This window comes from Cherax quadricarinatus, unplaced genomic scaffold (assembly GCF_038502225.1).
Source record: "Cherax quadricarinatus isolate ZL_2023a unplaced genomic scaffold, ASM3850222v1 Contig994, whole genome shotgun sequence".
In the NCBI taxonomy this organism is placed as follows: Eukaryota; Metazoa; Arthropoda; class Malacostraca; order Decapoda; family Parastacidae; genus Cherax; species Cherax quadricarinatus.
This window is the reverse complement of record NW_027196020.1, coordinates 32,143-104,231: the sequence shown is the minus strand read 5'-3', so window position 1 is coordinate 104,231 and position 72,089 is coordinate 32,143. Positions and strand designations below refer to the sequence as shown.

Genomic DNA, 72,089 nt, shown 5'->3' with positions numbered 1-72,089 from the left:
CACACACACACACACACACACACACACACACACACACACACACATACACACACACACACACACACACACACACACACACACACACACACACACACATCATCTCAATGGTGGGACTCGCAGGAATCAGGGATCAGATGAGAATGGTTCTGGTAGGGAGGAGTGGATGGAGGAGCAGTGGAAAAGGATGGAACAAGAGTGTGAGAGAAAATTAGGAGAGCTTTCTGAAAAAATGGAAAAAGAGCTCTCTGTGAAATTGTAAAAGAGGTTGGAGAAGGAGACGAAGAATTGGGAGGCACAAGTCGGAACTGCAGTAGCAAGGATAAAGATCCTAGAAGTTGAGGTAAACAGGCTGAAGCAAGTCACAGGGGCAGTGACCAGAGAATACACAGGATATGAAACTGAGAGGCCGAACAGGAAGGAAGGAGATATGAATTATGCTAAGGTCATATCAACCTGCCAAGAAGGGCCAATGAGTGAAAGGGAAGAGCAGCTGAGTCCAGATGGAGAGGGTGATAGGTCGAATGCTGAGGCACAACCATGCTACCAAGAGCCACTGGAAAAATCAAGGGAGAAAATGACCACATACAGACAGGAACCAGAGTCACAGAGGGAGAGGCAATGGGAGGAGGAAAGGGCAAAATCAGTGTTTATCCATGGGCTTCAGGAGAGAGAGGAAAGGACACACACTGAAAGACGGCAGGAAGAAAGAAAGGAGATTGAGAAAATCATCACGGAAATAGGTGAAGAAGACATGGATGAGATTGTAAATTTTCAGAGAATAGGGGGGTACTTGAAGGGGAGAAACCGACTTTCAAGCTGATTCTCAGGACAGAAACAGTGCGGAACAGGATCCTCCAACAGAAACCACGGTTGAAATACTCGGAAGAGTACAAGAGGGTGTTCCTAGACAGAGACAGAACACAAACAGAACGACAGCAGCTGAGGGAGAGGACAAAAAAGCGAAAGGAGCTAGGAAAGGAGACAAGGATGGAACCAGCAGAGGTCAGTCAGAGCAGAACAGAGCAGCAAGGGCAAGCACACACACAACTATCCTCAGAACCCCACAACCTACCACACCATCCCAACACACAATACAATCCATACCCACAGCTTCCACCCAACACCCAGCTATAGAATCCCACAGTATGCTACCAGGTCTCCCACCCTCACAGGCCCCCCAAACCACAGTGTTGGAAAGGAAACTGAAGGTATGGTACACAAACGCTGATGGAATAACAAATAAGTGGGAGGAGTGGCACGAAAGAGTCAAAGAGGCATCACCGGACATCATAGCTCTCACAGAAACCAAGCTTACAGGTATGATAACAGATGCCATCTTTCCAACGGGATACCAGATCCTGAGGAAAGACAGAGGGAACAGGGGGGGTGGAGGAGTGGCACTGCTGATCAAAAACCGATGGAATTTTGATGAGCTGGAGAGAGGAGACAGCGGATAAGAAAGTGATTACATAGCGGGAACGCTTCACTCTGGAGTTCCCAAGGTGGTAATTGCAGTGATGTATAACACACCACAGAACAGCAGGAGGCCAAGGCAAGAGTATGACGAGAGCAATAGAGCGATGGTTGACACACTGGCTGCAGTGGCCAGAAGAGCTCATGCATGCAGGGCAAAGCTCCTGATCATGGGTGACTTTAACCACAAGGAGATCGATTGGGAGAACTTGGAGCCACATGGGGGCCAAGATACATGGAGGGCTAAGATGATGGAGGTGGTACTGGAAAACTTCATGTACCAACACGTAAGGGACACTACAAGAGAGAGAGGAGAGGATGAACCAGCAAGACTGGACTTAGTATTCACCTTGAGTAGTGCAGATATTGAGGACATCACATATGAAAGACCCCTTGGGGCCAGCGATCATGTGGTTTTAAGCTTCGAATACACAGTAGAGCTACAAGTGGAGGGGGAAGCAGGAAGGCCAGGACGAATGAAGCCAAACTACAAGAAAGGGGACTACACGGGAATGAGGAACTTCCTGAACGGGGTTCAGTGGGACAGAGAACTGGCAGGGAAGCCAGTTAATGAGATGATGGAATATGTAGCAACAATGTGCAAGGAGGCTGAGGAGAGGTTTGTACCCAAGGGTAACAGGAATAATGAAAAAGCCAGGATGAGCCCATGGTTCACCCAAAGGTGCAGGGAGGCAAAAACCAAGTGTGCTAGGGAATGGAAGAAATATAGAAGGCAAAGGACCCAGGAGAATAAGGAGAGCAGTCGTAGAGCCAGAAATGAATATGCACAGATAAGAAGGGAGGCCCAACGACAATATGAAAACGACATAGCAGCGAAAGCCAAATCTGACCCGAAGCTGTTATACAGCCACATCAGGAGGAAAACAACAGTCAAGGACCAGGTAATCAGGCTAAGGAAGGAAGGAGGAGAGACAACAAGAAATGACCGTGAAGTATGTGAGGAACTCAACAAGAGATTCAAAGAAGTGTTCACAGAGGAGACAGAAGGGGCTCCAGAAAGACGGAGAGGTGGGGCACACCACCAAGTGCTGGACACAGTACACACAACCGAGGAAGAAGTGAAGAGGCTTCTGAGTGAGCTAGATACCTCAAAGGCAATGGGGCCAGATAACATCTCTCCATGGGTCCTGAGAGAGGGAGCAGAGGCGCTATGTGTACCCCTAACAACAATATTCAATACATCTATCGAAACAGGGAGATTGCCTGAGGCATGGAAGACAGCAAATGTAGTCCCAATCTTTAAAAAAGGAGACAGACATGAAGCACTAAACTACAGACCAGTGTCACTGACATGTATAGTATGCAAAGTCATGGAGAAGATTATCAGGAGAAGAGTGGTGGAACACCTAGAAAGGAATGATCTCATCAACAGCAGCCAACATGGTTTCAGGGACGGGAAATCCTGTGTCACAAACCTACTGGAGTTCTATGACATGGTGACAGCAGTAAGACAAGAGAGAGAGGGGTGGGTGGATTGCATTTTCTTGGACTGCAAGAAGGCGTTTGACACAGTTCCACACAAGAGATTAGTGCAAAAACTGGAGGACCAAGCAGGGATAACAGGGAAGGCACTACAATGGATCAGGGAATACTTGTCAGGAAGACAGCAGCGAGTCATGGTACGTGGCGAGGTGTCAGAGTGGGCACCTGTGACCAGCGGGGTCCCACAGGGGTCAGTCCTAGGACCAGTGCTGTTTCTGGTATTTGTGAACGACATGACGGAAGGAATAGACTCCGAGGTGTCCCTGTTTGCAGATGACGTGAAGTTGATGAGAAGAATTCATTCGATCGAAGACCAGGCAGAACTACAAAGGGATCTGGACAGGCTGCAGACCTGGTCCAGCAATTGGCTCCTGGAGTTCAATCCCACCAAGTGCAAAGTCATGAAGATTGGGGAAGGGCAAAGAAGACCGCAGACGGAGTACAGTCTAGGGGGCCAGAGACTACAAACCTCACTCAAGGAAAAAGATCTTGGGGTGAGTATAACACCAGGCACATCTCCTGAAGCGCACATCAACCAAATAACTGCTGCAGCATATGGGCGCCTAGCAAACCTCAGAACAGCATTCCGACATCTTAATAAGGAATCGTTCAGGACCCTGTACACCGTGTACGTTAGGCCCATATTGGAGTATGCGGCACCAGTTTGGAACCCACACCTAGCCAAGCACGTAAAGAAACTAGAGAAAGTGCAAAGGTTTGCAACAAGACTAGTCCCAGAGCTAAGAGGTATGTCCTACGAGGAGAGGTTAAGGGAAATCAACCTGACGACACTGGAGGACAGGAGAGATAGGGGGGACATGATAACGACATACAAAATACTGAGAGGAATTGACAAGGTGGACAAAGACAGGATGTTCCAGAGATTGGACACAGTAACAAGGGGACACAGTTGGAAGTTGAAGACACAGATGAATCACAGGGATGTTAGGAAGTATTTCTTCAGCCACAGAGTAGTCAGGAAGTGGAATAGTTTGGGAAGCGATGTAGTGGAGGCAGGATCCATACATAGCTTTAAGCAGAGGTATGATAAAGCTCACGGTTCAGGGAGAGTGACCTAGTAGCGACCAGTGAAGAGGCGTGGCCGGGAGCTTAGACTCGACCCCTGCAACCTCAACTAGGTGAGAACAACTAGGTAGTATATATACACACATATATATATATATATATATATATATATATATATATATATATATATATATATATATATATATATATATATATATATATATATATATATATATATATATATATATATATATATATATATATATATATATATATATATATATATATATATATATATATATATATATATATATATATATATATATATATATATATATATATATATATATATATATATATATATATATATATATATATATATATATATATATATATATATATATATATATATATATATATATATATATATATATATATATATATATATATATATATATATATATATATATATATATATATATATATATATATATATATATATATATATATATATATATATATATATATATATATATATATATATATATATATATATATATATATATATATATATATATATATATATATATATATATATATATATATATATATATATATATATATATATATATATATATATATATATATATATATATATATATATATATATATATATATATACATATATATATACATATATATATATATATATATATATATATATATATATATATATATATATAAATATATATATATATATATATATATATATATATATATTTTTTTTTTTTTTTTTTTTTTTATCACACCGGCCGAGTCCCACCAAGGCAGGGTGGCCCGAAAAAGAAAAACTTTCACCATCATTCACTCCATCACTGTCTTGCCAGAAGGGTGCTTTACACTACAGTTTTTAAACTGCAACATTAACACCCCTCCTTCAGAGTGCAGGCACTGTACTTCCCATCTCCAGGACTCAAGTCCGGCCTGCCGGTTTCCCTGAATCCCTTCATAAATGTTACTTTGCTCACACTCCAACAGCACGTCAAGTATTAAAAACCATTTGTCTCCATTCACTCCTATCAAACACGCTCACGCATGCCTGCTGGAAGTCCAAGCCCCTCGCACACAAAACCTCCTTTACCCCCTCCCTCCAACCCTTCCTAGGCCGACCCCTACCCCGCCTTCCTTCCACTACAGACTGATACACTCTTGAAGTCATTCTGTTTCGCTCCATTCTCTCTACATGTCCGAACCACCTCAACAACCCTTCCTCAGCCCTCTGGACAACAGTTTTGGTAATCCCGCACCTCCTCCTAACTTCCAAACTACGAATTCTCTGCATTATATTCACACCACACATTGCCCTCAGACATGACATCTCCACTGCCTCCAGCCTTCTCCTCGCTGCAACATTCATCACCCACGCTTCACACCCATATAAGAGCGTTGGTAAAACTATACTCTCATACATTCCCCTCTTTGCCTCCAAGGACAAAGTTCTTTGTCTCCACAGACTCCTAAGTGCACCACTCACTCTTTTTCCCTCATCAATTCTATGATTCACCTCATCTTTCATAGACCCATCCGCTGACACGTCCACTCCCAAATATCTGAATACGTTCACCTCCTCCATACTCTCTCCCTCCAATCTGATATTCAATCTTTCATCACCTAATCTTTTTGTTATCCTCATAACCTTACTCTTTCCTGTATTCACCTTTAATTTTCTTCTTTTGCACACCCTACCAAATTCATCCACCAATCTCTGCAACTTCTCTTCAGAATCTCCCAAGAGCACAGTGTCATCAGCAAAGAGCAGCTGTGACAACTCCCACTTTGTGTGTGATTCTTTATCTTTTAACTCCACGCCTCTTGCCAAGACCCTCGCATTTACTTCTCTTACAACCCCATCTATAAATATATTAAACAACCACGGTGACATCACACATCCTTGTCTAAGGCCTACTTTTACTGGGAAAAAATTTCCCTCTTTCCTACATACTCTAACTTGAGCCTCACTATCCTCGTAAAAACTCTTCACTGCTTTCAGTAACCTACCTCCTACACCATACACTTGCAACATCTGCCACATTGCCCCCCTATCCACCCTGTCATACGCCTTTTCCAAATCCATAAATGCCACAAAGACCTCTTTAGCCTTATCTAAATACTGTTCACTTATATGTTTCACTGTAAACACCTGGTCCACACACCCCCTACCTTTCCTAAAGCCTCCTTGTTCATCTGCTATCCTATTCTCCGTCTTACTCTTAATTCTTTCAATTATAACTCTACCATACACTTTACCAGGTACACTCAACAGACTTATCCCCCTATAATTTTTGCACTCTCTTTTATCCCCTTTGCCTTTATACAAAGGAACTATGCATGCTCTCTGCCAATCCCTAGGTACCTTACCCTCTTCCATACATTTATTAAATAATTGCACCAACCACTCCAAAACTATATCCCCACCTGCTTTTAACATTTCTATCTTTATCCCATCAATCCCGGCTGCCTTACCCCCTTTCATTTTACCTACTGCCTCACGAACTTCCCCCACACTCACAACTGGCTCTTCCTCACTCCTACAAGATGTTATTCCTCCTTGCCCTATACACGAAATCACAGCTTCCCTATCTTCATCAACATTTAACAATTCCTCAAAATATTCCTTCCATCTTCCCAATACCTCTAACTCTCCATTTAATAACTCTCCTCTCCTATTTTTAACTGACAAATCCATTTGTTCTCTAGGCTTTCTTAACTTGTTAATCTCACTCCAAAACTTTTTCTTATTTTCAACAAAATTTGTTGATAACATCTCACCCACTCTCTCATTTGCTCTCTTTTTACATTGCTTCACCACTCTCTTAACTTCTCTCTTTTTCTCCATATACTCTTCCCTCCTTGCATCACTTCTACTTTGTAAAAACTTCTCATATGCTAACTTTTTCTCCCTTACTACTCTCTTTACATCATCATTCCACCAATCGCTCCTCTTCCCTCCTGCACCCACTTTCCTGTAACCACAAACTTCTGCTGAACACTCTAACACTACATTTTTAAACCTACCCCATACCTCTTCGACCCCATTGCCTATGCTCTCATTAGCCCATCTATCCTCCAATAGCTGTTTATATCTTACCCTAACTGCCTCCTCTTTTAGTTTATAAACCTTCACCTCTCTCTTCCCTGATGCTTCTATTCTCCTTGTATCCCATCTACCTTTTACTCTCAGTGTAGCTACAACTAGAAAGTGATCTGATATATCTGTGGCCCCTCTATAAACATGTACATCCTGAAGTCTACTCAACAGTCTTTTATCTACCAATACATAATCCAACAAACTACTGTCATTTCGCCCTACATCATATCGTGTATACTTATTTATCCTCTTTTTCTTAAAATATGTATTACCTATAACTAAACCCCTTTCTATACAAAGTTCAATCAAAGGGCTCCCATTATCATTTACACCTGGCACCCCAAACTTACCTACCACACCCTCTCTAAAAGTTTCTCCTACTTTAGCATTCAAGTCCCCTACCACAATTACTCTCTCACTTGGTTCAAAGGCTCCTATACATTCACTTAACATCTCCCAAAATCTCTCTCTCTCCTCTGCATTCCTCTCTTCTCCAGGTGCATACACGCTTATTATGACCCACTTCTCGCATCCAACCTTTACTTTAATCCACATAATTCTTGAATTTACACATTCATATTCTCTTTTCTCCTTCCATAACTGATCATTTAACATTACTGCTACCCCTTCCTTTGCTCTAACTCTCTCAGATACTCCAGATTTAATCCCATTTATTTCCCCCCACTGAAACTCTCCTACCCCCTTCAGCTTTGTTTCGCTTAGGGCCAGGACATCCAACTTCTTTTCATTCATAACATCAGCAATCATCTGTTTCTTGTCATCCGCACTACATCCACGCACATTTAAGCAACCCAGTTTTATAAAGTTTTTCTTCTTCTCTTTTTTAGTAATTGTATACAGGAGAAGGGGTTACTAGCCCATTGCTCCCGGCATTTTAGTCGCCTCATACGACACGCATGGCTTACGGAGGAAAGATTCTTTTCCACTTCCCCATGGACAATAGAAGAAATAAAAAAGAACAAGAGCTATTTAGAAAAAGGAGAAAAACCTAGATGTATGTATATATATATATGCATGTGCGTGTCTGTGAAGTGTGACCAAAGTGTAAGTAGGAGTAGCAAGATATCCCTGTTATCTTAGCGTGTTTATGAGACAGAAAAAGAAACCAGCAATCCTACCATCATGCAAAACAGTTACAGGTTTTTGTTTCACAGTCATCTGGCAGGACGGTAGTACTTCCCTGGGTGGTTGCTGTCTACCAACCTACTACCTATATATATATATATATATATATATATATATATATATATATATATATATATATATATATATATATATATATATATATATATATATATATATATATATTATATATATATATATTATATATATGTATATATATTATATATATATATATATATATATATATATATTATATATATATATATATATATATATATATATATATATATATATATATATATATATATATATATATATATATATATATATATATATATATATATATATATATATATATATATATATATATATATATATATATATATATATATATATATATATATATATAGGGAAGTACCACCTCTATAGCTGGAATGGGGACCCTCATCCTCAGAGAAGACAATAAACGTACCTCAGGGAAAACTCAAGGTTCTCCCCGGAGCTGTTTGAATATTTTCTTCTCCTACCACCCCCTATATATTTTTTATTCTATGTGAACATTTATTAATAAACAAAATACATTTACAGAAAAAAACATAAACATGAATACAATGGCACAATGTATCAAAGATCATGAATTTCCTCCAGCTCCTCCGAGGCTGGACGTGAGCCAAGTATGCAGCAAGCATTTCCCCTCTGGATGGCGACGCTGAGGCGCTGGAACATGAAAGTGGCTGCCCTTGGGTCCCTGGTGGTGTCGATGAGTCTGGAACCCAATTCTTTAAGGAAACGTGTGGCATTTTTTCCCCATGATCCCAAGGTCTCTGATCCCACTGGGACAAATTGATACTGTTGGCTAATGTCCCTGTACTTGCTGATCTTGTACTCCTCCCTGTGGTCAGCAGCTCCTCCCTGTCGCCCCACACTGTGATGGATATAGGTGTCAGCCAGTGTGGACACACAGGTATAGTCCCATGCTAAGAGCTTGCCATTCTTCCAAGGATAGATGGTGATCCCGTCGGGGCGGTTTGCTGGGTTGTGGGTATTGTTTGCTGCAAGTGATCGTGGCTCCCTCTCGGCAGGGCATCCAGCTGTAGCAAGGGTTCTCTTAATGATGTCGTTGACCTCATTGTGTCTTGCATGCCAGCCCTTGGTTTTGGAACAGTTAAGACCATGTAGACCGTATTGGTCTGCTTGCACTTCGCCGCAAATACACATATATTCTGTGTGAATTGGGGCAGCAAGGCGCAGAGCCACTGCAATACGGAGGGTCTTAGGGTCGAGTCGCGTTCCCATTGCCGATATGGGAACTGTTTGGAGGAAGTCCCCGGAGTGAGGTGCACTCACAGCCTGGAGACGGGCAATCTCCCTATCTGATGTTGCAGCCCTGAGCATGTTGGCAAGCACCTTTTCAGCAATTGGGCCATCCCAGCTTGACTGTTTGTGAGCCAGTGCTGCACTAGGGTTTGGTGCTGGAGCAGCAAGAGTCTCCCATTCGGTGATGGCACTGACATAGCTAGGGTCTTCTATTCCTGCTGAGTCACTGAGGGTGTCAGGAAGAATTTGTCTTATCAACTCGTTTGATGCAATGGAAGAGGATAGGAAAGCTGGTAGAGCAATCTGGGAGGATCTGCGTACTCCTAGCCCTCCAAGCCTGACCGGAAGTGAGGCTTGCAACCACTGTCCATCGTCAAGGGAAAGATTCAATACACTCTCTAGCATGGCCTTCAGGAGAGAGTCATATTCCTTGAGTTTTGGACTGCTGAAGGCTGGGGAGCATCTCAGAAAATAGGTAAGTTTTGGGGTTGACAGGCACCTGGTGAGTAGGTAGAAGGCATCGTGTGTGTCAATGTCTTTCATCCTGCTTTCCATATATATATATAATATATATATATATATATCTAATATATATTTATATATATAATATATATATATAATATATATATATATATATATATATATATATATATATATATATATATAGAAGCTTGCAATGTTGTGGAAATGAGTAGAAAATCCAGGCAGATTTGTTCATGGAAACGACTCTCTCTGGGGAGAGTCGTTTCTCTGAACGAATTTGCCTGGACTTCCTATTCATTTCTTCAACATTGGAAGCTCCGATGATATGTTATTACATATTCTCATTTACCAACCAATTTGTTACTCAAAGATCAGTTTCACTGCGGAAGAAATTTTTTTTTATGAATAGGCGATTGGGATAAGTGTCAATTTGTGGGACCTAGTACCTTCACCGCTTGGCTGCCAGGATTATTGCTACAGTTGGATGAGAGTTAAAAATAATCACGGAACGGGTGGGAATTGAATCCATAACTAGAGAGATTAGTCTGTGAAAACCTGCAGTTGTAGTCACAGTGGGATCCAGGCTAACCTCCCTATGGTTTATAGAAATATACCTCGATGGAACAATTATACTAGAGCCTACTGGCTGAGTGGTTAACGCACTAGTTTGTGAGTTTCAAGATTCACTCATCTGTTCAAACCCTACCCGTTCCCTGATTTGTTTGCAATCGTGTCATTACGATTTCTTGAATTATGAGAACGAGGGTTGTTTTATCCTCCTGGTGCCCAAATATCTGTAACAAAAAACATGCAAATTCCATAATGCCTCTAACTCTATTATGGCTTTATGTAGATATTTTTAACACTAGTATAAATATACATGGGCGACACACCATTGTTTTATTTTAGTAGAAGGGCAGTTTGTGCTTGGACAACTGCCCACCTTGTTAATATGTTGGAAGTAGGCTTGCTGTGATGGCAGGAATACCACCGTATCACCAACGCTGTTATAACATCTATAAAACGATATCACCAACGCTATTATAACAATTTACATAACTATATCACCAACACTGTTATAACATCTACACAACGATATCACCAACATTGTTCTAACATCTACACAACGATATCACCAACACTGTTATAACATCTACACAATGATATCACCAACATTGTTCTAACATCTACACAACTATATCACCAACACTTATAACATCTAAACAATATCACCCATAATTAAGATAAATTGTTATATCAAGCAACCATGACATCCGGGCTTTTATGTGCCCTAGCCATGGCAAACACAAGGTTAAATCACTCGGACCATCATAATGACATATGTCGTACGAGGCCACTATCATAACACCCACACTGTCACAATATCCACAGTGTTATGACTTATGTCTACTGTGCCCTAACACAAATGACCTCATAATACCTTTATTGTCAGTCCAGTCACAGAGTCACGTCTCTCCTACTGCTAGTCACATTGTTAACCCTTCCGCATCCTAGCCCCACACAGGAAGCCTACACACACACACACACACACACACACACACACACACACACACACACACACACACACACACCAGGAGCTAGGGGTCGACCCCTTCAACCTCAGCTAGGCGAGTACACACAAGTACACACATGCACACACACGCAATGTAAAAGAAATGGGAGAGTAAAATCAGGACACATGAAAAACAGACTGGTTACAATATCTGGAGTATACCTGGAGAAAGTTTCTGGGGTCAACGCCCCCGCAGCCCTGTCTGTGACCAGACCTCATGGTGGATCAGGGCCTGATCAACCAGGCTGTTACTGTTGGCCGCACGCAACCCGACGTACGAACCACAGCCCGGCTGGTCAGGTACTGACTTTAGGTGCCTAATTGACCCAAATATCCACCGCTTCAAGCCATTAAACAATAATAAAAAAAATATTCGTCATTAATCCAAGAAGAGACCCACCCAGGGATGAAAGACCACAAAATCCTACAAGACTTCGCCCCCCCCCCACCTATTACCTAACACACCAAGCAAAGTGCAGATGTATCTTAAAAAAAGTCAAATGAAAGAATAAATATTTAGTACACAAATGCAGATGGTATAAAGAGATGGCTGTGAGATGAAGATGAGAATATTAGAAAGAAAATCTAACATAATAGCCATGTCTGTTATATTTGGCTATTCCCTGAGGGATATCACATAGTAAGGAAAGAGAAACAGAAATAAATAACCTCTGTAATAGAGACTTCAGCAACTGTGCAGCAAGGACACCGGATACAGCAGTAAAATAAAAAAATAAGAGCCGTTTACAATACCTCACTAAGCACAAGAAGACCAAGATAGAAATATAAAGAAAACAACAAGGCAGTAATACAGAATCACAGATCCTGGGGAAATCAACACTAATAGAGAATATAATAAAGATTAAATTATTGATCATCTGAGACTTTAATCATAAAGAAATTGACTGGGAAAACTGGGAATCAGTAACTGTAAGGGACAAACTGATGAAGATAGAGGACGGGAACTTCATAAGTCAACATGTTAAATTCATGGCAAAGATACGAGCGAAGTGTAAAGTAACAAGATTAAATCTTTTCTTTATCTTAAAGGACGTTAAAATAAAGGAAATCGAATATGAATAACATCTATAAATTAGTAACCATGTAGTTCAGTGATTCGATTACCTAGTTAAGACTCGTCAGGAAACAGGACAAGTGTTTCCTGTCACTGATCTTGGTCATATAATGACCTGCTGCTGGAGCTTTTGGTCATCTGACCGAGACCTTCCACTGGCTTACCGGTCCACTCCTTTAAAAATTATAGTTATGATTATAACCATCTTTTGACTACCTAGTGGAGGTGGAAATGGGGAATGAAAAACAGCGATACAAGAAGAAGCAGACTAGAGGGAAGGTAATTACCTAGTGACTGCTGCAACAAGGGTATTCAAGGAGCTGCTACTGGGCGATGCAAGAGTTCTCACGACACCGACAGTTGGACGGTGGTGTCGCCTGCATGAGAGCCGGGGTCGATGTATTAAGCTAAGGGCGTATGGAGGACTTATATAATGAACAGGGCGCCAGCATTTACCACAGCCACGCCCTCTACCGCACTCTCTCACATGACATCTGTGATGTCAACTGGTCGTTAATGGTAAGTACCACATAGGTTGCTAGGGGCAACGGGGGTTTCCCTTGTCAAGCTGAGGATAACTGAGGCAGTATGAGAAGGCTGGAAAGACTGCGTATTCCTAGACTGCCAGGAGGCCCTTGACGCAGTACCGCACCAAAGATTGTTGCAGAAATAAGAGAATAGGGATGATCTCAAGTTAGGACAGCTACCACACAGAAAAAACTTCATTCAGCCGTATGAACTGTAAGAGATGTTTAAGACGATTCATAAGAAATATGGTGATGTGTACAGGAGCGCCGTCTAGAAATAAAAGTGACTTACGTTATACAGTGGCATTCAAGACTGTGGTTCAAGCAACATATTTAGAAAACTTACATTTCACTTTCATGCATTTACAACATCTTTGAGGATGATCTCAAGAAAGTCTTCGTGCACGTGTATAACGAAGTCTTCATCATTAGAATAAAAGCAACACATTTACTCTGGCTACTGTGCAAAATGAATAAGCGGCACATTGGATGACTGTGGATGACATGGTGGGATAACTAAATAATTAGAAATGAAAAATAAAAGCATGCCATCTCAGGAAGACATTAAATTTCAAGTCTGTCCACTATTAAAGAGACATAGGTTCATCTTTAAGAAGAAAGAGAGAGAAGGAAATGTAAGACGAGACAGAGAGAAAGGAGACAAAAAAGAGAGAGAGGAAGACTGCTGTAGGGGTCCCGCATATGTGCTCTCCCTCTGACAAATCATTAATACGGAAACAACATAGCCTATGCGGGAGGAAGTAAAAGTGGAATAATCCCTGAATGTCAACGTTGCCGAGATCATATACAAAATATATAATAAAAGCTTTCCATAAAAATGAAAACTCAGTATGTCAGTTGTATGAAGGAAGATATTCAGAAATGAGAGTAATACCGTCTTCATGCTATAATACACAGGAATATATTTGAATTTTTCAAAGGAATAAATTGACCCAAGAGACGATTGTCAGCGTGCAATAGTAAATCCCGTAGTAAAGATTAGTATCGGCCGATTCCCACCAAGGCAGGGTGGCCCGAAAAAGAAAAACTTTCACCATCATTCACTCCATCACTGTCTTGCCAGAAGGGTGCTTTACACTACAGTTTTTAAACTGCAACATTAACACCCCTCCTTCAGAGTGCAGGCACTGTACTTCCCATCTCCAGGACTCAAGTCCGGCCTGCCGGTTTCCCTGAATCCCTTCATAAATGTTACTTTGCTCACACTCCAACAGCACGTCAAGTATTAAAAACCATTTGTCTCCATTCACTCCTATCAAACACGCTCACGCATGCCTGCTGGAAGTCCAAGCCCCTCGCACACAAAACCTCCTTTACCCCCTCCCTCCAACCCTTCCTAGGCCGACCCCTACCCCGCCTTCCTTCCACTACAGACTGATACACTCTTGAAGTCATTCTGTTTCGCTCCATTCTCTCTACATGTCCGAACCACCTCAACAACCCTTCCTCAGCCCTCTGGACAACAGTTTTGGTAATCCCGCACCTCCTCCTAACTTCCAAACTACGAATTCTCTGCATTATATTCACACCACACATTGCCCTCAGACATGACATCTCCACTGCCTCCAGCCTTCTCCTCGCTGCAACATTCATCACCCACGCTTCACACCCATATAAGAGCGTTGGTAAAACTATACTCTCATACATTCCCCTCTTTGCCTCCAAGGACAAAGTTCTTTGTCTCCACAGACTCCTAAGTGCACCACTCACTCTTTTTCCCTCATCAATTCTATGATTCACCTCATCTTTCATAGACCCATCCGCTGACACGTCCACTCCCAAATATCTGAATACGTTCACCTCCTCCATACTCTCTCCCTCCAATCTGATATTCAATCTTTCATCACCTAATCTTTTTGTTATCCTCATAACCTTACTCTTTCCTGTATTCACCTTTAATTTTCTTCTTTTGCACACCCTACCAAATTCATCCACCAATCTCTGCAACTTCTCTTCAGAATCTCCCAAGAGCACAGTGTCATCAGCAAAGAGCAGCTGTGACAACTCCCACTTTGTGTGTGATTCTTTATCTTTTAACTCCACGCCTCTTGCCAAGACCCTCGCATTTACTTCTCTTACAACCCCATCTATAAATATATTAAACAACCACGGTGACATCACACATCCTTGTCTAAGGCCTACTTTTACTGGGAAAAAATTTCCCTCTTTCCTACATACTCTAACTTGAGCCTCACTATCCTCGTAAAAACTCTTCACTGCTTTCAGTAACCTACCTCCTACACCATACACTTGCAACATCTGCCACATTGCCCCCCTATCCACCCTGTCATACGCCTTTTCCAAATCCATAAATGCCACAAAGACCTCTTTAGCCTTATCTAAATACTGTTCACTTATATGTTTCACTGTAAACACCTGGTCCACACACCCCCTACCTTTCCTAAAGCCTCCTTGTTCATCTGCTATCCTATTCTCCGTCTTACTCTTAATTCTTTCAATTATAACTCTACCATACACTTTACCAGGTACACTCAACAGACTTATCCCCCTATAATTTTTGCACTCTCTTTTATCCCCTTTGCCTTTATACAAAGGAACTATGCATGCTCTCTGCCAATCCCTAGGTACCTTACCCTCTTCCATACATTTATTAAATAATTGCACCAACCACTCCAAAACTATATCCCCACCTGCTTTTAACATTTCTATCTTTATCCCATCAATCCCGGCTGCCTTACCCCCTTTCATTTTACCTACTGCCTCACGAACTTCCCCCACACTCACAACTGGCTCTTCCTCACTCCTACAAGATGTTATTCCTCCTTGCCCTATACACGAAATCACAGCTTCCCTATCTTCATCAACATTTAACAATTCCTCAAAATATTCCTTCCATCTTCCCAATACCTCTAACTCTCCATTTAATAACTCTCCTCTCCTATTTTTAACTGACAAATCCATTTGTTCTCTAGGCTTTCTTAACTTGTTAATCTCACTCCAAAACTTTTTCTTATTTTCAACAAAATTTGTTGATAACATCTCACCCACTCTCTCATTTGCTCTCTTTTTACATTGCTTCACCACTCTCTTAACCTCTCTCTTTTTCTCCATATACTCTTCCCTCCTTGCATCACTTCTACTTTGTAAAAACTTCTCATATGCTAACTTTTTCTCCCTTACTACTCTCTTTACATCATCATTCCACCAATCGCTCCTCTTCCCTCCTGCACCCACTTTCCTGTAACCACAAACTTCTGCTGAACACTCTAACACTACATTTTTAAACCTACCCCATACCTCTTCGACCCCATTGCCTATGCTCTCATTAGCCCATCTATCCTCCAATAGCTGTTTATATCTTACCCTAACTGCCTCCTCTTTTAGTTTATAAACCTTCACCTCTCTCTTCCCTGATGCTTCTATTCTCCTTGTATCCCATCTACCTTTTACTCTCAGTGTAGCTACAACTAGAAAGTGATCTGATATATCTGTGGCCCCTCTATAAACATGTACATCCTGAAGTCTACTCAACAGTCTTTTATCTACCAATACATAATCCAACAAACTACTGTCATTTCGCCCTACATCATATCGTGTATACTTATTTATCCTCTTTTTCTTAAAATATGTATTACCTATAACTAAACCCCTTTCTATACAAAGTTCAATCAAAGGGCTCCCATTATCATTTACACCTGGCACCCCAAACTTACCTACCACACCCTCTCTAAAAGTTTCTCCTACTTTAGCATTCAAGTCCCCTACCACAATTACTCTCTCACTTGGTTCAAAGGCTCCTATACATTCACTTAACATCTCCCAAAATCTCTCTCTCTCCTCTGCATTCCTCTCTTCTCCAGGTGCATACACGCTTATTATGACCCACTTCTCGCATCCAACCTTTACTTTAATCCACATAATTCTTGAATTTACACATTCATATTCTCTTTTCTCCTTCCATAACTGATCATTTAACATTACTGCTACCCCTTCCTTTGCTCTAACTCTCTCAGATTCCAGATTTAATCTGCTACCCCCTTCAGCTTTGTTTCTTAGGGCCAGGACATAACTTCTTTTCATTCAGCAATATCTCTTGTCAGACTTTTTAAGCAAATTCAAATTCAAATTCAAAGTTTATTCTCTATTCTCTATAAGGATTACAATGTTGAATTTACAGAATTTGGTTATTGTGTGGTTTACATGTAGTTAAATAATGATTACAGAGTGTACCACTAGAACGCCTAGCATGGCTAGGCATTTCGGGCAGACTTAGTTTAATTCTTTATTTTAAAATATTACAAATTATGAGGTAAGTTGGTATTATGGCTAAGTGACTAAATACTAGTTTGTGAGTTTAGCAATGTGAATGCTTTTGTTTTGGCACAGTACATAGTTTCAGTATTGGAGTATCATAGGATTCATTATTTTAAGATTGAGATTAATATTTCTGTTTATGGTCAAATGGGTGAGTGAGTGTAAGTGTGAACCACCAGGTGGTATTCGTGTAGTTAGTTGATGGGGTGTATCAGGGAGATAAGATGTTTTCTAATGGTAGTTTTGAAGGTGATGAATGTGTCTGCAGTTCTAGAGTTCTCAGGTAGGGTGTTCCAGATTTTAGGGCCTTTGACATACATTGAATTTTTGTAAAGGTTTAGTCGGACACGGGGAATGTCGTAGAGATGTTTGTGTCTGGTGTTATGCCTGTGGGTTCTGTCACAACTATCAAGAAAGCGTTTTAGGTCAAGGTTGATATTGGAGTTTAAGGTCCTGTAGATGTAGATTGCACAGTAGTAAGTGTGGATGTACTGAACAGGGAGTAAGTTTAGATCTATGAAGAGTGGGGGGGGGGTGTTGCCAGGGATGGGATTTAGTGATTATTCTTACTGCAGCTTTTTGTTGGGTTATTATTGGCTTTAGGTGTGTTGCTGCAGTTGATCCCCAAGCACAAATAGCATAGGTGAGGTATGGATAAATAAGTGAGTGGTATAGTGTGAGAAGGGCATTTTGCGGCACGTAGTATCGTATCTTGGAGAGGATCCCAACCGTTTTGGATACTTTTTTGGTTATGTGTTGGATATGGGTGCTGAAATTCAGGTTGTTGTCAAGGTATAGGCCTAGGAATTTGCCCTCATTATGTCTGGTAATTAGAGTGTTGTCGATCTTAATGTTAATTTGTGCATCTCCTGCTCTGCTACCAAACATAATATAGTAGGCTTTGTCAGTGTTAAGCGTAAGTTTATTGGCTGTCATCCAAGTCGATATTTTGATCAGCTACTCGTTAACAATGGTGTTGAGGGTGGCAAGATTAGGGTGAGAGATGACATAAGTCGTGTCGTCAGCAAAGAGAATGGGTTTCAGGTGTTGGGATACGTTTGGAAGATCATTGATGTATATGAGGAAGAGCAGGGGACCAAGGACACTTCCCTGCGGAACCCACCGAAACTCCCCTACCCCCTTCAGCTCTGTTTCGCTTAGGGCCAGGACATCCAACTTCTTTTCATTCATAACATCAGCAGTCATCTGTTTCTTGTCATTCGCACTACATCCACGCACATTCAAGCATCCCAGTTTTATAAAGTTTTTCTTCTCTTTTTTAGTAAATGTCTACAGGACAAAGCTCCCGTCGAGCTAAACGTAGCGTGTTTGTATCATTTTTAGCGGATGGAGGATCGAACCTCCACCACTTCTTGCGCTAAATAACCCACTCAAATTTAGCTCCTCTCGTAAGGTGTAACATACAGTCTGTATGCAGTATGTATGTGGTGGGGACACATCTGTGCACTTGGGTGGCTTGGTGGCTACAGCACTCGCTTCACACACTGAGACCCAGATTCGATTCTCGGCGGGGTGGAAACATTACGGCGTGTTTCCTGTTTCCTTACACCTGTTGTCCTGTTCACCTAGCAGCAAATAGGTACCTGGGTGTTAGTCGATTGGTGTGGGTCGCATCGGGGGGGGGACAAGATTGAGGACCACAATGGAAATAAATTAGACAGTTCTCGATGACGCACTGACTTTCTTGGGTTATCCTGGGTGGCTAACCCTCCGGGGTTAAAAATCCGAACGAAATCTTATCTTATCTTGTCAAAGCTCACTCCTGTTCAATCCGCAGAGTATTATTTTTTTTAACACATCAGCTTTACAAGCTAAGAGTTATCCTACCTCAGCTCATAAAGAAAAGACACATGAGAAGCAAACTTTTATTGTGACATCGTTTCGCTCTGTGACTGTCCCTTTCTTCACTGGTGTTGGTAGTACGCTGTCGTACACAGTAATGTGTATGTTGTTACTCAGACACCTTCACTGGGTAATCTGTTTCAAATGTTTATTACTTTCGGGGAGGAGACCAGTAATATTTCTTGTCTACAGAGTCAATGAACTTCCTTGTGACGGCTTAGGTATTATATCGATCACGGTATTCTCACACGGTGTTCTCACATGTTCTGCACTATATGTAGTATAGGCAGGCTTCCTGTTGTGTACTTATGTGTTTCTTAGGTATATGGGATTGCTTGCATGTTGCCTCTCTTTGCAAGTTTCACTGCAGATCCTACACTTGACTTTCCTTACTACTAGTTAATTCCTAGTTGATTTCTTTGAAGTCTACCCAAGTAATGGTACCAAGCAGAGTATTTCATCTATCTCTTTCTCCCTCTGAGTGCTTTGTACATTGTAACCATGTCTCTGGTTTTTCTCTCCTCTAAAGTGGTCAGTTTTAACTCCAAGAATCTCTCCTTTAGCCTGTATTTACTAACCTATATGTACTGACCTATATGTGGTTGCAGGGGTGGATTTACAGCTCCTTGCCCAGCCTCTCTGCTAGTCGCTACTAAGTCCACTTTCTTCCTGCTCCAAGATCCTTACTGTTCTTCTTCAAGCTATGTATGGAACCTGCCTTCACTACTTCACTCTCCAGATGATTCCACTTTCTGAAAATTCTAAGGCTGAAGAAATACTTCCTAACATCTATAGTTACTAGTTGTTAAAGGCACTTGTCGATAGACACTAGACTTTTTTTTTTTTTTTTTTTTTTTTTTTTTTTTTTTTTTTTTTTTTTTTTGTGTGTGTGTGTGTGTGTGTGTGTGTGGTGTGGATATGTGTAGTGCGGTTTTGTATACTCACCTAATTGTACTCACCTGTTTGTGGTTGTAGGGGTCGATTCATAGCTCCTGGCCCCGCCTCTTCACTAATCGCTATGTATGAGTGTATGTATGTATGTGTGTGTACTCACCTAGTGTGTGTGTGTGTGTGTGTGTGTGTGTGTGTGTGTGTGTGTGTGTGATATTAGGGTAACATATAAACACTCGCCTGCCATTATACATATTAATGAGTCATGCGGGCCACGCTCTTCACTTACCTTTCCACTCTGAGGAACAACATTATCATTTCTTTCACTGATAAAGTGGATAATCTTCAACTAAAGGGTGACACAGCGATGTCTATGACGACCCATGTTCCAAGCCTCATAAAAAAGACAACCAAGAATCTCACAGCTGTAAGATCCATCTCGTACTTGTAAGACAGCAGAGGCTGTACAAGTTCACTCACACTATATATATGCTCTACACCGCTGTCTTGGATAACCTGCTAGCTATTCTGTCTCCATTATATTAATAATGCACAATACCGACAAGATGATGAATAAGACACACGTTAGTAAAGATACCCAGGTTCTCCACATGTGTCTTATTTATCCTACCTCTTTGTGGGTTCCGTACATGCCTCATCTTGATTGATCCTGGTGAACACTGTCGAGATGTACGTGGTCTTCCTGTCTTGTACATGGTCCCGCACCCAACATCGTGGACAGCCAGTAGACAGGTGTGATCCCAAAAGACTGGCAGCCAAACACACTTTCATTTGTGGTTGTAACTTTCTCAAGAACGTCACCCAAGATAACTTATTAGATGAAACTATTAGCTCACAGATGGCTTCACCTTTACCTTGTAGCAAATATGAATATTTAATATTAGTGTGAATATACTGTACACACACATACGCACACACACATACGCACACACACACATACAATTAGGTGAGTACACACACACACTCACACAGCTCCTGGCGGGGCCAGGAGCTATGAATCGTCCCCGCAACCACAAGTAGGTGAGTAAGGTGATTACACACACACACACACAAAGGAGAGATAGGGGGGATATGATAACGACATATAAAATACTGAGAGGAATTGACAAGGTGGACAGAGACAGGATGTTCCAGAGACTGGACACAGCAACATGGGGTCACAGTTGGAAGTTGAAGAGTCAGATGAATCAGAAGGATGTTAGGAAGTATTTCTTCAGAGTTGTTAAGAAGTGGAATAGTCTGGGAAGTGATGTAGTGGAGGCAGGATCCATACATAGCTTTAAGAAGAGGTATGATAAAGCTCATGGAGCATGAAGAGTGACCCAGTAGCGACCAGTGAAGAGGCGGGGCCAGGAGCTATGAATCAACTATTGCAACCACAACTAGGTGAGTACAACTAGGTGAGTACAGATCCTGTGAGTTCTGTGGAAAAAGAAAATGAGTGTGCCTCGTTTTATTCTCAGGCCGTTGAGTGAATAATGTTGTGCAAGGTCATAATTCGTTTGTGGGTTTGCGGTAATAATAATAATTATAATAATAATAATAATAATAATAATAATATCTTTATTTACTAGAAGTACATGTATAAGGCATACAGGCCTAGTCGACATCAATGACATACTACTGTATGGAAAGCAGCTTGTTATGCAGAGCATTTCGGGCAAATTAGGTCAATTTTGTCCCAGGATGCGACCCACACCAGTCGACTAACACCCAGGTACCCATTTTACTGATGGGTGAACATAGACAACCGGTGTAAGGAAACACGTCCGATGTTTCCACCTCTTCACCGGGAGTAGAACCCGGAAACCTATCATGTGAAGCGAGAGCTTCTGTCACTAGGCCACAGGGCCATCTCGAATTTGTTTAATTAGGAGGTGGAAGGAAGATTATCGTCTTTCTTCAAGAGTGAAGGTTTGACTGATCATTGAACCCATTAGCATTCCACCTTCTGTCTATAGAAGGAATCGCTAAAGGAGAAGCAATTGAATTTATATAAAGCTTCGCAAGTTCTACAAAGTCCTGTCAGGGCTGTGGGAGGTTCATTTCAGGTCTCATCTTTTGGTGTAGTATTTTAAAGTCTTAAGACTGTGAGGAACTCTTGTGAATAGCGTAATGATTTCCAGGTTTCCCAGTTTGTTTTTAATGTTCAGGTCTTGCTGAGTAGCCTACATGGGAGTCACTGATGGGACTTGTTAATGTGGCTGTGGTTTGCTAGAACACCTGCTAGTGCATGCGGTGCGCTACAGTAACAGATGTGATGGGTCTCACGGGTACTTGTGGCTTGTGTATCATAGATAATCTATACATTTTGGCTGGTTTTGGGTTAGTAGGAAGGCGGTACAATTTCTTGTCCTTTTAGACAATTAGTGTTCTATAGGTTCTGGCGAGAAATAGTTTTGTACGTTTTTTATGAACAACTTGGGTAATCTGGTCATAGGTGATATTGTCTCCTTAAGATTTCAGTCATCTTAGTTTTGTATATAATGAAGTCTATGGCGACCACTTCACCTCCGTCGTCTTGTGCAATGAGTTCGTAAAGGCGGTATGTAGTGTTTAGAAAGTGTGGGTTTGATGTGTTCCATGAGACTGTCAGCATGCCCACCTAATATTATGCTGAATAAATATGCTTGTTGTCTATCATTTTGTATTGACTTTAAAAATCCTTGTACAGGCCAGACGTTCTTTCATTAAAGTTTTGCTTTGCATCTGTGTTTATTTCAGCCACTCTTAAGCTGTCGTGAAAACTAGTAAGTATCTGACTGATCATCTAAGGTTATTTTAATAAAGTTGAAATGTTTGTATGCATTGAGTGTTTGCAGGTACCAAATTCTGAGTGAATTGTGTATATGTATGCACGCATGTATATTATGTGATTACCTATCTGTATGTACCCATGAAATCGTAATAACATGACTGTGAACAAACCACGGGTTCAAACCCCACCTGTTCTGTGGTTTATCAGTATGCAAAGATGCACATGTATGTGCACTTAAATAACATAACCGTACATACACACACAAAAGACAAATGTTTCCATGTACGTATAAGCCCATAATACGAAAGCTCACAAGCAAAATGAGCAGTGACCAGTTACAATGATGCTTCTTCAAGACTCGCAGCAACCACCGGTTCGTTGATAAGGTTTGTTAAGAAACAGGACAAGTGTTTCCTGACGCGGGTCTTATCATATGATGACCCACATTTGGAGCTTTTGGTTATCTGACGAAGGCCTTCCGCTGGCTTACCCGTCCACCCCTTTAAAACTGTGGTTATGATTATAACTATTTTTGATAATTCAGCCAACAACCACCTGTGACACAGCAGCTTAATTCCATTGACAACAATGTGAGGATGGGTATGTCACAATTTTTTCGCGCGCTCAAGAAAAAATCGGAAAATTATGGAAATTGAGTTATTCATACAGAAAAATAGCTTAACTCTTTGGCGATACAATGGTGCAAGAATCAATGTTCTACGACGTTTCTACAAGAAATTATAGTCATTCATCTATATCAGGTATGGTGACGGCAATGTGGGTAGCGCGTCTGCTCACAGCCCATATATTTTTTGGAATTTTTTCCTTGTTCTTTATCGCTTTTTTCTTGCATTATTCTTTCTAATATAATAATTGACTATTTGACATCATATAAGAGTAGGTGGAGCTTATCAATAGACTTCCAGCTAATCAGGAAGCACTTGGGAACACTCCACAGTATTTCCGCTCCAGAGAGTGCCAGGTGAAATCACGAATTATTACGCTTATATCAGCTTATATATCAACTCTACGGCTTATTTATCTGTCAGAATTGATCTAATATGATATAATAAACAGTATAAATAACATACAAACATGTTATATACTCTAGACTGAATAAAATAGGCCGTAATATGGCGAGTCCATCAGGAATATTTTGATATAAATGAGTTACTCCTCGTCTCCATGTTGTATTGTTTGGTCTGAGTGATAGAAAACAGTATTTTGAAGAGGATAACTGCACTAGAACATCAGTTTACTTTGAAAACCACTGAAACAAACGCGATTTTCGCGAATTTTTTTTTTTTTTTTGAGACGGCGGGCCGGCCGGCGTTCCAGGCCTACATCTCGGAAGTAACATTTTCACTTATTTTGCTGTACTACACCATTATCAATGATTGTATTGAAATGATTTTCACAGACAATATAAAACAAATGTGTTTGACTAGTTGGTGCTTCTTTTTTTGGAATAGTATATCAAATATTTTTGATTTTGTGGGAGGTAAAAGGCAGATATTTTGGTGAATGCCAAAAAGTCTATCAAATGTATTTTTTTTTTACCATGAATAAGATATATTAGATGAAAGATGTGCATCCAAAAGCCGTGTTAGACGTATTCTAACGGTTGGGATTGTCGGAAGTGCCACTCGTAGTGCCAATTTGTTATGTCATGCTGCCATATATGAAAAGTCATTAAATATTTTTTTTCCCTGTTGTTTGTTGGCCAATCATACTGAAACTTTGTCACATTCTTTTACATATGCACCTCTAAACGTACACCAAAAATAAAACAAAATCGGTTGAAAAATAAAAAAGTTGGCCGAAATTGCCAATTGGCTCCTTCAAGGTTGCTGTGAAGGGTGTAAATAATATCATTCCTTCCTTCCATCTTTCATTCCTTAATGGTTTTCTTCCACACACTCTTTTATCCTTCCGACTTGCCTTTTCTACTTATTTCATCTTTTTCATTTTTCAGTCGGTACTTCCTTACAATAGATTAGTTGACATATCCATCACGCAAGACAGCTTTCCTGTCATACTCCATCATGTAGAATGATTTTCCTATCATACTCCAAACACGATGGGTTTCAGGTCATACTCTATATACTGGCACAGGAATGACATGTGTAAACTACTTTACATAAAACCACTTGTTATGGAAAGCATTTCGGGAAGTCGTAAAATAAACTAATAATAATTGTACAGTAAGGATAGTTTACTAGAATGCTATGATTTACAATATGTGACAGTGTATATACTAACAATTTATTATCACCGACTCCTGATAACAAGTTGTTACAACATACCTGGAGTTTACCTGGAGAGAGTTCCGGGGGTCAACGCCCCCGCGGCCCGGTCTGTGACCAGGCCTCCTGGTGGATCAGAGCCTGATCAACCAGGCTGTTGCTGCTGGCTGCACGCAAACCAACGTACGAGCCACAGCCCGGCTGGTCAGGAACCGACTTTAGGTGCTTGTCCAGTGCCAGCTTGAAGACTGCCAGGGGTCTGTTGGTAATCCCCCTTATGTATGCTGGGAGGCAGTTGAACAGTCTCGGGCCCCTGACACTTACTGTATGGTCTCTTAACGTGCTAGTGACACCCCTGCTTTTCATTGGGGGGATGTTGCAACGTCTGCCAAGTCTTTTGCTCTCGTAGTGAGTGATTTTCGTGTGCAAGTTCGGTACTAGTCCCTCTAGGATTTTCCAGGTGTATATAATCATGTATCTCTCCCGCCTGCGTTCCAGGGAATACAGGTTTAGGAACCTCAAGCGCTCCCAGTAATTGAGGTGTTTTATCTCCGTTATGCGCGCCGTGAAGGTTCTCTGTACATTTTCTAGGTCAGCAATTTCACCTGCCTTGAAAGGTGCTGTTAGTGTGCAGCAATATTCCAGCCTAGATAGAACAAGTGACCTGAAGAGTGTCATCATGGGCTCGGCCTCCCTAGTTTTGAAGGTTCTCATTATCCATCCTGTCATTTTTCTAGCAGATGCGATTGATACAATGTTATGGTCCTTGAAGGTGAGATCCTCCGACATGATCACTCCCAGGTCTTTGACGTTGGTGCTTCGCTCTATTTTGTGGCCAGAATTTGTTTTGTACTCTGATGAAGATTTAATTTCCTCGTGTTTACCATATCTGAGTAATTGAAATTTCTCATCGTTGAACTTCATATTGTTTTCTGCAGCCCACTGAAAGATTTGGTTGATGTCCGCCTGGAGCCTTGCAGTGTCTGCAATGGAAGACACTGTCATGCAGATTCGGGTGTCATCTGCAAAGGAAGACACGGTGCTGTGGCTGACATCCTTGTCTATGTCGGATATGAGGATGAGGAACAAGATGGGAGCGAGTACTGTGCCTTGTGGAACAGAGCTTTTCACCGTAGCTGCCTCGGACTTTACTCTGTTGACGACTACTCTCTGTGTTCTGTTAGTGAGGAAATTATAGATCCATCGACCGACTTTTCCTGTTATTCCTTTAGCACGCATTTTGTGCGCTATTACGCCATGGTCACACTTGTCGAAGGCTTTTGCAAAGTCTGTATATATTACATCTGCATTCTTTTTGTCTTCTAGTGCATTTAGGACCTTGTCGTAGTGATCCAATAGTTGAGACAGACAGGAGCGACCTGTTCTAAACCCATGTTGCCCTGGGTTGTGTAACTGATGGGTTTCTAGATGGGTGGTGATCTTGCTTCTTAGGACCCTTTCAAAGATTTTTATGATATGGGATGTTAGTGCTATCGGTCTGTAGTTCTTTGCTGTTGCTTTACTGCCCCCTTTGTGGAGTGGGGCTATGTCTGTTGTTTTTAGTAGCTGTGGGATGACCCCCGTGTCCATGCTCCCTCTCCATAGGATGGTAAAAGGCTCGTGATAGGGGCTTCTTGCAGTTCTTGATAAACACGGAGTTCCATGAGTCTGGCCCTGGGGCAGAGTGCATGGGCACGTCATTTATCGCCTGTTCGAAGTCATTTGGCGTCAGGATAACATCGGATAGGACTCTCAGTCTGTTAAAAAACTGAGTCATATTGGAACTTTTCACTCATTTCCTTGTGTCATCTGCTCTCTCATACAAAAACACCTTCCTAGATTTTGATCTTCGACTTGGCAGACGATCAGTCTGGTTAAGCATACAATAAGTGTCAGGGGCTTGCTGCCTCCCAGCAAATAAGGGGGATTACTGAGTCATACTGGACAAGCACCTAAAGGGACTTGAGTTGGTTTGCGTGCAGCCAGCAGCAACAGCCTGGTTGATCAGGCTCTGATCCACCAGGAGGCCTGGTCACAGACCGGGCCGCGGGGGCGTTGACCCCCGGAACTCTCTCCAGGTAAACTCCAGGTATAGGAGAAGAAGTACTTTGGGTTTCTTTCGATTTCATTTATGGCTTTTAGTTCTTCCCGCGATTCCTGACTCCTATAAGATTCCTTTAGCTTAAGTTCGATGCTTGCTATTTCTCTGACCAGTGACTCCCTACGCATTTCAGATATATTGACCTCTTTTAGCCGCTCTGTTATTTTTTTCCGTCGCCTGTAAAGGGAGCGCCTGGGACCCCACACTCTTCCTTACACCCACCCTGGGACCCCACACTCTCCCTTACACCCACCCTGGGACCCCACACTCTCCCTTACACCCACCCTGGGACCCCACACTCTCCCTTACACCCACCCTGGGACCCCACATTCTCCCTTACACCCACCCTGGGACCCCACACTCTCCCTTACACCCACCCTGGAATCCCACACTCTCCCTTACACCCACCCTGGGACCCCACACTCTCCCTTACACCCACCCTGGAACCCCACACTCTCCATTACACCCACCCTGGAACCCCACACTCTCCCTTACACCCACCCTGGGACCCCACACTCTCCATTACACCCACCCTGGAACCCCACACTCTCCCTTACACCCACCCTGGAACCCCACACTCTTCCTTACACCCACCCTGGGACCCCATACTCTCCCTTACACCCACCCTGGGACCCCACACTCTCCCTTACACCCACCCTGGAATCCCACACTCTCCCTTACACCCACCCTGGGACCCCACACTCTCCCTTACACCCACCCTGGAACCCCACACTCTCCCTTACACCCACCCTGGAATAAGTAAGTAAGTAAGTAAGTAAGTTTATTCAGGTATACACAAATACAGTTACATAAAATTATCATACATAGCAGCATATGTGTAGAGAACCTAGGATAACCCAAAAAATTCAGTCAGAGTGACTTACTTACTTACTTACTTACTTACTTATTTCCATTGGGGTCCTTTTACCTTATTATTATAATATAAAGGTTATAATATTTTCTTATTATTCTACAATGAAGATAACATCTTATTATCATACTAAAAAGACTATCTACTACACCAAGGTCATTAAGACTATCTACAATACGAGGGTCATTACTAGGAATAGGGTAAAATTTACACGTATGTTAGCTAAAAAATAGAAAATCATTCCCCTCCCTTTCTGTAGCTACATTCATCAGACACCTTTTGGCACTCTTCTTGAACTGGTTCATGCTATGACTGGCTTTGACATGTGCGGGCAGTCTGTTTCATTCCTTTATTGCTGTACAATAAAAGGTGTTTGAAGCCTGGCCACTGACTGTGGGTACTACAAAGTTGTGCTCTCTCCCCCTAGTACTATGATTGCTTTGGTTCCCAACATTGATAAAATTGACAGCAAGATATTCTGGACATTGTTTGTGAGCAATTTTATAAACATGATTTAGCTTCAGTTGTTTTACTCTGTCTTCAACATTCAGCATATCCCACACTCTCCCTTACACCCACCCTGGGACCCCACACTCTCCCTTACACCCACCCTGGGACCCCATACTCTCCCTTACACCCACCCTGGGACCCCATACTCTCCCTTACACCCACCCTGGGACCCCACACTCTCCCTTACACCCACCCTGGGACCCCATACTCTACCATACACCCACCCTGGGACCCCACATTTTCCCTTACACCCACCCTGGAACCCCACACTCTCCCTTACACCCACCCTGGGACCCCATACTCTCCCTTACACCCACCCTGGGACCCCATACTCTCCCTTACACCCACCCTGGGACCCCACACTCTCCCTTACACCCACCCTGGGCCCCCATACTCTCCCTTACACCCACCCTGGGACCCCACACTCTCCCTTACACCCACCCTGGAACCCCATACTCTCCCTTACACCCACCCTGGGACCCCATACTCTCCCTTACACCCACCCTGGGACCCCACACTCTCCCTTACACCCACCCTGGAACCCCATACTCTCCCTTACACCCACCCTGGGACCCCATACTCTCCCTTACACCCACCCTGGGACCCCACACTCTCCCTTACCCCCACCCTGGGACCCCACACTCTCTCTTACACCCACCCTGGAACCCCATACTCTCCCTTACACCCACCCTGGGACCCCATACTCTCCCTTACACCCACCCTGGAACCCCACACTCTCCCTTACACCCACCCTGGAACCCCACACTCTCCCTTACACCCACCCTGGAACCCCACACTCTCCCTTACACCCACCCTGGAACCCCACACTCTCCCTTACACCCACCCTGGAACTCCACACTCTCCCTTACACCCACCCTGGAACCCCACACTCTCCCTTACACCCACCCTGGAACTCCACACTCTCCCTTACACCCACCCTGGAACTCCACACTCTCCCTTACACCCAACACAAACAACGGGAACGACTGTCCTCTAGGGGTGTGGTGGAGTATTTTGCTTTATTTCGCAAACCTGCGGAATAATTATGCCTATCACAAGTGACGATAGGTGAAGTGAGTATACTTTTGCAATTATCTGTTGCTGTTTTTCTGTGAATAAAATGTAATCCATGGTGTTCACGTGACTGTGGGCGAGGCTTAAAGGAAGATAACTCAAGGTGGACCATTAAATTTGTTTGCAGTTTATTTACGCGAGCCAAAGATATTACAGTAAATGGAAGTATTTTGTGTTCAGAATTGAATCCTATTTGCATATAGACATAGCTATTGGAAAGTTACATATGTTACGGTGAAAGTAAGCATTATCAACAATTTTGAGGGAGTATGACCTAAATTTCATGCATGATAGTGTTATAAATAAGAAATAATATTTTATTTTCCAATAAGATATATTTGTGTCAAAGAGATTGATTTACATTAGTTATCTCTTATGTGAGAAAGCCCTTAGTTAGACAAGGCAGTTTTTATATATTGCATTCATAAATTTTTTTATAGTGGCCTTGAAGGCATAAATGGGCACTAAATAGTACATTCTGAGTAAGTTTATTTAGGTACGTGTACATATAAGTACAGTTGCAAAAAATTATTGACTATAGTTATCATACATAGTGACATATGTGTAAATTACTTATAATAATCCCCCCCAAAAAAAAGTCAGATGAAATAAGAGAAATAATTTGGCTTGGGTTATCCTAACTTCAGTTTTATATGATTTAGTATTTTAAACCATTGTAAAAGTATAAATAAATATTAAGCCATTGTTGCACATTTTCAAAGGGGTTCTAGGAATTTTTGTCATAGCACTGCTAAATGTCATACTATAAATGAATGGTTATTATTGAATGTTGCTCCTTGATGTATTCAGTGATAAATAACAGCTTAAAATGTCCAGTATTAAGTGAGTTGTGCTTTGGAGATACAGTTTTGTGCAAATGGGGAAAATTTGATGTAACCTAACATAACAGAGCCTTGTATAACCGAATATAACATATCTTAACCTAATAAGAAATTATTCTATTGTTGGCACTCTATTACTACTTAGAGGAGTGATGAATGCACTGAAAGAGAGCTCAATAAGTGTTAAGTAACCATGACTCTTCAACACCTTCCTTTCATGCATAAAGGGGATTACCAGCAAACTCTTAATTGCCTTCAAGAGGGAAAGTGACAGATTCCTCAAAACAGTACCTGATTAACCAGCTTGTGGTGCATATGTTGGCAGCAGGCACCAACAGCTTCATCGATCAGGCCAGTAGCCAGGATGCCTGGTCTGGAACCAGGCCAAGGGGGCAGTGACCTCTGGGAGTGATTCCAGGTAAACTCCAGGAAAATTCATGGCCCAGACTTGAATTTGGTCTCAACAGTACTCTTGGTCACTAGGACAAGTCCAAACATATTTACTTAAAATTAACAGTTTAAAAATTAAAAAAAAAAAAGTTCAGCTGAAGGTACTGGAGAGCTGATGAGAGTAAGACACATGTGCAACATCTGGGTATCTTTATTGTAGACGTTTCGCCATCCAGTGGCTTTATCAATACAAATTCTAGGACAGTAGAACTATGTACAGAAGATGAGGTAATCAGTCCCTCAACCTAGGAGTAGGTGCGAACAGCACCATAGTCGTGGAGATTCTGAAGCAGAAGAAAGAATCCTGGCGCTTATATAGTAACGTCAGGTGAAGCAGACGAGGGCAAATTCGTCTGCTTCACCTGACGTTACTATATAAGCGCCAGGATTCTTTCTTCTGCTTCAGAATTTCCACGACTATGGTGCTGTTCGCACCTACTCCTAGGTTGAGGTACCTGGAGTTTACCTGGAGAGAGTTTCGGGGGTCAACGCCCCCGCGGCCCGGTCTGTGACCAGGCCTCCTGGTGGATCAGCGCCTGATCAACCAGGCTGTTGCTGCTGGCTGCACGCAAACCAACGTACGAGCCACAGCCCGGCTGATCAGGAACTGACTTTAGGTGCTTGTCCAGTGCCAGCTTGAAGACTGCCAGGGGTCTGTTGGTAATCCCCCTTATGTGTGCTGGGAGGCAGTTGAACAGTCTCGGGCCCCTGACACTTATTGTATGGTCTCTTAACGTGCTAGTGACACCCCTGCTTTTCATTGGGGGGATGGTGCATCGTCTGCCAAGTCTTTTGCTTTCGTAGTGAGTGATTTTCGTGTGCAAGTTCGGTACTAGTCCCTCTAGGATTTTCCAGGTGTATATAATCATGTATCTCTCCCTCCTGCGTTCCAGGGAATACAGGTTTAGAAACCTCAAGCGCTCCCAGTAATTGAGGTGTTTTATCTCCGTTATGCGCGCCGTGAAAGTTCTCTGTACATTTTCTAGGTCGGCAATTTCACCTGCCTTGAAAGGTGCTGTTAGAGTGCAGCAATATTCCAGCCTAGATAGAACAAGTGACCTGAAGAGTGTCATCATGGGCTTGGCCTCCCTAGTTTTGAAGGTTCTCATTATCCATCCTGTCATTTTTCTAGCAGATGCGATTGATACAATGTTATGGTCCTTGAAGGTGAGATCCTCCGACATAATCACTCCCAGGTCTTTGACGTTGGTGTTTCGCTCTATTTTGTGGCCAGAATTTGTTTTGTACTCTGATGAAGATTTAATTTCCTCATGTTTACCATATCTGAGTAATTGAAATTTCTCATCGTTGAACTTCATATTGTTTTCTGCAGCCCACTGAAAGATTTGGTTGATGTCCGCCTGGAGCCTTGCAGTGTCTGCAATGGAAGACACTGTCATGCAGATTCGGGTGTCATCTGCAAAGGAAGACACGGTGCTGTGGCTGACATCCTTGTCTATGTCGGATATGAGGATGAGGAACAAGATGGGAGCTAGTACTGTGCCTTGTGGAACAGAGCTTTTCACCGTAGCTGCCTCGGACTTTACTCTGTTGACGACTACTCTCTGTGTTCTGTTAGTGAGGAAATTATAGATCCATCGACCGACTTTTCCTGTTATTCCTTTAGCGCGCATTTTGTGCGCTATTACGCCATGGTCACACTTGTCGAAGGCTTTTGCAAAGTCTGTATATATTACATCTGCATTCTTTTTGTCTTCTAGTGCATTTAGGACCTTGTCGTAGTGATCCAGTAGTTGAGACAGACAGGAGCGACCTGTTCTAAACCCATGTTGCCCTGGGTTGTGTAACTGATGGGTTTCTAGATGGGTGGTGATCTTGCTTCTTAGGACCCTTTCAAAGATTTTTATGATATGGGATGTTAGTGCTATTGGTCTGTAGTTCTTTGCTGTTGCTTTACTGCCCCCTTTGTGGAGTGGGGCTATGTCTGTTGTTTTTAGTAACTGAGGGACGACCCCCGTGTCCATGCTCCCTCTCCATAGGATGGAAAAGGCTCGTGATAGGGGCTTCTTGCAGTTCTTGATGAACACAGAGTTCCATGAGTCTGGCCCTGGGGCAGAGTGCATGGGCATGTCATTTATCGCCTGTTCGAAGTCATTTGGCGTCAGGATAACATCGGATAGGCTTGTGTTAATCAAATTTTGTGGCTCTCTCATAAAAAATTCATTTTGATCTTCGACTCTCAGTCTGGTTAGCGGCTTGCTAAAAACTGAGTCATATTGGGACTTGAGTAGCTCACTCATTTCCTTGCTGTCATCTGTGTAGGACCCATCTTGTTTAAGTAGGGGCCCAATACTGGACGTTGTTCTCGATTTTGATTTGGCATAGGAGAAGAAATACTTTGGGTTTCTTTCGATTTCATTTATGGCTTTTAGTTCTTCCCGCGATTCCTGACTCCTAAAGGATTCTTTTAGCTTAAGTTCGATGCTTGCTATTTCTCTGACCAGTGTCTCCCTGCGCATTTCAGATATATTGACCTCTTTTAGCCGCTCTGTTATTCTTTTCCGTCGCCTGTAAAGGGAGCGCCTGTCTCTTTCTATTTTACATCTACTCCTCCTTTTTCTTAGAGGAATAAGCCTTGTGCATACATCGAGTGCCACCGAGTTAATCTGTTCTAGGCATAAGTTTGGGTCTGTGTTGCTTAGTATATCTTCCCAGCTTATATCGGTTAGGACTTGGTTTACTTGGTCCCACTTTATGTTTTTGTTATTGAAGTTGAATTTGGTGAATGCTCCCTCGTGACTAGTCTCATTTTGTCGGTCTGGGGCTCCACGCATACATGTCTGAACCTCAATTATGTTGTGATCTGAGTATATTGTTTTTGATATGGTGACATTTCTTATCAGATCATCATTGTTAGTGAAGATGAGGTCTAGTGTATTCTCCAGTCTAGTAGGCTCTATTATTTGCTGGTTTAAATTGAATTTTGTGCAGAGATTTAAAAGCTCGTGTGAGTGTGAGTTTTCATCAGAGCTGCCTCCTGGTGTTATTACTGCAACAATATTATTTGCTATATTCCTCCATTTTAGGTGCCTTAAGTTGAAATCCCCCAGGAGCAAGATGTTGGGTGCAGGAGCTGGAAGATTTTCCAGACAGTGGTCAATTTTTAACAGCTGTTCCTGGAATTGCTGGGATGTTGCATCCGGAGGCTTGTAGACTACCACAATGACTAGGTTTTGGTTCTCGACCTTTACTGCTAAAACTTCCACTACGTCATTTGAGGCATTAAGCAGTTCTGTGCAAACAAGTGACTCTGCAATGTACAGGCCAACCCCCCCCTTTTGCCTGTTCACTCTGTCACATCTGTATAGGTTGTAACCTGGGATCCATATTTCGTTGTCCAAGTGATCCTTTATGTGGGTCTCAGTGAAAGCCGCGAACATTGCCTTTGCCTCTGCAAGCAGTCCACGGATGAAAGGTATTTTGTTGTTTGTTGCTGGCTTTAGACCCTGTATATTTGCAAAGAAGAATGTTATCGGACTGGTGGTAACAAAAAGTTTCAGAATGTTTACGAAAGAACACATTTTATGCAGCTGATGTAAAACCCAAACAATAATTGAGTTAGAAGATATTTAGATACATAACTAAAGAAATTTTTACCAGACATTGAGGGAAAAAAACAAGAGGGCCAGATAAGATAGCACATGGGCTTCAAAAGAATGTGCAGAGCTGATCTGTCCACTTGGGAAAATTTTTAAGGTTTCACTTCAGGCAGGAAAATTGGCAAAGAAATGGAAGATGGCACAGTGTCAATATTTAAAAAAGAAAAAGGTGACAAGGAAGACCCTTAAAACTGTTGGCCAGTTTTGTTGGCAAGTGTTGTAAAAATATTCTAAAAGGCCATTTGAGTAAAGTAGATAAAACACTTAGAGGAAAACAGTCTACTGACCAGTAAACAATTTGGAAATTCCTCTACATTAAATCTGTTAATCTGTTACAAGCCGCAGAAATTGTTCAAGGACAAAATGGATGGGAAGATTGTATTTATCTTAATTTTATGATAGCTGCTGATAAAAGTTCCACATGAGACTGATGTGGAAACCTCAAAACATCGGAGGAATAAAAGGTAAATTATTAAAATGAATGAAATATTTTGTATTTGACAAAAAATGTAAACATACATAAGAGGAAAAATGTCCTCATAGGGAGATTTCACAAGTTAGGTGCTACAAGGATCTGTAACTGTTCCAATCATGTTTTCACTTTATATAAATGATTTGCCAGAAGGAATAAACCATATGTTTTCAGAAATACTAGGTACAATTAATAAATGGCTAAATCTGTATGGGGTGACTCTGAAAAATTGGGCAAATGGAGTGATAAATGGATGATAGAATGAGAAACACCATCTAATAAAAATGGGAGAGCATGAAATTAGGCAACACAAAGAATACAGACTGAGTGATAACATATTGACAGTCAGACATAGGCGCCTTTGAATTAAAAAAGTGTCGCCAGAAGATCACACAAAAAAAGCAAGAAATTCGTAAGCTTCTCTGGTGAATTATAAAATACGCAGCTTTTAAATTCTGAGTCAGCTAGGCTGTGGCAGATATGTGGGCCAGCAAGCTACCAGCAGCAATAGCCTAGTTGGCTAAGCAAGTGCTAGACTAGACTGGCCCAGGGCCAGGCTAAGTAGGAATACTCTTGAAACCCATCATAGGTTTATCAAGGTAAAGGTCTATGGATAGAGAAGTGTTGAAAAAGCTGTTTCAGCATACAATATACAGTACAGTGGACCCCCGCATAACGATCACCTCCAAATGCAACCAATTATGTAAGTGTATTTATGTAAGTGCGTTTGTACGTGTATGTTTGGGGATCTGAAATTGACTAATCTACTTCACAATATTCCTTATGGAAAAAAAATTCGGTCAGTACTGGCACCTGAACATACTACTGGAATGAAAAAAGTTCGTTAACCGGGGGTCCACTGTATTAGGCTGAAATTGCAGTATGCAACAGTGGTGTGATGTCCTTGCTTAAAAAACACATGGATAGTTATTAAAGGTTCAAAGAAGAGCTATAAATTGGTTGCTGTATGACCCTAATAGGTTTAGCACTTCTTTTTGATTATAAGAATAATAATAATATAAATTGGTTATCAGAGTTAAGAAAAATATGAGTTATGATGATTGGCTGAAAGCACTGAAGGTGGCCACCCTTGTTGATTGGAGGGAGAGAGGAGAGAAACACACACGGTTATAAAGGACTTGAAAAAATAGATAAAGAGGATTTTTTTTATTACCTGCAACAGGGATAACAAAAGCCCACAGTTGTAAATTGAGAAATAAGTGCAATCGAATGGATACTAGAAAATTTTTCTTCATAAATGGAGTGGAAGACTAATCAAAAGAATTATAGAGATGTAGTAAGTGCTATAACTATTGTTCATGATGAACAAGTTATTGAATTCTGAACACCAAAAATATAAAATAATGCTCGCGTTCCTTTGAGGAACAGCATCCGATATCCTTATCTACAATTTTCCTCACATGTTCAGTTTTAATATATATTCTGTCTTTCTGAAGTGATCACATGAAGCACTATATTATTTTAGATATGTTAGCAACAGGTAGTAAGGATGTAATCTAGGATAACCAACAATACCTAATGGGATGGTTTATTTTCACAGGAATCCTTGTGTTTTATACAGTTTTATATTAAGGCACATAGTGTTCTCTATTCATGTCAGATAAGTTTGATTTTCCTCCTTTTTTTTTATACTTGTCCTAAAGAAAATATGATCATGATTTTCATTACACAGGAGGAAATGGCAGGCCACGGACGACCTATTTTAGATGCAGAAGAAATGAATAGGACAGAAAGATCAGTGCTTCCAGTTGCCCTTACGAGCCGTCTGCAGACCAACACATGGCGCCAAGTGTTTACATCTCTGCGTCCTCTTGTAGCACAGACACGTCAGAGAACACTCAGTACTTACGCTCGCAGGTATATGTAATTGCTTTTTCCACATACTGTGCAGGTCAAAGATTAACACATGTCTCCATCCTCTTTAATTCATCTCATTTTCCATGTGCCCAACTGTACAAGCAGCATGTAGCACTCAATCCATCTGACAGCTGTCACTCCCTACCAACCAGTACCTATGATCAGCTGACAGTTGTTAGCTACAGTTGGATGATGTCACCAACTGACAGCTGTTATCCCAAGCTGGTTCAAGGAGGGTAACAGTTGGTCACATAAACCAGCTGTCACCTGTGGCTGGTTCATTTAACCAGATGACAGCTCTGACTTTATGCAATAGATGTGTTTCAGGCCTATGATGGCTGTACCAAGCTCAATCAGACCATCATTTAATTCCATACAATAAGAATCTGTGGTACATTTTGTGAACCGCATCCATCGTATATAGCAAAGTGTACCACCCATGTGAAATTACTGAAAAAAGTGGGATGTATTGTAATAATAAATTCACATAAATTGCAGTACTGTATGTGTAGGTCAGCTTGGTATGGTGTTTCACTTTCTGAATGATTTACATGTATTATTTTTCCAAATACTAGTTCATTTTTTTGCATCTAATTATGTATTCCAGCAGGATGCATGTACTGCATTTCAAGCAGCTCTACAGCTACTACAGAGTTTGTATAATAATTATTTACAATAATAAAAATAAAAATATTGATTATAATTGTGCGGTATTTCAAGCACAGTTATAGTTAAGACTAACACAGGGGTCTGTATTAAAAAGCTTGGAATAATAGTGATTATTAAAATGGGAAGTAAACAAAATGGCAAAATAGTTATTTTTTTTTTCAAAACACAACAAAGTCTGAATTTGAGCATGTTTTAAGTCAAGATAATGTAATGTATGACATCAGATTGAGATGTAACTTGATACAAGCTAATGTGTAACATCCATTTGTAGAATTGTTGCTTGGCTTGAATTTTTATACAGATATGAAAATAACATGTACAAGTATTGTATATTTTGTTGTACAGTATGTCAAGATTCAATGGATAGCTTGGATTTTTCATAATACAGTGGAACCTCGGTTTTTGTTTGCCTTGGTTTTCGTCGAATTCGGTTTTTAACGACTTTTTTCATCAAAATTTTGTCTCAGTTTTCGTTCATTGCCTTGGTTTTCGTTGGACTGCCGTACCAAATGTGTCTGCCTGCCCGTGCCCACACAAAGCATCCCACTCATTCTGAGTCAGTCTGGCTTTGTTTCTCGTCGAGTGAGCATTACCCTGCACGTTCATCTGAAACATTTCATAATAATCCATTGTTTTTTGTGCTTGTTTATTGAGTGCGACTGCTAAATAAGCCACCATGGGGCTTTGGGGAAGTCCATGGAGTTGGATGTGAGTGACCAGGATGTAGAAGAGTTGGTGGACGACCATAGGGAAGAACTTACCACTGAAGAGCTGCAACACCTTCAACTGGAACAGCAACAGATCGTGGCTGAGGAAATTGCTTCAGAGGAGGAGGAAGAAAGAGGAGAGAATGTGCCTTCTTCAGTGATTAAGGACATGTGTGCAAAGAGGAGTGAATTGCAAAGTTTTGTGGAGAAATATCACCCTAATAAAGCTGTTGCAAGCCGTGTCTGCAACATGTTCAATGACAATGCCTCGTCTTATTTTAGGCAAATCTTAAAGAGATGCCAGAAACAGACCTCTCTGGACAGATTTTTTGTGTGACAGGGGTCCACTGCCAGTAAAAGACAAAGAAGGGAAGTAACGCCAGATAGGGACTTGATACCTGAATTCCTTATGGAGGGGGATTTCCCTTCCAACCAATAACCTCTCCTCCTCCCTCTTCCCTCCTCGCGTCTTCCATATGCCAACAATAGTCTTCAATGAAGGTAAAAGTGATATTAACCCTTTCAGGCTCCGTGCCGTAGATCTACAGCTTTACGTTCAGGGTCCAAACCGTAGATCTACGCCATGAGCTCAGCTCACTCTGATAAGCTGTGAGCAGTAAATTTGGGCCTAGATATGAGAGAATACATCTATGTGGTATGTGTGCACCACATAAAACAAATCCTGCAACACATAGTGCATAATGAGAAAAAAAAAACGAGACCATCAATTTCGATTAAAACAGCAATTTTGCAGTGTTTTTTCGTATGTTTTTTATAGTTGTATTTGCAATTTCTTGGTCTCATTTGATAGAATGGAAGATATTTTACAGAAATAGAGATGATTTTGATTGGTTTTAGTACTGGAAATGGCTTGAAACTGAGCTCAAAGTAGCAGAAATGTTAAATTTTTGCTGATGTTCAAGAGTAAACAAATCACCTCATAAGTCTAATACATGACAGTTGGTGGGCTTAATATACATTCACAAGTGTGGGGATATTATTTATACAATTATTACAGTATAGCATGACAAAAAATCTTTTATTTTGTGGTTTGAATAAAAATTCATTGCGATTAAAAAATCAAAATGGAATTCATTTGTAAAGCCTGAAAACGTAACTAATGAGCAGAGGAAATGTTAGTTTAGTGCCAGGAATTCCTGCATTGTTTATTCTGGACCCTATTTTGAAATTGGAATATTTTGAACTTTGAATTAAATTGGACAAATTACCAATTTCCAGTTACTTTATTTTGTTGTTGAAACAGTTGACTTGGAGATTTCTTGTGCTCAATCGATAGAATAGAAGTAATACTAGTGAAAGATAAGAATTTGGTTGACTGTAATACTGTAATTGGCCTAAAATGGGAGTCAAAGTCAGCAAAATCGCCGATGCGTAAATATCGCCGACACATCAAAATTTATGAGAGCATAATTTCTTCAATTTTCCATCAAATTTCGCACTTTTTGTTTTATTACCTTCATAAAAAGATTCTCTACCATTTCATAAGAAAAAATAACAAAATTATTTTTTTGAAAATTCTTGGACCATGGTGCACTTTGAAATTTGCCGTCTGGACCCTAAAAGGGTTAAATGTTCATTTATCCATTTCATTAGTCCTTTATATTTGTTTCTCACTTTTTTCTGTATGTAAAACTGTAGGTATTCTCTATAAAATGTATATTTTGTTAATACTTTTGGGTGTCTGGAACTGATTAATTAGATTTACATTATTTCTTATGGGAAATATTGCTTCAGTTTTCATCAGACTTTCTGGAATGAATTAATGATGAAAACCGAGGTTCCACTGTATTTTATGATTTTGTAATACTTACATTTTGTTCAGACAGTGTTCTTTGATATTTCTTTCATAGTTGATTATTGTTCTTCAGTATTTGTCTATTCAGATAGGCTGCTCCATATTTTTTAAGACTGTATTGAGTTTCTGCTCAGATTCATACATGTGGGATATCAAAGGTGTTTAGTTGTTGTGTTTTGCCAGTGTGTTCTGTTTCACTTCTTCAAGAAATGTTAACATAATGAAACTAATGTTTTTAGTTTGATGGGGAAATATCTATTTTTTAATGCTTTCAAAATTAATGGAGAATTAATATCTAGTTACATGTTCGTTTATTTCCAAAGGCTCCACCAGCGACAGCATAATGTTCAGCCAAGAAGATCTCGGCAGGAAGGAGGTGTACAGCAGTCACTTCTCCACACTCGTCCACCAGACTTGCATGCTGAAACTAATAGGGAAGGAAGATCAGCTGATAGCCAACACAATGTCATCATTGACATAGAATCTGGTGACACTCCAGTTAGACATTCCTCAAACATCCCAGGCATTCCAGTTCCTCCACAGTTGTCATTTGCTGAACATGTTTCTGACCATTCTGCTGAGACTGTGACTGCTTCTTCAGTTGCCTCCAGCACAGGTGAAGGTCCTGATTCTTTTGCCGTTTCTGCAGAAACAGATCTGTTGTTATCAAATGGAAATTCTGGTGTTGCAGCTCCTGCCAGTGAAATTGGGAGTGCTGCACATACTGCTGGTAGTGATGGCACTGGTGCCACTGCTAACAGGTAATGTAATACAGTTTTACCTTTTTTATGTATTTTAATACCTGAACAAAGACAATCCACATCTCAGTGGGGAGAATACAGATTTTGAAGCCATATGACACATAAACATTCAGTAAAACTGTAATAATAATTTAGGAAACTGCAGTAAGGGTATAATTTTGGGGGCAAGTCCATATTATACAGTATTTTGGATAAGTCTAATGTTTATAGGAAATAAAGAATATATACAGTAGGGCCCCACTTATACGGCAGGTTAGGTTCCAGGCTGTCGCCGGAAAGCAGACATCGCCGGAAGGCAGTGGTAAACGAAGGGAGAAGTAATGAACAATTCATGCCGAAAATAATTTTTTTTTTTTTAACAAGTCAGTCGTCTCCCACCGAGGCAGGGTGACCCAAAAAGAAAGAAAATCCCCAAAAAGAAAATACTTTCATCATTCAACTCTTTCACCTCACACACACATAATCACTGTTTTTGCAGAGGTGCCCAGAACACAACAGCTTAGAAGCATATATGTATAAAGATACACAACATATCCCTCCAAACTGCCAATATCCCAAACCCCTCCTTTAGAGTGCAGGCATTGTACTTCCCATTTTCAGGACTCAAGTCCGGCTATATAAAAATAACCAGTTTCCCTGAATCCCTTCACTAAATATTACCCTGCTCACACCCCAACAGATCGTCAGGTCCCAAATACCATTTGTCTCCATTCATTCCTATCAAACACACTCATGCACGCCTGCTGGAAGTCCAAGCCCCTCGCCCACAAACCCTCCCTTACCCCTTCCTTCCAATCTTTTCGAGGACGACAGCTACCCCGCCTTCCTTCTCCTACAGATTTAAATGCTCTCCATGTCATTCTACTTTGATCCATTCTCTGTAAATGACCAAACCACCTCAACAACCCCTCTTCAGCCCTCTGACTAATACTTTTATTAACTCCACACCTCCTAATTTCCACACTCCAAATTTTCTGCATAATATTTACACCACACATTACCCTTAGACAGGACATCTCCACTGCCTCCAACCGCCTCCTCGCTGTTGCATTCACAACCCAAGCTTCACACCCATATAAGAGTGTTGGTACTACTATACTTTAATACATTCCCTTCTTTGCCTCCATAAATAAAGTTTTTTTAGTCTCCACATATACCTCAACACACCACTCACCTTTTTTCCTTCATCAATTCTATGATTAACCTTATCCTCCATAAATCCATCCGCCGACACGTCAACTCCCAAGTATCTGAAAACATTCACTTCTTCCATACTCCTCCTCCCCAATTTGATATCCAATTTTTCTTTAACTAAATCATTTGATACCCTCATCACCTTACTCTTTTCTATGTTCACTTTCAACTTTCTACCTTTACACACACTCCCAAACTTGTCCACTAACCTTTGCAGTTTTTCTTTAGAATCTCCCATAAGCACAGTATCATCAGCAAAAAGCAACTGTGTCAATTCCCATGTTGTATTTAATTCCACATAATTTAATCCCACCCCTCTCCTGAACACCCTAGCATTTACTTCTTTTACAACCCCATCTATAAATATATTAAACAACCAAGGTGCCATTACACATCCCTGTCTAAGACCTACTTTTACTGGGAAGTAGTCTCCCTCTCTTCCACACACCCTAATCTGAGCCTCATTATCCTCATAAAAACTCTTTACAGCATTTAGTACTATACTCACATCCTGTTCTTCACTCCTGAAAGATGGTATACCTCCCTGTCCAGTGCATGAAATTACCGCCTCCGTTTCTTCGTCAACATTTAAAAGTTCCTCAAAATATTCTCGCCATCTATCCAAAACCTCCCTCTCCCCATCTACTAACTCCCCTAATCTGTTTTTAACTGACAAATCCATTTATTCCCTAGGCTTTCTTAACTTTGTTTAACTCACTCCAAATTTTTTTCTTATTACTTGCCTTAAAATTTAATATTAATATGTGAGAGTTGAGTGGCAGGGTGTTTATTGAATAAAATCAGAATGGCACACCATCATCCTCTAACTTGGCACTTAAAGCAAGAGGCTTACGACTCCTCTTTTTATCACAGCTAAGCTTAGATGCCATCTTCAATGAGTGCCAACTAGTTAACGAAAGAGTAAACGAGAGAGAGAACGAGATACAGAGTTCAGACAATGTAAGAATATAAACTGAACAGGTAGTGGGTGATAACTTCGTCAGGCGAAATAAATGCGTATTAATATGTGTCTACTTTTAGTTCATTCACGTACATTTGTGAGAGTTTGTAAAACATTTACCTCAATATCTTTTTTATTATAATAATAATTACCTCACAATACAAATACAGTGGACCCTCGACTAACGCTATTAATCCGTTCCTGAGAGCTCATCGTTAGTCAAAATAATCGTTAGTCAAGTTAATTTTCCCCATAAGAAATAATGGAAATCAAATTAATCCGTGCAAGACACCCAAAAGTATTGAAAAAGAAAATTTTTAACACATGAAATATTAATTTTAATACACACAAACTGAAGAAGACATGCACAGTTACATGACACTTACCTTTATTGAAGATCTGGTGATGATTGATGGGATGGGAAGAGGGAGTGTGTTGATGGTCTTAGTGTTTAGAAGGGGAATCCCCTTCCATTAGGACTTGAGGTGGCAAGTCCTTTTTCGGGGTTACTTCCCTTCTTCTTTTAATGCCACTAGGACCAGCTTGAGAGTCACTGGACCTCTGTCGCACAACATATCTGCCCATAGAGGCCTGTACCTCCCGTTCCTTTATGACATTCCTAAAGTGTTTCACAACATTGTCAGTGTCACCATTAAACACTTGTTCAGGTTTCAGTCCTTCACTGTCTATGTACTCCTTGAATTCCTGCACATATTTTTCAACTGCTTTTTGGTCCAAACTGGCAGCCTCACCATGCCTTATCACACTATGTATGCCACTACGATTCTTAAACCTCTCAAACCAACCTTTGCTGGCCTTAAATTCACTCACATCACCACTAGTTGCTGGCATTTTTCTAATTAAATCGTCATGCAACTTCCTAGCCTTTTCACATATGATCGCTTGAGAGATGCTATCTCCTGCTATCTGTTTTTCGTTTATCCATACCAATAACAGTCTCTCAACATCTATCACTTGCGATCTCAGTTTCGAAAACATAGTTGCACCTTTGGCAAGAATAGCTTCCTTGATTGCCGTTTTCTTGGCCACAATAGTAGCGATGGTTGATTGGGGTTTTGTGTACAGCCTGGCCAGCTCGGAGACATGCACTCCACTTTCATACTTAGCAATGATCTCTTTCTTCATATCCATAGTAATTCTCACCCTTTTTGCTGTAGGGTTGGCACTAGAAGCTTTCTTGGGGCCCATGGTGACTTATTTTGCAGGTGCAATCACTAAAAAGGCTGTGATAATATGAAATGTTCCAATTGTATGCTTGGAAGCGACCGCGGTGGCTGCCTGGCTTGTAAACACTGGCCAGAAGTGGACGCGTCTCAGACGGAAGGAATAGTGTTGGTCGAGTTTTTTAGCGCTAATTGAGGCAAAATTTTTGCGATAAAATGTATCGCTAGTCAGATTTATCGTTAATCGATGCCATCGCTGGTCGAGGGTCCACTGTACTCTTACATTGTCTACAAGTTGTACAAGTTAGTACAGAATAAACAAACAGCAGCACACCATTTTTAGAGTGAATGAAGATATTATTATTATTATTATTATTATCATAATAAAAAGCACTAAACCCACATGGGTCGTGAATTGCTATATAGTATTATGTTTTTACCACTTAAGAATACAAACGCAACAGAAATAATAGTATTTCTTACCTTAAATTGTGGGTGCTGGTGTTTGTGGATGATTGTGGAGAGTGGAGAGTTATGCTGGGGTCCTACTGGGCTGAGGTGGATGATAGAGGTTCTGGTACTGAACTTGATGGTTGTACTGGGGTGTGCATAAATCAGTCAGGTCAGTAAGTCAAGTCAGTCAGTAAATCAGTCAAGTCATTAAGTCAGTCAAGTCAATCAGTCAGTCAGTAAGTCTCACACACTCATATTTACTCAAACTGAATCGTGTTAAGTTAATTTTATGAAGTGTTATACAAAATTATGCTGCAATTCTTCAGTAGTGCTATAACCAAAACGTGCCAAACAAAACCGTGTTAAACAACGGTCTAGAAGAGAATATTTCATTTCTTTTTCAGGTCACCCTGGCTCTATGGGAGACAACTGATGGGTTAAAATGAAAAAAATGACATTCATTGAATTTTAGATCTGATACTGTAGTGTAAAAATGTTTGCTGGGAAATATGAGAGAAACTTTTACACCTACCATCCGACTTACGACCTGCTCGACTTACGACCACTCGACTTACGACCGTGTTTTTTATGCCAAATTTCTGGGAAATAAACAACTATTTGTGTTGTACACAGTGTTTATCCTAAACCTTACAGTATAAAATACAGTACTAACAGCATAAAGTAAAACATGAAATACCAAAATAAAACAATAAAATAAAGTCATTACAAAAATGTTTTGTTGATATTCAGTAGTAAAATTCGACTTACGACCATTTCGACTTACGACCGGTTTCTCGGAACCGAACTCGGTCGTAAGTCGGATGGTAGGTGTACTACGTTCATCAAGATTAAATTTTTTTTATTACAGTAGCCAGCCACCTTTTGCGGCAGTTAAGCTCCATAAAAATGTACATGATATGTATACAAAAATGTGGTAGGTAGAGCAAATGTATGGGAACATTAGGTTTCATGCAATGAAATCTTTTTCAAGGTGTCATGGCACAAATAAATATCACTAATTTTTTTAACAGTTTGTTTCTTGTTGATCTAGAAATGTGTGGAGAGGGTTCATGTTGCACTGCTAGGTCTAGTTGCATGTAATGAAGTTTATACTTTGTTATGTGCAATATTTGATTAATGGATTGTTCAAGGTGAAATTTACATGCAGCCTCTCCTCACTTAGTGATGTACTCGTTTACCAGTGACTTGGGCTTACGACAGGCTCTCTGACTAGAATGCATACCTAAATATGTATAGAGTGAAGGCATACGAAAAGAATATTTTTCTACAGTTATCCCCCAGTTTGACTAGAGAAAACGTATTTCTTCTGACACTATACATAGCCGCTTTGTAAACAAATCTCATATTTACATCAATTTTTGTTCTGTGAGTGTATGTATCATGTTTATATGCTATGTAACGGGTTTCATATGTAATTTTGAGGAAAATATCATAGATGGATTAATGAAAATGCCTATATTAATGTAAAATAAGACATTTAGTGTGCCCAAGAGTGATTATTATTACATAGTATTGGCGTCATGAGTAGAGAGACTTAGCGATTTTAATGTGTACCTGCACACCAGCACAGTGTGTAAGTATATTTAGGTACAGGTACACATAAGTATAATTATCAGAGTACATATAAAATACGCAGTAACTTTAAAGCACTTGAAATTTTGGAAAGTTTCCTGACATAATAGATGTGGTCACGGAGAATGTAAACAAACTGGGTGGGGCGCGCCGTATTTGAAAGACCGCTTGCCATATAGCAAATTTTGGTCATAATTTGACATCGCCGTATTAGCGGAACGCCGTAAGGCAAAATGCCGTAAAGCAGGGCCCTACTGTATTTTGAAATGATAAACAAAAGTAATAATAATAATTACAGGGAAAACGGGAGGTGGTGTGTTGAGGCAACTGTGGAAAGAGGGAAGTTTCTCTATAGAGACAAAAAAGGGAAATATACCAGAGTATAGTGATACCAGCACTTTTATATGGATGTGAGGCAAGATTTAAACACTGCAGTGAGGAGGAGGCTGGAGGTAGTGGAGAAGTCATATTTGAGAGCAGTGTGTGGGATGAATATTATGCAGAGAATTTGGAGCATGGAAATTAGAAAATGGTGTAGTGTTACCAAAAGCATGATTGAGAGGGCTGAAGAGAAGTTCTTGAGGTGGTTTGGGCATATAGAGAAGATGGAATAGAATAGGATAGTAAATCTGGGGTGAGAGGAAGGAAGGGAAGGGGTCATCTTGGAGATGGTGTGAGGGAGGAGGGTAAAAGTGTTGAGTGCTAAGGGCTTGAACATCAAGCATCCTTGCATGAGCATGATAGTTTGATGTGCTGTTGGAGTGTGAACACAGTAACATTAATGAAGGAATTCAGGGAAAACTGGTAAGCCAACCTTAATCTTGGTTAAAAATTTGAGAGAAAAAAATTGAATATGATATAGTATTAGTGTATTACTTGACCATGATTTGCCATTTTCTTTGATAGGAGTGAGGGTGAATCCCTGACAGAGCTGCTTAATCAGTTCCCAGAGGTTCGTAGTGGACTCCTGGTTGCTTGGCAGTATTGCACCTTTTTCTTCATAATTCTTGCCAAAGCTGTCTTTGATCATGTAACAGGTAAACAATTTGCATGTTATTCTTGAACTTTATATTATTTTTTCTGTCTTTTTAATTTATATTCTATATTATAGCATTCTTGTGTCTTGTTGTTTATTGCAGCTTTACTCTACTTCTCTCTTTCCAAACAGAACTTAATCAGTAAATATGGAGGATGAAATCCCATTAGAACTAAATCAGATTTGTATGACACTTATTAATTTAGTGCTTAATCAAGTTCTTCAAGAGTAAATTATCAATAAAAATAATTGCGTATTTGAGGAAAAATTTAGCATTTATAAATATGAATGTATTCTTGTTCAGTATACATATTTATAGATGGAGTTGTAAGAGAAGTGAATGCTCAGGTGTTGGCAAGAGGTGTGGGGTTAAAAGATAAAGAATCTAACACAAAGTGGGAGTTGTCACAGTTGTCCTTTGCTGATGACATTGTGCTTTTGGGAGATTCTGAAGAGAAGTTGCAGAGGTTGGTTGATGAGTTTGATAAGGTATGTAAAAGAAGGAAATTAAAAGTGAATACATATATAGGAAAGATTAAGGTGATGAAGATAACAAAAAAAAATTAGGAAATGGAAGATTGGATATCAGATTGGAGGGAGAGAGTATGGAGGAGGTGAAAGTATTCAGATATTTAGGAGTGGATGTGTCAGCAGATGGGTCTGTGAAAGATGAGGTGAATCATAGAATTAATATGGGGAAAAAAGTGAGTGGTGCACTGAGGAGTCTGTGGAGACAAAGAACTTTATCCATAAAAGCAAAGATGGGAATGTATGAGAGTATAGTTATACCAACACTCTTGTATGGGTGTGAGGCATGGGTGGTGAATGTTGCAACAAGGAGAAGGCTGGAGGCAGTGGAGATGTCATGTCTGAGGGCAATGTGTGAAGTGAATATAATGCAGAGAATCCGTAGTTTGGAGATTAGGAGGAGGTGCAGGATTACCAAAACTATTATCCAAAGGGGCTGAGGAGGGGATATTGAGAATTTTTGACATGTAGAGAGGAGGGAATGAAATAGAATAACTTTGAGAGTGTATAAATCTGTAGTTGAGGGAAGGTGGAGTAGGGGTCGGCCTAGAAAATGTTGGAGGGAGGGGTAAAGGTGGTTTTGTGTGCTAGGGGCTTAGACTTTCAGCAAGCGTGTATGAGTGTGTTAGATAGGAGCAAACAGAGAGAATGAGTTTTTAGGACCTGTGCTGTTGGAGTGTGAGCAAGGTAACATTTATGAAGGGATTCAAGTAAACTGGCAGGCTGGACTTGATTCCTGGAGATTGGAAGTACAGTGCCATCACTCTGAAGGAGTTTTATAACTATAGTATAAGCATGCCTCTGGCAAGACAGTGATGAAGTGAATGATGATGAAAGTGTTTCTTTTTTGGGCCACCCTGCTTTGGTGGGAAATGGCTGATGTGTTAATAAAAAAAAAATATACTACATGTTACAGTTTTCTCAACCTCCACATTTTTTTTGCATTGGCTTCTGTTTTACTGATCAGCTATTTTCAAGAAAAAGATATTTGCAGAGCAAACTTTAATTGTAATACAGCCTTTCTTCACTTAACGACGGAGTTCCATTCCTAAGACCATGTCATTAAACGAATTTGTCGCTAAATGAGGAGCATACTATAATGGTAGTGGGTTTTTGTCAGCCATCTTTGATATTGTTTTAATGTCACCTTTGTACTGTTTATAACATTTCTGGTATATTTTTAAATGTTTATACAGTAGTGTACTGTATATTGAAATAAACAGAATAGAGGAAATCTGCTCTAATATACATTATTTAGGTATAAATACTGGTCAGAGAGCTCGCTGTAGTCCGAGGCCTCGGTAAATGAGTATATCGCTAATTGAGGAGAGGGTGTATAGCATTACCCTGTGTACAGCTTTATCAAGTTAGTGGCTTTATAAAATCAATTGATTTGATAAAACTCTATATACAGCAAAACATTATCACAAAAGCTTGCTCTGCACCTCTCTCTCTCTTCATTACTATCTGTAGCATGCCTTGCTTTTTTTTCTGTTTTCATTTTCTTATCAGATTTTGCTCTTTGCCTTTCTGTGCAATTAACACAAATACCACTCTCGGGACATGTTATTAGGAAATGTTTCATTCAGTTAGAACATTTTCATTCATAAGAAAGAACATTCAGAAGTGTAAAATGACTTGGATGCTTGAAATCCAGCATATTTTCAGTGAAATCTTTAGGTAGGTTTTTAATTTAGGAGTCGTTAGGAAAACCAAAACAAAATGGGAACCTCAGAATTTTGAAGTTATTCATGGAAGACCTTTCAATAAAAATGTTAGATAATCGATAACTGCTAATTAAAGTGAATTGTATTAAAGTACTGTGAATATGGAGGGCTGATTATGAATTTATAAGAGGAAAAGAGATAGACCTCAGTGGTGAGGCAGATATCTCGGTTGTCATTGAAATAAAAGGGGTAAAGGAGGTTTTGAGTGCTAGAGGCTTAAGTGAGTGCTATTAGATAGGAGTGAATGGAGGTGTAAGTGTTTTTTGTGACTTGATGTGCTATTAGAGTGCATGCAGTGTAATATGAAGGGATCCAGGGAAACCAGTTAGCTGGACTTGAGTCCTGAAGGTGGGTAGTGGTACCTTGCACTCTGAAGTTTGAAAGGTCATCTCGATTGTGATGTCAGCACACTAAATGATGGCAGCTGAATGAGTGATGGTGAAAGCGTTTTTCTTTTTTGGGTCGCCCTACTTCAGTGGGAGATGGGCTATCATGTTAAAAAGAATTAGTTTGCATACAATCTTTAAATTAAAATCATAAATAATATAAGGGAAAGGCAGAAAATTACATAGTTCTTAGTTTTAAATTTTTTTCCCTTCTAATGGAAGTATTCAGTCTACATAAATTAATCATATAACATATCAATTTTTACAGGACTGATGGTCATCTTAACATTAATTATTGGATTTATGTGGAGCAACAACATTGTGAAGAAGGCAGTAGCACAACAGGGCAGGCGGCCTATCAAACCACTTCTAGCTATGCTAGTAAATCTACCAGCTGGTGTCTTCTTTCTATACTACTCATACCGAAATGACAAGTTGTTCTACAGGTAAAGTAGCCACTAAAAGTAAATGTTCTTGTCACAGAAAACAAAATGGAATTAAGTTACACTTAGGTTCAGCATAAGTCATTATGGCAAAAATGACTTGCTTTTTTTTTTATTCATTGCATTATTAAAATATTTGTTGTTGCATTTGAAATCTGCAGTTGTAGTAGACTCTTGGTAGGCATAGCAATGTGTCTGAACCATAAAAAACTTGAGCTTGTTAAAAAGTTTGGAAGGGGGAGTAAAGGAAGGAAGGTGAAATTAGTTTTCCAAATTGCCAGGCTATGAGAATAAGGAAACAGTGATACAGTAATGAAGGTATTTTATCCAAGTGAATGGATGATTAGGATCTTCATGCTTTAAAATTGACTTTTGTGGCAATTGCTATATTGGTAGGTTTCATATTAATAGCTAATTGGATAGACCATATATTACAAAAAAGTAATTTTTAAAAGGAGAGAGAGATGTTAAGATTTACTTCTTTTGTAATAAAGAGTTCGGGATACATAAATACACACATTAATATAAATTAATCTTTAATATATAAAAATCAACTATCTTTGGTCTAGAGGTATTTGAACTATGATATTTGTACATGTTACTATAATAAATTATAATCAGCATTTTACTAAAATATAATTAATAACCCTACACAGGGTACAACTCTTGACACTACTGTCACTATATATATATATATCTCTATGCTAAAACAATAAATTATAAATAACATTTTTATAATAATAAATTACAATCAACTGCCTCTCACGACACGAAGTCAGTCACACGACACTGTTCAGTGTACACTACAACCAGGCCATCTTCAGTGTCCCACGACACCCTTTTCATCTCAGTGTTCCACTACGGTCCTGTGCATATCTCAGTGTTCCACTCCATCGTACGTCCCTCAGTGTCACACTACGGTCCTGGCCCAGTTCAGTGTAACACTCCAACCTTTTCTTCATGTAATGTCCCACTAAACAGCATCTGACGACTCCGGCCCACAGTTGATCAACGTAGACGGTGAGTCCACAGACATCACCGGTAGTCCAGTAAATCCTCTCCAAAGGCGGTTGACACACCGCTAGCCGAACACCATGCTGCAAGCTCACTGAATGCGGCCGTCAAGTAACTGAGGCCAACAGACTCAGTGAGCTGCGGTGAGCGGTTCTTCTAACGCCAGTAGATAGGTACGATTCGGTGGTCAGGTACCTACTGCATAGACGTGTACCCTGAGGAGTTCAGGTACTTAATGTTGAAGCCAGTAGACGTGTACCCTTCGGTGGTCAGGTACCTACTGCTTAGGTGTGTACAGCGAGGCGCTCAGGTACATAATATTTCTAAAGCCAGTAGACGTGTACCCTTCGGTGGTCAGGTACCTACTGCTTAGGTGTGTACAGCGAGGCGCTCTGGTACATACTGTTACTAAAGCCAGTAGACGTGTACCCTTCGGTGGTCAGGTACCTACTGCTTAGGTGTGTACCGTGAGGCACTCAGGCTCTTACTGCTCTAAGGCCGGCTCAGCAGTCCCCACATTGGGTTTGATGACGTACCCAGTGGTACTGCCGGCCGGCAGGTTAACTATTTAACCGCTAGTTTGGCAGGGGGCCGCAACACCCCCACCACAAAAGGACCGACACACAAAGATCAATGTAATATGTATCCCGAACCGTCATCCCGGATATGATCATCCAGAAATCATTCTTGATAATCATTATCATCCCGGACAGGCCCCCATATATTACAAAAAAGTAATTTTTAAAAGGAGAGAGAGATGTTAAGATTTACTTCTTTTGTAATAAAGAGTTCGGGATACATAAATACACACATTAATATAAATTAATCTTTAATATATAAAAATCAACTATCTTTGGTCTAGAGGTATTTGAACTATGATATTTGTACATGTTACTATAATAAATTATAATCAGCATTTTACTAAAATATAATTAATAACCCTACACAGGGTACAACTCTTGACACTACTGTCACTATATATATATATATCTCTATGCTAAAACAATAAATTATAAATAACATTTTTATAATAATAAATTACAATCAACTGCCTCTCACGACACGAAGTCAGTCACACGACACTGTTCAGTGTACACTACAACCAGGCCATCTTCAGTGTCCCACGACACCCTTTTCATCTCAGTGTTCCACTACGGTCCTGTGCATATCTCAGTGTTCCACTCCATCGTACGTCCCTCAGTGTCACACTACGGTCCTGGCCCAGTTCAGTGTAACACTCCAACCTTTTCTTCATGTAATGTCCCACTAAACAGCATCTGACGACTCCGGCCCACAGTTGATCAACGTAGACGGTGAGTCCACAGACATCACCGGTAGTCCAGTAAATCCTCTCCAAAGGCGGTTGACACACCGCTAGCCGAACACCATGCTGCAAGCTCACTGAATGCGGCCGTCAAGTAACTGAGGCCAACAGACTCAGTGAGCTGCGGTGAGCGGTTCTTCTAACGCCAGTAGATAGGTACGATTCGGTGGTCAGGTACCTACTGCATAGACGTGTACCCTGAGGAGTTCAGGTACTTAATGTTGAAGCCAGTAGACGTGTACCCTTCGGTGGTCAGGTACCTACTGCTTAGGTGTGTACAGCGAGGCGCTCAGGTACATAATATTTCTAAAGCCAGTAGACGTGTACCCTTCGGTGGTCAGGTACCTTTTTTTATTATCACACTGGCCGATTCCCACCAAGGCAGGGTGGCCCGAAAAAGAAAAACTTTCACCATCATTCACTCCATCACTGTCTTGCCAGAAGGGTGCTTTACACTACAGTTTTTAAACTGCAACATTAACACCCCTCCTTCAGAGTGCAGGCACTGTACTTCCCATCTCCAGGACTCAAGTCCGGCCTGCCGGTTTCCCTGAATCCCTTCATAAATGTTACTTTGCTCACACTCCAACAGCACGTCAAGTATTAAAAACCATTTGTCTCCATTCACTCCTATCAAACACGCTCACGCATGCCTGCTGGAAGTCCAAGCCCCTCGCACACAAAACCTCCTTTACCCCCTCCCTCCAACCTTTCCTAGGCCGACCCCTACCCCGCCTTCCTTCCACTACAGACTGATACACTCTTGAAGTCATTCTGTTTCGCTCCATTCTCTCTACATGTCCGAACCACCTCAACAACCCTTCCTCAGCCCTCTGGACAACAGTTTTGGTAATCCCGCACCTCCTCCTAACTTCCAAACTACGAATTCTCTGCATTATATTCACACCACACATTGCCCTCAGACATGACATCTCCACTGCCTCCAGCCTTCTCCTCGCTGCAACATTCATCACCCATGCTTCACACCCATATAAGAGCGTTGGTAAAACTATACTCTCATACATTCCCCTCTTTGCCTCCAAGGACAAAGTTCTTTGTCTCCACAGACTCCTAAGTGCACCACTCACTCTTTTTCCCTCATCAATTCTATGATTCACCTCATCTTTCATAGACCCATCCGCTGACACGTCCACTCCCAAATATCTGAATACGTTCACCTCCTCCATACTCTCTCCCTCCAATCTGATATTCAATCTTTCATCACCTAATCTTTTTGTTATCCTCATAACCTTACTCTTTCCTGTATTCACCTTTAATTTTCTTCTTTTGCACACCCTACCAAATTCATCCACCAATCTCTGCAACTTCTCTTCAGAATCTCCCAAGAGCACAGTGTCATCAGCAAAGAGCAGCTGTGACAACTCCCACTTTGTGTGTGATTCTTTATCTTTTAACTCCACGCCTCTTGCCAAGACCCTCGCATTTACTTCTCTTACAACCCCATCTATAAATATATTAAACAACCACGGTGACATCACACATCCTTGTCTAAGGCCTACTTTTACTGGGAAAAAATTTCCCTCTTTCCTACATACTCTAACTTGAGCCTCACTATCCTCGTAAAAACTCTTCACTGCTTTCAGTAACCTACCTCCTACACCATACACTTGCAACATCTGCCACATTGCCCCCCTATCCACCCTGTCATACGCCTTTTCCAAATCCATAAATGCCACAAAGACCTCTTTAGCCTTATCTAAATACTGTTCACTTATATGTTTCACTGTAAACACCTGGTCCACACACCCCCTACCTTTCCTAAAGCCTCCTTGTTCATCTGCTATCCTATTCTCCGTCTTACTCTTAATTCTTTCAATTATAACTCTACCATACACTTTACCAGGTATACTCAACAGACTTATCCCCCTATAATTTTTGCACTCTCTTTTATCCCCTTTGCCTTTATACAAAGGAACTATGCATGCTCTCTGCCAATCCCTAGGTACCTTACCCTCTTCCATACATTTATTAAATAATTGCACCAACCACTCCAAAACTATATCCCCACCTGCTTTTAACATTTCTATCTTTATCCCATCAATCCCGGCTGCCTTACCCCCTTTCATTTTACCTACTGCCTCACGAACTTCCCCCACACTCACAACTGGCTCTTCCTCACTCCTACAAGATGTTATTCCTCCTTGCCCTATACACGAAATCACAGCTTCCCTATCTTCATCAACATTTAACAATTCCTCAAAATATTCCCTCCATCTTCCCAATACCTCTAACTCTCCATTTAATAACTCTCCTCTCCTATTTTTAACTGACAAATCCATTTGTTCTCTAGGCTTTCTTAACTTGTTAATCTCACTCCAAAACTTTTTCTTATTTTCAACAAAATTTGTTGATAACATCTCACCCACTCTCTCATTTGCTCTCTTTTTACATTGCTTCACCACTCTCTTAACCTCTCTCTTTTTCTCCATATACTCTTCCCTCCTTGCATCACTTCTACTTTGTAAAAACTTCTCATATGCTAACTTTTTCTCCCTTACTACTCTCTTTACATCATCATTCCACCAATCGCTCCTCTTCCCTCCTGCACCCACTTTCCTGTAACCACAAACTTCTGCTGAACACTCTAACACTACATTTTTAAACCTACCCCATACCTCTTCGACCCCATTGCCTATGCTCTCATTAGCCCATCTATCCTCCAATAGCTGTTTATATCTTACCCTAACTGCCTCCTCTTTTAGTTTATAAACCTTCACCTCTCTCTTCCCTGATGCTTCTATTCTCCTTGTATCCCATCTACCTTTTACTCTCAGTGTAGCTACAACTAGAAAGTGATCTGATATATCTGTGGCCCCTCTATAAACATGTACATCCTGAAGTCTACTCAACAGTCTTTTATCTACCAATACATAATCCAACAAACTACTGTCATTTCGCCCTACATCATATCTTGTATACTTATTTATCCTCTTTTTCTTAAAATATGTATTACCTATAACTAAACCCCTTTCTATACAAAGTTCAATCAAAGGGCTCCCATTATCATTTACACCTGGCACCCCAAACTTACCTACCACACCCTCTCTAAAAGTTTCTCCTACTTTAGCATTCAGGTCCCCTACCACAATTACTCTCTCACTTGGTTCAAAGGCTCCTATACATTCACTTAACATCTCCCAAAATCTCTCTCTCTCCTCTGCATTCCTCTCTTCTCCAGGTGCATACACGCTTATTATGACCCACTTCTCGCATCCAACCTTTACTTTAATCCACATAATTCTTGAATTTACACATTCATATTCTCTTTTCTCCTTCCATAACTGATCATTTAACATTACTGCTACCCCTTCCTTTGCTCTAACTCTCTCAGATACTCCAGATTTAATCCCATTTATTTCCCCCCACTGAAACTCTCCTACCCCCTTCAGCTTTGTTTCGCTTAGGGCCAGGACATCCAACTTCTTTTCATTCATAACATCAGCAATCATCTGTTTCTTGTCATCCGCACTACATCCACGCACATTTAAGCATCCCAGTTTTATAAAGTTTTTCTTCTTCTCTTTTTTAGTAAATGTCTACAGGAGAAGGGGTTACTAGCCCATTGCTCCCGGCATTTTAGTCGCCTCATACGACACGCATGGCTTACGGAGGAAAGATTCTTTTCCACTTCCCCATGGACAATAGAAGAAATAAAGAAGAACAAGAGCTATTTAGAAAAAGGAGAAAAACCTAGATGTATGTATATATATATGCATGTGCGTGTCTGTGAAGTGTGACCAAAGTGTAAGTAGGAGTAGCAAGATATCCCTGTTATCTAGCGTGTTTATGAGACAGAAAAAGAAACCAGCAATCCTACCATCATGCAAAACAGTTACAGGTTTTTGTTTCACAGTCATCTGGCAGGACGGTAGTCCCATAAGAAATATTGTGAAGTAGATTAGTCCATTTCAGACCCCCAAACATACACGTACAAACGCACTTACATAAATACACTTACATAATTGGTCGCATTCGGAGGTAATCGTCATGCGGGGGTCCACTGTACTAGGGTTATGGGCACTCCCAAGCTTCAGAACCTTGCATTTATCTACATTGAACTGCATCTGCCACTTTTCTGACCAAGAATAGAGTTTGTTTAAATCCTCCTGAAGTTCCATAACATCTACGTTTGAATCAATTATCCTACCTATCTTTGTGTCATCGGCGAATTTGCTCATATCACTAGTAATTCCCTCATCGTTCTCAGGGTCGGCCAAATTTAAAAAAAAAAAAAAAAATTCTTATGAAAAGATAGAGAATCTTTTCCCGATCATAATGACACCAAAAATATGAAATTTGATGGAAAACTTACGGAATTATGCTCTTGCGAAGTTAGCGGTCTCGGCGATGTTTACGGATCGGCGATTTTGCCCACTTTGAGCCCCATTTTCGGCCATTTCCACTGTACTAGTCGACAAAAAACATGAATATTTCGCTAGAACTCCATTTTTTCTATTGAATGAGTGCAAGAAACCACCCATTTACCAATTTCAGCTATCCAGTACAGTGGTCAGAATTTAGCAATTTTGAAAATTTCACACAAATTTCAAAAGATGCCAATTTCCGAATAGGGTCCAGAACAAACAAGAAATACATTCCTGGCACTAAAATGACATTTCCTCTGTTCATTAGCCACGTCTCAAGGCCCCTCTTACATTCTTTTGCTTTCCACTTTGAATTTTTATTCTCACAAAAAATAGAAGATTTACTGTTATGCAGACTACTGCATTAGTGTAAAAAATGGTATGAATCATATTGGCGCACTTGCAAAAGAATATTAGACTTACCAGTTGACGTGTATTGGACGCTTGGCATGATTTGTTTACTTTTGAACTTTGGTAAAAATCGAACATTTCTGCTACTTTGAGCTCAATTTCAAGGTACTTTTCATTGTAAAACCAGTCAAAATCATCTCAATTTCTATGATATGCCTTCCATTCTATAAAATGAGACCAAGAAAACTAGAATACAACAATAAATACCATACGAAAATACAGTGCAAAGTCGCTGTTTTATTCCAAAAAAAACGGTCAAAGTTTTTTTTTCTCATTATGCACTGTGTGCTGCAGGATTTTTTTATACCATGCCTCAACCGCTGCCTCTACCTCTGCCTCTACCACTGCTTCTACCACTGCCTCAACCACTGCCTCAACCACTGCCTCAACCACTGCCTCAACCACTGCCTCAACCACTGCCTCAACCACTGCCTCAACCACTGCCTCAACCACTGCCTCAACCACTGCCTCAACCACTGCCTCAACCGCTGCCTCAACCGCTGCCTCAACCGCTGCCTCTACCGCTGCCTCTACCGCTGCCTCTACCGCTGCCTCTACCGCTGCCTCTACCGCTGCCTCTACCGCTGCCTCTACCGCTGCCTCTACCACTGCCTCAACCACTGTCTCTACCATTGCCTCAACCACTGTCTCAACCACTGTCTCTACCACTGCCTCTACCACTGCCTCTACCAATGCCTCTACCACTCCAGTCGCACTCAATCTACAAGCACCAAACACAATGAATTATTGTGAAATGTTTGGAAGAGTGTGGAGACTAATGCTCACTCCAGCATAAACAAAGCCACACTGACGATGCCTCAACCACTTCTTCCACCACTGCTTCAACCCTCGTATTTTTGTACTATTTCTTTCTTCAATTCTATTGTATTAATAATAATAATAATATGATAGAATTGAAGACGGAAATTGTACAAAAATACAAGGGTTGAAGCAGTGGTGGAGGAAGTGGTTGAGGCATCGTCAGTCAGTGTGTCTTTTATGATGATAAATTAGACACATGTGGCTTTGTTTATGCTGGAGTGAGCATTAGTCTCCACGCTCTTCCAAACATTTCACAATAATTCATTGTTTGGTGCTTATAGATTAAGTACGACTGCCACATAATTAACCATGGGCCCAAAGAAACTTGCTAGTGCCAGTCCTTTGGTAAAGAAATTGAGAAACACGATAGAATTGAAGAAAGAAATTGTACCAAAATATGAGCAGTGCGCCACAGTGGTTGAGGCAGTGGTTGAGGCACTGGTGGGGGCAGTGGTTGAGGCACTGATATTTAATAACATACATGTTATTAAACCATAACTTGTATGTATTTAGCACAATATTTTATGACATTTTCATGTATTTTATGATTGTTCATGGTTCAACAAGTTAAGGAAGCAGTATTGTATTATATTTCCCTACAATATATTGGGACACCAAACATTCGAGATTTTTCAACATTCACGAGGCTCTTGATCCCCTAACCCTCGCAAATGTTGAGGAGACCTGTATAGTGTAATATAGTGCTACCAGCACTTTCATATGGGTGTGAGGCATGACTTTTTAATATTTCAGCAAAAGGGACGCTGAGGCTGTGAAGATGTCACGTTTGAGGGTGATTTGGTGTGAATATTGGGCAGAGAATTCAGAGACTGGAGACTAGAAGGTGTGGGGTAACCGTAAATATAATTCAAAGGGCTGAGTAAGGGTTGCTGAGATGGTTTGGGCACTTTAGAGCAAAATAAGATGACTAGGTGGTCTATAAATATGGGATGGAAGGAAGGAGGGGCAGGGGTCATCTGAGGGAGGGTTGGAACAAGGGGGGGTAGAGGAGGCTTTTGAGTGCTAAGGCTTGAACATTGGCAGCTTATGCTAGTGCGTTAGATTAGAGTTAGTGTAGGCAAGTGGTTTTTGTGACCTGACATGCTGTTTGTGTGAGCAAGGTAACATTTATGAAGCGATTCAAGGAAACCAATTAGCTAGGCTTAAATCCTGGAGGTGGGAAGTACAGTGGACCCCCGCGAGTTTGCGGTTCCGAATTTGCTGCTTCAGTAATTCGCAGATTTTTCCTTAGAACCTAACTAATAATTGTTCATGGAATTCCCTGCAAATTTGCAGATTATTTCATGACTATATAATTTTTTGTGTTTTAACACTAAATGCTATTAAGAAAAATACAATTTAATAATTTTGTAACATAAATATTAATGTAAATTCAGCTAAATTAAATTATTACCGTATGTTTACCATACATATACCAAAGAAAATTAGGTTGCATGAGTTATGGTATACCAAAGAAAATGGACTTTCATGAATTACAGTACATGTGGGGGTAACATTGGTATTTTACATTCTAGCACTGTGGGAGACATAGCAGTACTGTGGTACCTTGACTTACGAGTTTAATTCGTTCCGTGATCTAGCTCGTAACTCAATTTGCTCGTATATCAAATCAATTTTCCTCATTGAAATTAATTGAAATCTCATTAATCTGTTCCAGCCCCAAGAAACCACCTCAATTGTTTTGTTACAGGTTTTTAAAGAAGAAAAATGCATAAATAAGAAATGATTTTTGCCTTTTTTGCCAGGTCCCAGCGGTGTTTTAGAAATGCTGGAGTATATATGAAACTCCATGAAGCATGGTGTAAGATGAGTGTCACTCCACTGCTGACAGTGCAGCAGTGGAGTGACATTTGATGATCATGCACTGCCTTGGCTTTATTTTTCACTGTTACACATAAACATGTCTGTCTTTGTTTATCTCTGTCTCTGCTTATCTGTCTTTCTGTCTTCCTGTCTCTCTTCTTGTCTCTCTGTCTCAGAGAGAGAGCTGCTCATGAATCAACAGTTATTACACACGATGCAGAGTCGTCACGCCTGATTCCTGAACAAGTGAAAATGTGTATTACTTGCCAGTTATGCTTATTATGCCTTATATCTACAAGCATAGTACAGTGGACCCCCGCATAACGATTACCTCCGAATGCGACTAATTATGTAAGTGTAATTATGTAAGTGCGTTTGTACGTGTATGTTTGGGGGTCTGAAATGGACTAATCTACTTCACAATATTCCTTATGGGAACAAATTCGGTCAGTACTGGCACCTGAACGTACTTCTGGAGTGAAAAAATATCGTTAACCGGGGGTCCACTGTATAGCACTTTGTCTGGATTTTTTGGGGAGTTATCCTAGGTAATTTACAATATGTATAACTGTATTTATGTGTACCTGTGAGATAGAGAGACAGAGACAGAGATAGATACAGACAGAATGAGATACAGACAACCAAAGCAAATCAGCCAGCTAGCCAGTCGCCAGCCGGCCAACCAGCCAGCTAGCCAGCTGGCCACCCAACCAGCCGGCCTGCTGAACATGTACGTTACATGTTCCAGAATTGTTTCTCTTTACTTAGGGCATACATTATAGAACATTCTGGCAGGATGACACTACCATTGGTATCAAAATTGAAATGATGTTATACATTGGTTATTATCAAGGTTTTTGATATTTCCTCGGTATCTTCTGCGAGTGGCAGCGTATCTGAAGCTCACTCGTAACTTGGATTTTGGCTCTCAACCCAAAGCAAAAAATAGACTGAACGACGGCTCGTAACTTGGAAAACTCGTAAGCTGGGGCACTTGTAAATCAAGGTACTTCTATACAGTACAGCCTCTCTTCACTTAGCGACATACTCGTTTACCAATGCCTCAGACTTGCAACAGGCTCTCTGACCAGTATTCATACCTAAATAATGTATATTAGAGCCAATTTTCTCTATTTTGTTTATTTCGATATACAGTACACTACTGCATAAACATTTAAAAATTTACCAGAAATGTTACAAATGGTGCAAAGGTGACATTAAAACAATATCATAGATGGTTGACACAAACTCACTACCACTATAGTATGCTCCTCACTTAGTGACGAATTCGTTTAACAACATGGTCTCAGGAACAGAACTGTCATTAAGAGAGGAGAGGCTGTACTGTATACAGGTTTATCTTTACATTCTTTTTTTTTTTTTTTTTTTAAGGGTGATGTATGAAGCTGAGTTTAAAATTAAATTAAAATGTTTTGGGGGTATTTTTAGGGCTTAAACTATAAAAATAGGCATTTATAAGCTTTTTTTTTTAACAATGTCCAGAATTTGAGGTTTTTTTCAAATTCACAGGTGGTCTTGGAACGTAACCCCCACAAATTTGGGAGGACTACTGTACAGTGCTTGCACTCTAAAGGAGGTATGAGGATATTGCAGCTCAGAGAGCCATCTGAACTGCAGTGTCAGCATCCTTCTGGCAAGACAGCAATTGAATGAATGATGATGAGTGCTGTTTTTTTTATGGGAGATGGCTGGTGTGTTCAAAAAAATTACTGAACAATAATTTGATGTCTGATGAAATCACTAATAATTTTTATGTAAGCAATATTAACAAAGTATTGTATAAATTGCTTTTCATGAGAAAATAATGACTCTCTCAGTTAGTATTACTAGTCATTAATTTCAACAGCATTAAAATTTGGTTATGACACACAGTGTAATATTACCTGAAGTTTACCTGGAGAGGATTTCAGGGGTCAACACTCCCATGGCCCAGTCTGAGACTAGCTCATGGTGGATCAGGGTCTGATCATCCAGGCTGTTACTGTTATGTGAAGTAAATAGCAACACATTGGTAGTTGTTGTTGCAACATAACTACCAGTGAAACTTTTATGAAGTTAGTACTACATGTTGTGACTGATTTTGAACTTTAAACACTGTGCAAGACAGTAGAATGGATACCAGTTAAAACTTTATATTAGATGTTCATTGGTTTCTCAGTTATTTATGAAATTTTGTTGCTTATCTGTTTTTCTGTGGGCAGTGTTAATAGCAAATGTTAGTTTCCGGGCTTCAAAATTTAGTGTATTTTAGGGTACAAGGTGGATTAGTGGTAAATTGCATTTTGCATAAATTTGCACTGTGCTATACAGAAAGCCTACTACTGTACTCTGACAGCTGTTGATGTTTGCTTTCATATTATTTTATAAATTACACATGCCAGCCATTTTCCACCAGGGTAAGGTGACAAAAAAGGGTAAACATTTTCATCTAAGCTGAAAAGCTTATTATACTTAAATTTTTATCTACCATAATATAATTCTAATAAACTGTATTTACCATTTTTAAAGTGTCCTGCTAATCCCTCCTGACCATGAGGGATATGGAGTAATGGACCTTATGTGGATTGTAATTGTGTCTGACTATGTACTGAAGCTGGTTACAGTATTGGTGAAGACAATCATCACTCTCATGCCTCACTCAATCATGCACTACCAGAATAGGGTACAGTATGACTTTTATGCTGTAATGTTAGACTACAATTATAACTTTTATCATCAGTGGAAGTGAAGATTGAAAAAGATATTTGTTATCCATTAGTTCATGAGCTGTTAGTCTGAGAATAACTGCACTTAACACTTTATACTTTATTAAGTAGACTGGCTTTTCTGTTTCTTGAAGTGTTGTCATGGAAAAGACTAAAAATTTAGGAAGAACAAAAAGGCACAATACCATGACTGGAGCAATACACAGATAACCCACACATAAGAAAGAGAAGCTTGTGACAATGTTTTGGTCCAATTTGGGCCATTTACATGTCACCTTCGTGCATTAGTATGACTTGTAAATGATCTAAGTCGGACCAAAACGTCATCATAAGCTGCTCTCTCTCCTGTGTGCAGGTTACTTGTGTATTGTTAGAAAAAATTTTCTATCAGTTTTCTTATACTCACCTAGTGGTTTACATATTGTCTTTTAACTAACATACTCCCTTCAGTACCTACTGGTTTACAGTCTCTTAATTTTGTCGTTACATGTGCTTCTCTGTTATTAAGGTTAGGTTAGATGATCTTATTTTTTTCACTTATCACAAGTGTTTCTTTTTGTGATAGCCAACCAGTGTGGAGCTGTATATATATATAGTAAATATATAAGTGTTCTTTTAAAAAGTTTGTGACAGTTGAAAACAGGTGAAATATTTTTACAATATTTGGACAGGTCAAATTCGGTAGAAGCTTCATAAGTAAATCTTTCAAAGATGGAAGTAAATGTTTCATTGTTTGGGTATATTTTACCAATTACAAAAGTTTGTAGACTGAACAGATGTTAAATTTTTGCACATGCACACTTACCTACATCAGTGAAGTATGTACATAGACAAATTAGCATTATCAAATAGTAGAGGTGTGACTTTTCATAAAATTTGTTTTGGGCATTTATATTGTCAAAATGATTTTGCAGATGTGGCAATACAACATTGCCACAAATGCCTTGTATTTTTTATTATTAGCTTTTTGTGGTCTTTATAATTTGTTGAAGTATTTAACTGTGTGTGTACACTGCATTTGGTCCTACATTTTGTGACTCCTTTTAAAATTCAGTCTTGTCTGTCACTTAAAAATTACAACTATATAAGAATATTCATATTACTAAGGCATTGCTCTTCGCTAATTTTTTGTTTGCTTAATGAGTCTTGTCATTTCTTCTCAGAAATGTGGTGTATTATTAAATATTACTATAGTTTTAAATTGATCTATTACACTAATAACATTTACCATATATTTTATCTTTACTCATATTGCACTGTATCATCTAATATGTATGATCTCTTTTTCAGGGTAAATACTTCTTAGTAGTAGAGATGGGATCACAGTTATATCGATCCTTAGCTCCCATACAGCCTTGGCTATCATACCTACTTGATGGATATGCTGGACCACGAAAAGTACTTGGAGTTTTCCTATCAGCTACATATATGGTTTGCAAGGGTCCTGACATTGTAACCAAAATGAAATGCTTTCAGTCTGCTATTGTCAAGTTTATTCATAGTGTGGTAAGTGTACTCACCTAGTTGTACTCACCTAGTTAAGGTTGTGGGGGTCGAGTCCGAGCTCCTGGCCCCGCCTCTTCACTGATCGCTACTAGGTCACTCTCCCTGAACCGTGAGCTTTATCATACCTCTGCTTAAAGCTATGTATGGATCCTGCCTCCACTACATCGCTTCCCAAACTATTCCACTTACTGACTACTCTGTGGCTGAAGAAATACTTCCTAACATCCCTGTGATTCATCTGTGTCTTCAACTTCCAACTGTGTCCCCTTGTTACTGTGTCCAATCTCTGGAACATCCTGTCTTTGTCCACCTTGTCAATTCCTCTCAGTATTTTGTATGTCGTTATCATGTCCCCCTATCTCTCCTGTCCTCCAGTGTCGTCAGGTTGATTTCCCTTAACCTCTCCTCTGCATGATAATTATAGCATTATTAGTTGTAACAAAGTAAATGGTGAGTGTGTAATTTTTTTTAACTTGGAAGCTTATCTAAAAGTAACTGCTGCAATTTTCTTATAATTTCTAGTCATTTACAGTATTGCTTCAGAATACTTACCTTAGATGAAGAAAGTTTTTTTTATCCTTCTGTAGTTTTTATGATTTCCTGAATTTACTTAGGCTTCTGCAAGCATAATATAACCTTAAAGTGGCACATGTCTTTCTTTCCACTCACTAACCAGTGGTTACCCCATTAGCCTAGCTACTGGATACATGACAACATAGAAAACCCTTTCCTTTGTCAAAGTAAATATTCTGTGCTTTGTTGATCTCTTCAAACTTTGATTACTAAAGAGCTTAGAGAAACGTCTTGGCATTCTCTGTGATTTAAACACACTTCCCTGTGACCTTCCTGCATTATCCAAAGTATTGTACACATTCTCAAAATGCCAGTGTGTAACCACATTTATTTGTACCCCTCTGCAACCTTGCATTTGAATCTGGCTCTTTTTTCACAAGACGCGTGTACTGTAAAATAGCCAGGTAACTGCATTTCACTGGATTGTTCTACATTAAAGACTGATTTTATAAAAGAAGAACTTTAAAAACTTCTCCACATGCTGCATGGTTCCAACAGTCTTGATGCTCAGACCTGACACCTTAAAATCTTGCTGTGTGCTGTTCAAAATAATTGATCATCATCAATTATTGAATAATTTTTTGGACTATAGATCACCAAGTTATGAATTGGGTTGCACCGACCTACTCAGGTTATAATTCCTAACTGAAAGGCAGTATACAATGTCAAAATGCCATACTTATAATAAAAGTGGCTGGTACAATTTACAATTTCAAAAATTGGAAATGAGAACTTGACAACAGTTCAGCTCATTCTGGCCATTGATAAGGGTACAGGATGGATCAAAATATCCAGTTTTTATTTTCAGTTTGTTGTGAGTTAGGCATAAACTTATCCAAGATTTCAGTAGAAAAACTGAGAGCACCACCCACTAGTGCATCCTAGACAGAACTGAAGGAGACAAGAGGCCAACAATTGTTGTTAATTTTCTTTTAAACTTCATACAATGAAAAGACAGTATAAAACCTATAACCAAAGTTCAGGAACCATGCTAGGCAAAGTTTCCCCAGAAGACTGTTATTAAGAGTCTAACAAACGTTTAACAGCACAAGAAAAATAAAAAAGGAACTTGCAGTGTAGAGGAACTACAGGATCAGCTTGTGGCCTAATAGAGCTCTCCAAAATGACATGGGTTGGGCACCACATTACATTGTATTATTGAACCACACTAGCAACCACTTTCACAAATATGTTATTGTTATGTTCATCAAAGCGCTAAATCTCTCAATCTCTGAGGGTTATTCAGCATTGTTTCTAATTAGAAACCAGGCAAATGACTAGTGAACAGAGGATCAAAACTACAACATTCCTTGAGCTGATTGGCCCCTACTGGTTTAGAGCATCATGAAATACACTGCAATTGCAGGCTTTGTCAGTTTGAAAATAAATCATGAATAAAGCACTAGGGTTAATCTGATGTCTGAAGAGAAGCAAGCAAAATGACAGACTAAAACTTTTACCAGTTAGGGAAGGCTTCAGTTAGCAGGATCCTGTCTGTGTACATGGATTTATGGCCATTTATTTTTTGCCAATGATAGGCTAGGCTGGTTAATGAGTAGAAAGGAGGACTTGTAGCATTTTTAGACTGTGTTATATGGCCAGGAAGGTAAATGCTTTCTGAGGAGCCATTGGACCTCTCAAGGTATACAAAACATCATACATTAATTTTAATTTTCTTTCACAGAATTATGGTTCCACTCCAAGCAAGTCTCAGCTTGAAGATGCAGGTGGTTTGTGTCCAATATGTCATGATGACTTCCTTCTACCAACAATGCTAAGTTGTAAGCATATATTTTGTGAACAGTGTGTTGTCACTTGGTTTGACCGGGAACGAACATGCCCAATGTGCAGAACGCAGGTTGCTGATGATCCAGCTTGGAGAGATGGCAGCACTACCCATTTTATGCAACTCTATTGATGCAAGAGCTTGAAATGGCATAAATGATGGTAAAATTGGACAGTATAGAATGCCTTGAAGTCTACCAGGCATTAACTACAGAGAAGTGATACTGTTCTTAAACTGCTATAAATGAATTCCAGTGATTATAATAACACGAAGAATGTATTTTCACCCTTAATAATGGCATTGAGATGTTTTTGTTCTTAATATAACACACTGTTAAAAACATTAACTACTACACATCTCATTTAATTTTTAAATAGTGAGCATATGTTAGCATTATTCAGTTCTATGTTGTAATTAAGTTTGGTCATTTAAACTAAGAGTTTCATCCTCATTTGTTAAAATTGTAACTAGATAATATTTCCAGTAAGCTGTACCTAAGACTTTTAATAGGTACTTTTCATACTAGTAAGCTGTTTTTGTCCAGAGGGGCTGTTGGTTAAAATAATAAATTGTTTACTCATGCTCGATGTATGGTGTAGAACCCTCAGTATAATGAACTAATAGAGGAGAGAGGTGGTGTTCATTGAACTAAAGTTCATTACATCAAAGTTATGAAATTGTTTACATAACTGACAGCTACTCGATATAGCGGATTTGGTCTGTTGAATAGGGAGCCTTCATGACACATTACAGTACCACAAATGGGCAAGTGCCCCATGCAGCAGACTTAGTCCTTTATATCAAGCCATTGTATCTGAATTTCATTACATAGGGGTCTGTTACATCAGGGGTTTACTGTATTATAGGTATGCTTAGATTACTGAATAATTTTATTTTAACCATCTTCTAAATGGTGCACCAGTTTGTTCAGTTACAGGGTAGTGTGGGTTAATTAATATATAGTAGTTATTATTTTTGCATATTTTTGTGTTTTACTCTTAAGTTAAATTTTATCACAGTAAAACCTTAATTTATTGGATCTCAAATTTAAAATACAAAATCTGAGGTCGGATAATGTTCAGAAACAACAGAGTCCATTAAATCTAGAATTTTCCATTCTTACCATCATGAGAGAACACTTGTCATTCAGATTTAACCGACAGCTTGACTTTATGGACACTCCTGCTTCTTCCTATCGGTCACTTAAATTGAGGTTTCACTGTACCAAAATTTTTACCAAGTGCACCACTATTATAGGTCAAGTTTTACAGATTTCTTCAAAGTAAATGTTTTCTTTTTATTGATATTATACAGTACAGTATATATATTTTTTTAACACTGGCCGTCTCCCATTGAGGCAGTCCCAGTTAAATTATTATTATTATTAAAGATTAGCCGGTATTCTCCCGGCCCGGGCCTTTTCCAAGTGGTGGCCCGGCCTTGGCTCCCTCTTTAGGGAGTGTCTGAGACCTAAGTCTCCCATGGGAGGAGGCACAAGTACCTCCTCATCTTTGGGACCAACTGTCCCCAGGCCTAGCCACAAGCTAGGCCTCTCTGGTCTGCCATCCCCGCCCCAAGGGGGCAAATGGGAATGACAGTCTTATGAGCTAAAGGCTCGGGCTCAGGCACCTACCCTACCCTAGAAGGGTTAGGCATGGTATCGATCCCCAATTTTGCCATCTGAAAAATTTATTGTTTTTCACTTTAAAAGCAAAACATAAAGTTTTAATCTTAAACAATATTACCTTTTCATAAAATAATCCAGATGGATGAACATTATTTTGATTTTTTGACAGCTTTTCTGTCATGCATATATACACTATATAGTGTGATGTGCCCAACTTTCAAAAATGTACTTTTGTCAGTGAATATGAAAATCTGTATAAATGTTAGTCTCATTCTTTCTTGTTTTCTCTCTCATTCTCGCATTTTCCCATTCTCTTTCTCCTCTCATACTCTCTTGCTTACTACACACACAAATGACACAACAGAAGGGATAAAGTCAGAGGTATCTCAGTTCTCACATGATGTTAAACTAATGAGGAGAATACAAGCAGACAAGGACCAGGTTATAAGCCTGGTGTGGCAAAGGCTTCTAGTGCAAAGTTATGAAGCTTAGGGAAGGACAAAGAAGACTGCAGATGGGTCTAGGCTTGGGGGGGGGTAAAGGCTTGGAATGCCATTGGAAGTTAAAGGCACAGATGAATCACAAGAATGTTAGGAAATATTTCTTCAGTCTTAAAGTGGTTAGGAAGTGAAATGATCTTGGTGAGGAAGTGGTGGAGGCAGGCTCCATACATAATTTTAAGAGCAGGTACAATAGGGCCTTATGGGCCCTATCATACCTGCTGAATCTGAAGAGTGGCAAGTTAGAGGCAGGGCCAGGATCTGAGAACTGACCCTTGCAACTGCACAGGCAAGTATATGCATGCACACGTATGTATAGAGAGACAAGGGGTGCTGAATTATATATAGGCCAGTATCTGTAATGTGCAAATCTTATGGGTTTAGCACTTCCCCCTTGATTATAATAATAATAATGTAACGTGCATGGCATCAGAAGTTCTAGAGGAGATAGTATGGAAAAGAATATTGGGACACTTGGAGATGAAATTCTTCACAAAAAAACAACTTGGATTTAGGGATGGAAAATCCTGTCTTGAAAGTTTGCAAGCAGTTTACCTGGAGAGAGTTCCGGGGGTCAACGCCCCCGCGGCCCGGTCTGTGACCAGGCCTCCTGGTGGATCAGAGCCTGATCAACCAGGCTGTTGCTGCTGGCTGCACGCAAACCAACGTACGAGCCACAGCCCGGCTGGTCAGGAACCGACTTTAGGTGCTTGTCCAGTGCCAGCTTGAAGACTGCCAGGGGTCTGTTGGTAATCCCCCTTATGTATGCTGGGAGGCAGTTGAACAGTCTCGGGCCCCTGACACTTATTGTATGGTCTCTTAACGTGCTAGTGACACCCCTGCTTTTCATTGGGGGGATGTTGCATCGTCTGCCAAGTCTTTTGCTTTCGTAGTGAGTGATTTTCGTGTGCAAGTTCGGTACTAGTCCCTCTAGGATTTTCCAGGTGTATATAATCATGTATCTCTCCCGCCTGCGTTCCAGGGAATACAGGTTCAGGAACCTCAAGCGCTCCCAGTAATTGAGGTGTTTTATCTCCGTTATGCGCGCCGTGAAGGTTCTCTGTACATTTTCTAGGTCAGCAATTTCACCTGCCTTGAAAGGTGCTGTTAGTGTGCAGCAATATTCCAGCCTAGATAGAACAAGTGACCTGAAGAGTGTCATCATGGGCTTGGCCTCCCTAGTTTTGAAGGTTCTCATTATCCATCCTGTCATTTTTCTAGCAGATGCGACTGATACAATGTTATGGTCCTTGAAGGTGAGATCCTCCGACATGATCACTCCCAGGTCTTTGACGTTGGTGTTTCGCTCTATTTTGTGGCCAGAATTTGTTTTGTACTCTGATGAAGATTTAATTTCCTCGTGTTTACCATATCTGAGTAATTGAAATTTCTCATCGTTGAACTTCATATTGTTTTCTGCAGCCCACTGAAAGATTCGGTTGATGTCCGCCTGGAGCCTTGCAGTGTCTGCAATGGAAGACACTGTCATGCAGATTCGGGTGTCATCTGCAAAGGAAGACACGGTGCTGTGGCTGACATCCTTGTCTATGTCGGATATGAGGATGAGGAACAAGATGGGAGCGAGTACTGTGCCTTGTGGAACAGAGCTTTTCACCGTAGCTGCCTCGGACTTTACTCTGTTGACGACTACTCTCTGTGTTCTGTTAGTGAGGAAATTATAGATCCATCGACCGACTTTTCCTGTTATCCCTTTAGCACGCATTTTGTGCGCTATTACGCCATGGTCACACTTGTCGAAGGCTTTTGCAAAGTCTGTATATATTACATCTGCATTCTTTTTATCTTCTAGTGCATTTAGGACCATGTCGTAGTGATCCAATAGTTGAGACAGACAGGAGCGACCTGTTCTATGTGGAGTGGGGCTATGTCTGTTGTTTTTAGTAACTGTGGGACGACCCCCGTGTCCATGCTCCCTCTCCATACCTGGAGTTTACCTGGAGAGAGTTTCGGGGGTCAACGCCCCCGCGGCCCGGTCTGTGACCAGGCCTCCTGGTGGATCAGCGCCTGATCAACCAGGCTGTTGCTGCTGGCTGCACGCAAACCAACGTACGAGCCACAGCCCGGCTGATCAGGAACTGACTTTAGGTGCTTGTCCAGTGCCAGCTTGAAGACTGCCAGGGGTCTGTTGGTAATCCCCCTTATGTGTGCTGGGAGGCAGTTGAACAGTCTCGGGCCCCTGACACTTATTGTATGGTCTCTTAACGTGCTAGTGACACCCCTGCTTTTCATTGGGGGGATGGTGCATCGTCTGCCAAGTCTTTTGCTTTCGTAGTGAGTGATTTTCGTGTGCAAGTTCGGTACTAGTCCCTCTAGGATTTTCCAGGTGTATATAATCATGTATCTCTCCCTCCTGCGTTCCAGGGAATACAGGTTTAGAAACCTCAAGCGCTCCCAGTAATTGAGGTGTTTTATCTCCGTTATGCGCGCCGTGAAAGTTCTCTGTACATTTTCTAGGTCGGCAATTTCACCTGCCTTGAAAGGTGCTGTTAGAGTGCAGCAATATTCCAGCCTAGATAGAACAAGTGACCTGAAGAGTGTCATCATGGGCTTGGCCTCCCTAGTTTTGAAGGTTCTCATTATCCATCCTGTCATTTTTCTAGCAGATGCGATTGATACAATGTTATGGTCCTTGAAGGTGAGATCCTCCGACATAATCACTCCCAGGTCTTTGACGTTGGTGTTTCGCTCTATTTTGTGGCCAGAATTTGTTTTGTACTCTGATGAAGATTTAATTTCCTCATGTTTACCATATCTGAGTAATTGAAATTTCTCATCGTTGAACTTCATATTGTTTTCTGCAGCCCACTGAAAGATTTGGTTGATGTCCGCCTGGAGCCTTGCAGTGTCTGCAATGGAAGACACTGTCATGCAGATTCGGGTGTCATCTGCAAAGGAAGACACGGTGCTGTGGCTGACATCCTTGTCTATGTCGGATATGAGGATGAGGAACA

The 72,089-nt window shown here is 40.4% G+C and overlaps 1 protein-coding gene across 3 annotated transcripts; it reads left to right on the top strand.

Annotated features, from left to right (window-relative positions):
- The first annotated feature begins 29,741 nt into the window (after positions 1 to 29,741).
- LOC138851560 (RING finger and transmembrane domain-containing protein 2-like) lies at positions 29,742 to 68,352 on the top strand. 3 transcript variants are annotated; one of them, XM_070080799.1, is made up of 8 exons: positions 29,742 to 29,898; positions 36,977 to 37,161; positions 40,677 to 41,114; positions 47,406 to 47,536; positions 50,445 to 50,622; positions 62,929 to 63,082; positions 64,416 to 64,631; positions 66,889 to 68,352. In XM_070080799.1, the coding sequence occupies exons 2-8, from the start codon at positions 36,983 to 36,985 to the stop codon at positions 67,120 to 67,122; spliced, it is 1,530 nt and encodes a 509-aa protein (XP_069936900.1). In that variant the 5' UTR covers positions 29,742 to 29,898; positions 36,977 to 36,982; the 3' UTR covers positions 67,123 to 68,352. The 3 variants fall into 3 exon arrangements, with proteins under 3 accessions (XP_069936900.1, XP_069936902.1, XP_069936901.1); XM_070080801.1 differs by lacking the exon at positions 29,742 to 29,898 and adding an exon at positions 29,984 to 30,002; XM_070080800.1 differs by lacking the exon at positions 29,742 to 29,898 and adding an exon at positions 35,257 to 35,275.
- The last annotated feature ends 3,737 nt before the right edge of the window (positions 68,353 to 72,089 follow it).

What these genes read in the sequence shown, in the direction of transcription:
- LOC138851560 (XM_070080799.1), top strand. Translation starts at nt 36,983, where the DNA reads ATGGCAGGCCACGGACGACCTATTTTAGATGCAGAAGAAATGAATAGG. An exon ending in CTCAGTACTTACGCTCGCAG is followed by an intron (nt 37,162 to 40,676) that starts GTATATGTAATT and finishes TTATTTCCAAAG; the next exon opens with GCTCCACCAGCGACAGCATA. An exon ending in AATGACAAGTTGTTCTACAG is followed by an intron (nt 50,623 to 62,928) that starts GTAAAGTAGCCA and finishes CCATTTTTAAAG; the next exon opens with TGTCCTGCTAATCCCTCCTG.